Source organism: Bubalus bubalis, chromosome 15 (genome assembly GCF_019923935.1).
Source record: "Bubalus bubalis isolate 160015118507 breed Murrah chromosome 15, NDDB_SH_1, whole genome shotgun sequence".
In the NCBI taxonomy this organism is placed as follows: domain Eukaryota; kingdom Metazoa; phylum Chordata; class Mammalia; order Artiodactyla; family Bovidae; genus Bubalus; species Bubalus bubalis.
Genome location: NC_059171.1, coordinates 34,265,511 through 34,337,599, shown reverse-complemented (window position 1 = coordinate 34,337,599; position 72,089 = coordinate 34,265,511). Strand labels below are relative to the sequence as shown.

Below are 72,089 nucleotides of genomic sequence, written 5' to 3'. Positions count from 1 at the left end.
TGTAAATCAACTATACTTCAATAAAAATAATTAAGGAAAAAAAAAAAAGAATTAGAGGCTGCCAGAGAGCACTTTGTTGGCTATTCTGTTCATCTGTCCATCCATCCACATTCATTCATTTATCCATCCATCCAGTAGGGACACACACACACACAGTTCTTTTTCTCTATTTTCTTTACTGGAAGTTATTTCCTTGTGTTAGATAAGATTTTGAAAGGCTGAGAAAAGAATTTTGGGTAAGAGAAATAGCTGGAGAGGCTTTTGAAGGGACACAGAGTTGATTCTGTTCAATGAAGGAGGGCTTTCTGACAATAGCTATGATGAGACTTGTCCTGATTCCTACCTCTCTCTGGCTTTGAAACCCTGGGCAAATTGCTTATATTGCTGATCCTCAGCAATCTCAGTCTCATAAATCTGAATCCGGGTAGTAAAGCTATCTGAATGCTGTGGAGAGGGTGAACTGAGTTAGTGTGTGTGGGTGAAGTCCCTGGAAGAGGGCTGAATACAAATGTAGTGTCTACTTTGGTATATATGTATGTCCAAATCCATGTCTGTCTATGTATCCATCTATAAATGAGATTTGAGTAAAAATTTGTTTAGCCTCTTCAATTATTTATCATCAATAAAGTCCTAAGTGTTAGCATGAGTTTGGTGGCAGTGCTTGCTTTTAAGATGGTCATTGAATTTACCCAGAATATGCTTATATTAATTTAACATAATTCTTGAAAGGAAAGCAAATAAAATTGATTTTTTTCATAGTTCTCAAAGGCCCCTAGAAATACATTCTTCAGCTTATGAACAGTCAGTGTTTTGCATATGAGAACACTGAACTAAATTATTTTAAATTCCTCTTTCAGTAATAAGATGCTCCCTTTTTTCCTCAAGGGGCTGAGGTGGTAGTGAAGGAAAAAACAAAAAGAACAAAGTTATTAGGAAAGTAGGAAATGAGTGTTCTGAGTCACATGTATCCACTGTCATGTTTGTTATCTTGTTTAGCACTTATGACAATCTCTGAGAGAGGTATTATTATTTTTGTATCTTAAATATGGCATAATTTGGGGTTTACATTGATAACATAGCTTGCCTTCAGTGAAAGCGAAGAAACTTATATTTTAGAGAGGGAGACTGACAAGGGAGGGACATACATAAATCTATGGCTGATTCATGTTGATACATGGCAGAAACCAATACAGTATTGCAAAGCAATTATCCTTCAATTAAAAATAAATAAATTTAAATAAAGAACTTGTATTTTAACCTAGGCATACGATTGATGTGTTTTGTAACTTCACTGTTGCATTTGAAAAAGAAAATTGCATCGTGATCATTCACTCATGAGTTCGAGCAGCAAGCCTTTATTGAGAAGGCACCGTGTGCAAGGCAGGGAGAGAGTGCCGAGGGGCGTGCTGACTCGGTCTTCTGCCTTCCAGAATGCAAAGGGAGTGGAGGTCTTTAGAACTGTGTGATGTGGTGTCCTTACACAGATGCATTTTGCCTTTATGAAATAGAAAGAAGGGATTGATTGACTTTAATAAAAGTTTTTATTTTACATTGGAGCATAGTTGATTTACAATGTTGTGTTAGTTTCAGGTGTACGGCAAAGTGGTTCAGTTACACTTACACATATATCCATTGTCTTTCAAATTATTTTCCCATTTAGGTTATTACAGAACATTGAGTAGGGTTCTTTGTGCTATATAGTAGGTCCTTGTTGCTTATCTGTCTTATGTGTGTTTGTGTATATTTATTTATTTATTTTGGCTGCACCGACATAAAGATCCATGCAGCTTGCAAAATCTTAGTTCCCCAACTAGAGATCAAACCATGCTCCCTGCAGTAGAAGCTCAGAGTCTTAACCACTGGATGGCCAGGGAAGTTCCTTGGTTATCTATTTTAACCAGGCTCCTCTGTCTGTGGAATTCTCCAGGCAAGAATACTGGAGTGGGTTGCCATTCCCTTCTCCAGGGTATCTTCCTAACCCAGGGATTGAACCCGGGTCTCCTGCATTGCAGGAAGATCTTTACTGTCAGAGCCACCAGGGAAGCCCCATTTTAAATACTGTAGTGTGTATAAGAAGGGACTGATGTATATCATAAAGGATGAGAGATGAAGAATCTGTGAGCACAGAAAATGACGTATTTTACTCAGTCCTGAGAATCATCTATAAAAGTACTATCTCCCCAACACCGTTCTATAATGTTGAAGATATCTGTCCTCTTGGCACCACTTTGTCCCCACATAACGGCACTTCATTGTTTTGGGGAACAGCTTCCATCTCCCCCAACCCTAACATATCTGCATGTGATGAGAGCTGGCATGTTCTTACTGGACTCCACGTACTTGACCATAGAAATTGTCCTACGAAAGACAGCTGGCCCAAACACAGTGTCTCGGCCTCACTTCCTGCCAGAGGGAGTAGCAAAAGGCTGGGCATGTGATCCAAGCCCAGAGTCGTCCTCTGGGATTTTGCAGCTTGAAACTAAGAGAATAAGGACCCTTTTCTCTCTCGTGACAAAACAGGGAGAAGTGAGCCAGGAGCTGCTTGCTGGTGGCCTTGCTTTCTCCCTCCTGAGAAAACCAGACTGAAGGAACAAAACTATAGCAGAGAGAAGCAGAAACAGAAAGTGAAGAAAATGCATTTTAGAGATTTGCCTGGTGGTCCAGCGGTCAAAACTCTGAGGTTTCAATGCAGAGGGCGCTGGTTCTACCCCTGGTCAGAGAAGAATTCATAAGATCTTACATATGTGGCCAGAAAAAAAAATCCCCCCAAAAAACCCAAACCCCAAAACAAAACAGAAAAAAAAAGGAAAATCCATTTCAGATTGAGGCCTGGAAGCCCCCAGAACTGCTTCTGTCCCCTCCTTTCCCAAGCTTCTGGTCTGAGGGCCCCTTGGCATTCTAGGGGCTCCTTAGCATCCTTCCTGCAAAATCCCTTCTTCGGCAAAAGCTGGTTTGAGTCTGAGTTTTGCTACTTGCATCTGAAAGAATCTGGCTTGGAGTTGCCATGGTTGGAAACAGGGAGCAGCAGAGCTAGGGTTTCTGGGGAGCCACGTTCACCCACCCCCAGGTCTGAGTCAGGGAGGGCAACACCAAGGGAAGAGAAGACGGCTTGAGTCCAGTTGTCCTCTCCTCAGGCGCCTGGTAGGAACTGTGATGGGAGGCGGGAACTCTGTCCGTGATCTTCGAGGAATCTCAGGCAATAGATGAGGAAACAGTGATGACACAGGAAGAAAAAATGAAGGAGCAGAGTGTTCATATCTGTTCCCTGAATCTGTTTTATTTGACATCAACCTTTCTCGTATCAGTTTTCACCAGTTTACACGTTTAGTGCTTCCATGTGCCAGACACTGCTCCAGCAAAGCCAGTGTCAGAGATTAAGCAACTTGCCCAAGTCAGGGTCAATTTTAATCCCAAGCAGCTCGGCTCTAAAGTTCACACTAATAACCCCATTTAGTGAGCCTGGCCTTCTAGGCCACTTCTGTTCTCTCCACCACCTCTGCTTATTGCCAATGTGTTTAGTATGTGACTGATACCACCACATACTTTATCTTTTTATTTGTTCCATATCCTCAGCCTGACACCATGAAGCCAGTGGCCATGTCTTCTGTGTTTTAGTCATCCAAGCCCCCGGATGAATGCTCAGTGTAAAGGTGGTACATGATCATAATATCATATTTTATGCTTCAAAAATCAGATAGCTATTTCCAACTTTATATCCAACATATGGCAGTGTTAGCTATCTTTATCATGTTGTACATTACATTCCTAGTACTTATTTATCTTATAACTCAAAGTTTGTACCTTTTGACCACTTTCATCCAGTCCTCCCTGCCCACCACCCCGCTACCCCTGTAATCACAAATCTGATCTGTTTTTCTATAAGCTTGTTTATCTTTGAAGTATAATTGACCTACAACACTATTAGTTCCTGTTACACTATATAGTGATTCAGTATTTCTATACATTTCAAAATAATCACAAGTATAGTTATTTCACCACGCAAACATATTAATGCCAATTATATCTCAATAAAACTGGAAGAATAAAAGGAAAAAGAGACAGCTCTAGACATGAATACAAACATCCTACAGAACTTTTGCTTGGATGCATGCTAAATCGCTTTAGTCACTCTTTTGGACCCTATGGACTCTAGTCTGCCAGGCTCCTCTGTCCATGGGATTCCAGGCAAGAATACTGGAGTGGTTTGCCATGCCATGCTTCAGGGGGTCTTCCTGACCCAGCGATCAAACCCATGTCTCTTCCTGACCCAGGGTTTGAACTGATGTCTCTTACGTCTCCTGCATTGGCGGGCAGGTTCTTTACCACTAGCGCCACCTGGGAAGCTCTCAGAGCTTTTGAAAGTAAAAATGAAAGTGAAGTCAGTCAGTCGTGTCCGACTCTTTTCAACCCCATGGACTGTAGCCTACCTCGCTCCTCCGTCCATGGGATTTTCCAAGCAACAGTACTGGAGTGGGTTGCCATTTCCTTCTCAGAGCTTTTAGAGGAGGATTAATGAAGAAATTATTTTCTCCTTTTTCTTTCAGATTTCTTTTTGATATTCCAAAGATACACTCCAAAGAATTTTCCATAATAACAGCTTTCTCCTTCCCCTATCACCCTGCTCTCCTGTTGAATATTTCCCTACTAAGAATGTCCCGTTTGAAAAGTAGCATTGTTCCACATACTACTTTCTCAGGATCCAATTAGTTAGGGCCTGCTGACTGTGAGACTTGCTATGGATAATTTTAATGTATGACTTTGTGTTTATTTTCACTATGGGATCAGAAAATAAGCAGTTAGAAGATGTTTGCTCTTGAAAAACATGTTAAAGAATTAACTGCTGGTTTGAGATGTTATCTGCCACATTGGAGCCCCAAACACATTTTATACCTGAGTTAAGTCTCTGAAAACAGGGTTTTGGTAATTGAAGCGCTGACCTGATGTTATCTCTGATGATATGCAGACAGGCCCAGCTCTCTGAGCAGAGTGAATTGACAGACCTCAGCACAAAAAGCTGGGAGATAGTGGAAAGTTAGAAGAAACATTCTTTTAGGCACATCTGTGTCCACGCCCTCACTTGTATGAAGTAGCTGCATGGAGTCGTTTCCTTTTTTTTTTTCCCTTTTGAGCCTGTTCTTCTTTTAACATCTTAATCTGAAAATTATACCATTCAAAATAAAATTCAGAAATCTATTCACAAAAACAGCAACACAGAGCCGTGATTGATGAGGAATCCAAAGGCCTATGTTTTGGTTGCAAAGTTTAATTCTAGGACTTTACTTTTATTTTATTTTTTACAACTTGTGTTTTTACTTCTTTTCCTTTCTCGCAGCTCTCCCCCCCTCAAAACTAAATTATATCTTAGGCTTTTGAAATAGCTTCAAAGTGAGAGCCTGTGTTATTTTAAAAAAAATAACTCCATCTTCTTTCTCTGAAGGTGGGGTGTTCGAGTTTATTTCAGGTTTTGAGGTGGGACACACCTCTAGGCCACAGGAGGGAAGATGTCCAACGGTCTTGGCAGTTGTATCCCTCCTTTTTGTCGTTTAGTAGATGTCCGTCCACTAGGACCCCAAGCTCTACTTCCCCTTCCCCATCATAAGAACATGTGTTACCAGTGATAAGAGAACAGACTCCGTATGATTTCAATACCTTTAGACCATGAAATTTTTGCACTTTGTTTTATGCCCCTGGATATGTCCCAGTGTCTCCTGGTTTATAGTCTATGGGAACTTGACTAGAATTTGTACCTTGCTTTTATGTGAAAATTGTATAAATCTTAACTGTGTTGAATTACTTCATAGAGGTTTTCAGGTCTACTGTATCCTTCTACTTTTCTGTCTATTCATTCTATTTATTTTTGAGAGTTTGATACTGAAAGTCCAACTAAAAATCTTAATTTATCTACTTAAAAAATTAATTGTAATGTATAGTGGAACTGGGCTCTCCTGGTAGCTTAGACAGTAAAGAATCTGCCTGCAATGCAGGATATGTGGGTTTGATCCCTGGGTCAGGAAGATCCCCTGGAGAAAGGAATGGCAACCCACTCCAGTATTCTTGCCTGGAGATCCCATGGACAGAGGAATCTGGTGAGCTACAGTCCATGGGGTTGCAGAGTTAAACACACCAGGGCAACTAATATCATAGTGGACCTATATGTAATTTTGTTCTATATTTTTCAAGTCTCCTGTTCATGTGTTTTAATACTTTCATAGTTGAAAAAAATAAAGTTTACAACTTGTTCAGTGAAAAAAAAAGAGCACGGGTTACTTTTATTCAACAGGATGTATTGATCAGCCGCAAGTGTGTGATATCCGCTGCCTCTGCGTATTTTCATTAGCTTAAGTATTTTCACTCTGAATGGACATCTCTGTGACAGGCACTTGCCACTCCCTGGGGACTCCCTGACAGGTTGGAAGAGTCCTGCCTCACTCCTGCCCCTAAGTGCACCTCTCCTTGCTTCCCTGATGCCCACTGGAATTTTGCATCTTGTGAGCCAGTCCAACAGAAGCGCCAGCCGGCACCTCAGGCCTGGCAGCTGGCCAGAGGGGCTGAAGCCGGGCATGGCAGACACTTGGTTCCTTGGCAGCCACTTCCCACAGAGGGAAGGACAGCAACCACCAGCCTCCAAATGGGACTGTCCAAACAAACAAACAAACAAACAAAAAAACAAATGCCAAATACAAACACAAGTGAAAGAACCACACACACTCAGAAAGACACAAAGCGAAGACTCAAGAACGCCGCTGTCTGGGGCTTTCACCAGCCATGCGCCTCGTGTCCCAGAGAGCTGATGGGGAGGACGGGTGGTTTTGGGATTCCTGTGGTCTGAATCCACACCCTCATCACCAAGATGTGCCTGGAAAAAAGTGGTCACGGTACAGACCTCTGATTTATTTCCTGATAAAATAACCTTTACTCTCCGAGGCTAAATGTCCCTTCCCATATTTCAGAGAACCAGTCTTTATTCCTGTCCATCAAAGCCTTCTGCAAATTAGGTCATTCCGTCTGTGTCTTAAGACTCAGCTCCCACCCTGCCTGCCAACACTACAGTGCTTCCTTCTACGTGCTTCCCAGGCTCCGCCAAATGTCGACGTGGAGGACGGTCACAGGCATTAGAGAACTTCTTTAGGTGAAGGGAATTAGTTGCCATTTGGAGCCAACAGCAACAGTAAAAAAAACCCCTTGTTCGCCATTGGAGATGGGTAGGTTTTGATATGGCATCTCCTTCCTACCCAGTTCTCCATCCATTTTCATTTCTTTTAGGGAATATTTCACATCTAATTGGAAGCCTGTCCTGAATTATCTTGAAGCCTCAAAAGGTGGCTGGGGCTGGCTGGACCTCACAGTGCATTCCTGATCTCTCTTGTCATGTCAACACTCTTTAAATTAGTGCTACTTACTTTCTCGTTGCAGGCATATTCCACATCTCACAAAAGGGGTGGAGATGGAAATTCCACTTGGGCAATGAAAAGCGTAGATGGTTTTGGTCCTTTATTGTGTCAATTTAACCAAGTGTAAAAACTTAAAGTATTGCCATTGGGCCAGACATATCTAACGACACCAGAGTATTTAAGCATAAGTACTTGAAAATGCAAGTTTCTGTCCCTCTTCCCTAAATACTTAGGCTATTGTCTATCAGTTACAGGAGAAAATTGCTATTTTTATTATTTTTAAAATTGAAGTATAGTTGCTTCATAATGTTAGTTTCTGCTGTATAGCAAAGTGAATGCCATACATATATATATATTTGTATATATATCTCACCTCTTTCTTGAATTTCCTTCTCATTCAGGTCCCCACAGAGCATTGAGTAGAGCTCCCCGTGCTAAAACAGTAAGTTCTCATTAGTTGCCTACTTGATACATAGTAGTGTATTTATGTCCATCCCAGTCTTCCAATCCATCGCCCCCATCTGCCTTGGGATCCATATGTTTGTTCTCTATGTCTGTGTTTCTATTTCTGCTTTTGCTTTGGCTCATCTGTACCATTATTCTAGATCCCACATATGTGTGTTAATATATGATATTTGTTTTTCTCTTTCTGACTTCCTTCATTCTACATGATAGTCTTTATGTCCATCCATGTCAGAAATGCCATTTTTAATCTCCTGTGGCCTCCTAGGGAGACTGAATCTTGGAGGGCTCTTTCCTAAGTGTTTGTGTAGTGTGGTATACATGTTTGGAAAGGTTAGGGTAAAGCCATATTTCTCTATCAGGGAGGATAGATACTAGGACTGGGGTGATGATAGGGATCCTGGGATCAGAAAAGATATGTATCTATATATCTATGTACTGTATTCAAAAGCAGAGACATTACTTTGCCAACAAAGGTCCATCTAGTCAAGGCTATGGTTTCTCCAGCGGTCATGTATGGATGTGAGAATTGGACTGTGAAAAAAGCTGAGCGCCGAAGAATTGATGCTTTTGAACTGTGGTGTTGGAGAAGACTCTTGAGAGTCCCTTGGACTGCAAGGAGATCCAACCAGTCCATTCTAAAGGAGATTGGTCCTGGGTGTTTTTTGGAAGGACTGATGCTAAAACTGAAACTCCAGTTCTTTGGCCACCTCATGCGAAGAGTTGACTCATTGGAAAAGACTCTGAGGCTGGGAGGGATTGGGGGCAGGAGGAGAAGGGGACGACAGAGGATGAGATGGCTGGGTGGCATCACTGACTCGATGGACATGAGTCTCAGTGAACTCCGAGAGTTTGTGATGGACAGGGAGGCCTGGCGTGCTGTGATTCATGGGGTCGCAAAGAGTAGGACATGACTGAGCAACTGAACTGAACTGAACTGATGTATCTATATCTCTTATCTACCTACCTACTTACCTATCTACCTATCTAGTATGGTATCTCAGAGAGGCTTAGGAGAGGAGGTTTGTTGAATGCATGAAGTTGTAGGCTTTGGGGCATGTAATGTAAACTCTTTAACCTGTCACCTTGAGAGAGTCATTTCCTAGGCAGGTTGATAGGGAGTCTAGGGGTCCCCAAGGAGAGAGGAGTCTGGAATTCTCAAGCAGGAAGAAAGGACAAACTTTTTTTCCTTCTCTACATTCTTTAGGATTATATAACAATAATGTATCCTGCCTAAGGACAGTCTTTGGATTCAACATTCTGTTATCTTAAAATGTAAATTATGGGAGTAGACCTGGTCTTTACAAGGATGTATCTTGCCTGAGGACAGTGTTACCTTAAAATGTAAATTATGGGAGTAGGTCTGATGAGGTCTTTACAACCTCCAGACATTCTTTGGATTATATAACCTCATTGTTAACACTAGCAAGCGGGTACTCTTTCTGCCCCCTTCTGATGCCTATGTCAGAAGCTTTCTCTATCTCCTTTATACTTTAATAAAACTTTATTACACAAAAGCTCTGAGTGATCAAGCCTCGTCTCTGGCCCCGGATTGAATTCTTCTCCTCCGGGGGCCAAGAATCCCAGTGTATTCACGTGATTCAACAACAACCTTTCAACCTCCCACCTCTCTCCCTGCTTCCCATGAATTCTGTAGTAAAATTCACACGATTCACTAATATCCCTAGTAGGGGTGGGTTACTTGGCAGGATGTGAAGTCCTGTGTGTTTGGACTGCAGGATGAAGGCTGATGTTCTCCAGCCCACTCCCTTCTCCGTTCCCTCTGTCTCCGCTCTCCGGCTCCCTGTTCAGCTTCCTCTCTCATCCCCTCTCTCTTTCTCTTTGCTGATTAGAGGTTCTGGAGCATTAAGTTGTGTTCTTCTTTGTGCTGCATACTTCCTAAAGAGAATATAAATGAAGATCTCATGGCATGTAAGCTCATATATCGTGGACACCTTCACTTGTATTTCTAACAGGAGGGTAATAAATGACAAGAAAGGAGAGGCTAGAAAGGAGAAGAAGGAGAGACTACAAAGAAGAAATGTGGTGAAGTTAGGCTTTTCTCCCTCTTTTAAGCAGTTTTTGGAAGGAAATTGGTGGGAAGATGCCCGAGTAGACAGTGGTCGGGCTATTTGTACTATCGTGGAGTTACTCCTGGCAGAGTCACTATGCTGGAGAAGGTACAGAGCTCAATCAAGCAAGTGTGAGGAAGAGCACTGGGACCTCTGTCCTGCGGTGGCCCTGGGATGTGTCCCTGGCTCCACGTTGCATCACTGTATGTACACGAGAGATGCCCCTCGAGAGCTGGCTTTAGTGGGATCTCCTTGTGGCTTCAGATAGTACCACAGCTGATCCTGGAGGAACTTCCAAAACAGAATCTGGAGGAGCTTCTAGAGAAGAACCTAGAAGAACTTCCAGAATAGAGCCTGGACAAACTTCCAGAACAGACTCTGGGAGAGCTTCCAGAACAAAACTTGGGAGCCCTGAGGAGCAAAGAGACAAAAGATGACCTTTGTGGCTTGTCATTTTGCCTCAGGCATCATTAGTTGACATTAGTCCTAGGCCTACTGACCACACAGTGATAACCTCTGTGTGCCTTTTTTGGAGGGGGGCCAGGAGAGAATGAGAGTCAGGCCAGCACTGAGAAATCTGGACTCAAAATCCCAGCTTTTTTTCTTACTAACCAGGTGATCTTGGGTCATTTAAGTTCTTGGAGCCTTTGCTATATATTTCTTTCTCGTGCTATATATTTCTTTCAGTGAACAGTTTCCATGACCTATTTCATGAAAAAGTGTCTCTGGTTCATAAATGAGCATATAAGTTCTGCCACAGTTTTAATAGGTTTTCACTATGTTAGGTTTTCCCTCTGCTGATACGAAAGGAACTACATGATAACAAATTACTATTACAATTTCGTTACCAAAAATATCAGTAAATAATTCTCAGAGCTTTATTAAAGCTGGAAATCTGTATTATTTTTCGCTATGAAGAAAGACTTATTGGCCTGTGTTAGAGAATTGCTACTGCTGAGATTTTTTTTTTTAATAAAGCACATATTAAAAGAGCATGCTAATTACTACACGCTACAACTCTGAATCCAGTGTACTTTGAACAAGAGAAATTGCTCAGATGTGCTGTAGAAGCAGTCATTTCTTCTCAATGTAAACAACTCCTGGCTTCAGAGCAGCATTTGGGCTGAATCGCTAAAAGCATCTTTGTTTATTTTTCTCTGCAGAGACATAGTTAATGAGAGCACTGAGGACTGGGGCTTTGACCAGGTCTGATGTTAACCCCACGAGGCTAATTTTGTATCTGATAGCTCATTTCATTGGGTCCAGAATCTTGGGCCTATATTGGAGTCAAAGATACCACTTTGAGAGCCAGACTTGCTGTTTCCAGAAAACTGATTAAAGGAGAGCTTTAGCATGTTCTGAAAGGTTGGGGGTGGATTTGAAGGTTGTGGCCACTTCAGGGCAGACTTTTGGGTCTTGTTTGGTCTTAGAAATGGGTGACTTTTTTGTTTTTGTTTTTGTTTGAACAAGCTGGTTTGGAGGAAAATACAAACTCAGTGGCATTCATTAACATTTTAGTAAGAATTCACTTAGATACATGGCTTGAGAAAGAAGGCCCCTAAGGAATGGGACAAAGGAGAGATGATGTGGAAGGATGGTCCCACACCTGGAGAAAAGCTTCAGGGGACAGCTGGGTGCACTCATTGGCCTGAGCACCATCGTCACGGGACCCCCTTAAATCTTGGAGTCAGGGAATCTGTGTGCAAGGCACAAATTGCTGCTTTTTCTTATGCAACTTTAGTAAGACACTTCACTTCTCTGGAACTTAGTTTTCTCATCTGTAAGGTGGAGATACTGTCTCCTCTGTAGTATAACTCTTAGGGTGGTTGAGGACCTCGTAAAATGATGTATATGAAACTGCCTCAAATAATCTAAAGGACTAATCAGACATGTTACATTTATTTGAATTGTAATAGTGACTGTTGGAAGTGATGAAAAATGGAGTGCCGTTGGAGACAAATCACTTACTTTACAATTTTGCTCTGGACTACAGCTTATGAATGCAGAAACTGTCTGATGAATCCTTATCTATATGGAGAGTTTTATATCATTATGCAGATAAGAGGAGGAAAGTTAAAATGCATGTGCACAGTAGTAAAATGAGTCCATTCGTGGAATATTATTTTTATTAAAAATAAATTTAATGTATGAGTGGTTTGCTTTATTGCTAGGATATTAAACAACTAGTTTGGATGATTTTTTTCTACCTCCCACCCCTTCCATGAAATTGATACAGTTTATTTATTTTGGCATGGGGCATACTCAGAAAAAAAGCACATGTGCCTAAGGCTGGCAGATTAGATTGGTCTGGGGTCATTTTCATTTTTCCACTTTATCCTTCTTTGACTTGGTTGAGATATGGTTGATCTCTGGAGAGTGGGGCCACTACGGAAATAGGACAGACCTGCACCACTGGCTTGGTTCATTTATATCAACCAGATGAACTTTAATTGAGTGAATGAAAAGTACTGAAGACATCTATCTCTTTTGATTATTTGAATATGCACCTTCCTTTTGTTAGAAAGAAAGATCTACTTTGATTTCTCAGGTGCAGGCAGAGTCATAGCATGTTTGACTAGTACACATAATATACTCCAGCCCCTCACTTTATGTTTAGGGAAGCTGAGATAGAGAAAGATTTAATAACTTGTTCAAGGTCATATTGCTGGTCGGTGGCAGAGCTGTAACTGGAAGCTGAGTTCTTCCAGTCCTCAGTCAGGGGAACTTCTCTGACCCTCTTCTGCATCTAAGGGTGCAGAAGTGAGAAATATTTTTACTAAACAATTGCCACCTTACAGACTTTCATACAAAATATGTTTACTGGTTTTGATAATAACAGCTTGTACTTTTCAAAAGACAAGAATCCAGTAGACTTGCTTCTTTGAGGCTAGTCCCAGTCTGTGCCGTTGGAGGAGAAGGAACACACGGTATTCTTGGGTACAGTAGCTGGTCCTCGGTGGACGCTCAACCAGTGCTTAGAGTTGAGTGTTTGGTCTGTGACAACACAGGCCAGTGGTGATGCCTGCAATGAACCCTTACATCAGAATCTCTGGGATGATGGTTAAAAGCACAGATCCTTGGGGTTTATCCCAGTTCTACTGAGTAAAGCTTTCAGGGGCTATCACCTAGAAGTATGTACTATTAACACAATTTCTAGGTGATCTTTTTGTATCCTGAAAATTATTGCTCTGAGATGTTCTTAATTATAAGTTCCTAAAGCTTCAGACCAATGCATTCCAGATGGACATGTAGTAAGAAAACTGTCCAATTTTTGTTTTTTTTGTATCTGAAAAATTAAGGTGGAAAGAAAGCTTTCCTTACATTTAATACATGGGCTGGCACTGCATGCTTAGGTCATAGACTCTCATTTCATGAGTCACAGATGGCAGTCATGGTGGGAACCTGTCAGTGCAGACAGGTGACTTTTATTTGCTTCCCATGTATGGCCACAGAATTCACATTAATGGGGAGTAGCATCAAAGACTTTAATTTTATAAAATTACATGTACATACACATGCATCTGGAAGAAACACAAGCTGGAATCAAGATTGCTAAGAGAAATATCAATAACCTCAGATATGCAGATGACACCACCCTTATGGCAGAAAGTGAAGAGGAACTAAAAAGCCTCTTGATGAAGGTGAAAGAGGAGAGTGAAAAAGTTGGCTTAAAGCTCAACATTCAGAAAACGAAGATCATGGCATCCGGTCCCATCACTTCATGGGAAATAGATGGGGAAACAGTGGAAACAGTGTCAGACTTTCTACTTTCTTTTTTTGGGCTCCAAAATCACTGCAGATGGTGACTGCAGCCATGAAATTAAAAGACGCTTACTCCTTGGAAGGAAAGTTATGACCAACCTAGGTAGCATATTCAAAAGCACAGACATTACTTTGCCAACAAAGGTCCTTCTAGTCAAGGCTATGGTTTTTCCAGTGGTCATGTATGGATGTGAGAGTTGGACTGTGAAGAAGGCTGAGCACCAAAGAATTGATGCTTTTGAACTGTGGTGTTGGAGAAGACTCTTGAGAGTCCCTTGGACTGCAAGGAGATCCAGCCAGTCCATTCTGAAGGAGATCAGCCCTGGAATTTCTTTGAAAGGACTGATGCTGAAGCTGAAACTCCAGTACTTTGGCCACCTGATGCAAAGAGTTGACTTATTGGAAAAGACTGATGTTGGGAGGGATTGGGGACAGGAGGAGAAGGGGATGACAGAGGATGAGATGGCTGGATGGCATCACTGACTCAATGGATGTGAGTCTGAATGAACTCTGGGAGTTGGTGATGGACAGGGAGGCCTGGTGTGCTGTGATTCATGGGATCACAAAGAGTCAGACACAACTGAGCGACTGAACTGAACACATGCATTTATGGAAAATAAAATGACTTCTATACATATAATATGAATTTTGTGTGTCAACTTGACTAGAACATGATGCCCAGTTGTTTGGTCAAAACACCTGTGTAGATGTTGCTATGAACATCATTTTTAAAGTAGTGATTAATATGTGAATCAACGACTTCAAGTAAACAAGATCACCCTTCGTAATGTGGGTGGGTCTTATCCAATTAGTAGAAGGCTTTAAGAACAGAGACTGAGGTTTTCTAAAGAAGGAATTCTACCTCAAGACTCTAGCCTAGGAACCTACATGAGTTTCAGGCCTAATGGACTGTAGAATTCAGACTCAGACTGAACATCAGCCCTTATCTAAATTCCCAGCCTGCTGCCTGCCATATCTATGAATCTTGGATTTGCCAGCCTCCATAAATTCAGTTCAGTTCAGTCACTCAGTCATGTCCGACTCTTTGTGACCCCATGGACTGCAACACACCAGGCTTCCCTGTCCTTCACCGACTCCTGGAGCTTGCTCAAACTCATGTCCATTGAGTCAGCGATGCCATCCAACCATCTCATCCTCTGTTATCCCCTTCTCCTCCTGCCTTCAATCCTTCCTAGCATCAGTTCAGTTCAGTTCAGTCGCTCAAGTTGTATCCGACTATTGCAACCCCATGAATCGCAGCATGCCAGGCCTCCCTGTCCATCACCAACTCCTGGAATTCACCCAAACTCATGTCCATCAAGTCGGTGATGCCATCCATCTATCTCATCCTCTGTCATCCCCTTCTCCTCCTGCTCTCAATCCCTCCCAGCATCAGAGTCTTTTCCAATGAGTCAACTCTTTGCATCAGGTGGCCAAAGTATTGGAGTTTCAGCTTTAGCATCAGTCCTTCCAAAGAACACCCAGGACTGATCTCCTTTAGAATGGACTGGTTGGATCTCCTTGCAGTCCAAGGGACTCTCAAGAGTCTTCTCCAACACCACAGTTCAAAAGCATCAATTCTTCAGCGCTCAGCTTTCTTCACAGTCCAATGCTCACATCCATACATGATGACTGGAGAAACCATAGCCTTGACTAGAAGGACCTTTGTTGGCAAAGTAATGTCTGTGCTTTTGAATATGCTACCTAGGTTGGTCATAACTTTCCTTCCAAGGAGTAAGTGTCTTTTAATTTCATGGCTGCAGTCATCATCTGCAGTGATTTTGGAGCCCCAAAGAAAGAAAGTCTGACACTATTTTCACTGTTTCCCCATCTATTTCCCATGAAGTGATGGGACCGGATGCCATGATCTTCGTTTTCTGAATCTTGAGCTTTAAGCTAACTTTTTCACTTTCCTCTTTCACCTTCATCAAGAGGCTTTTTAGTTCCTCTTCACTTTCTGCCATAAGGGTGGTGTCATCTGCATATCTGAGATTATTGATATTTCTCCCAGCAATTTTGATTCCAGCTTGTGCTTCTTCAAGCCCAGCGTTTCTCATGATGTACTCTGCATATAAAAGTTAAATAAGCAGGGTCCACAAATTGTGTGAGCCATTTTCTTAAAATAAATCTCTTTCTCTCAATGTATTTTGTTCTCTGGAAAATCTTGAGTAATACAACACAGTAGAAATTAAACATTTTTTATTTAGATGATAAATGCCCATATTTTGTACTGCAGAGTTTCAACAATTATCATTACAAATTTTTTGTTATCAATTATAAAGATAAATTGCTAATATTTGTTTTGTTTGTTTTTACAAAGTCATATGAGTTTCAAATTTATATCAAGTGACCCTCACTAAAATGCTACCAAAGAGATATTTTTGGAAATATATTTGATATGATCCTTTAAATAAGTGTTATTTATTTATTTTGAAAATAAATAAGAAATAACCTATTTTCAAAATAAATTTTTACCATGGAGTGTTTTAAAGATGCAAGTTTAGAAGCTAGATTGTTTTTGGTATGTTTTTGTCTCCAAAATGATTACATGTTTTGTCTACAAAAATTCTTATACGTGCCTATTAAACAACATTTAAAACAGAATTTTCTAACCTGCTTGAAACTCTAGAGTTTCAGTGGGTTTTAAACCCATTTGTGAAATATAAAAATGAAGTATCTCCCAATTAGTTTGCAAGCAAAAATGAGTGGCATCAGGGAAGATGGAAACTTACTAGCTGAATTTCAACCAAAACCTTTGTATAATTAATACCATAAATAATAGTCATGGCTAAACAAATTTAGTCAGTGATGCCCTTCTTCCACTGGGATGTATGTATCTGTGGGAGGCATCATTTTCAGCAATAAATTAGGAACCCAAATACCCAGAACTGACAAATACATCATTGAATTTCAGTATCACCAAAATTTTAAAAAGTAGTGTCAGATTCTCAGTCCCTTTGCTTGCATTAAAATATTATTAATAATAATTGAATTATTTTGTTCCATTATTAAAATAAAACATATTAAAACACTATTTAATTTTTTTTCATTATACTTTATAAAATCATACAACTTACGGGAGCTTCCCAAGTGGCACTAGTGGTAAAGAATCTGTCTGCCAGTGCCAGAAACATAAGAGAGGCGGTTTGATCCCTAGGTCGGGAAGATCCCCTGGAGGCGGGAATGGCAACCCACTCCAATATTCTTGCTTGGAGAAGCCCATGGATAAAGGAGCCTGGCGGTCCATAGGGTAGCAAAGAGTTAGACACGACTGAAGCCACTGAGCAAGAACATGCAACTTATTTGTATAAGATGTAGTTCACAAGGATGTAGTTTATAAATAAATATATACATGTTGAAGTTGTGTGTTCAAAATCTATGTTTGGAGTGAGGGATTAAAGAAGTTTGGAGTACAATGCTTGTACTATTGACGAGCACATGTCTGAAGCACGCCCCCCAGTGGCGGGGGGAATGGTCACAGCCTCGTAGCCTCAGCTTTAGGGCAATACTTCCACTACTTCCGGACAGGAAGTAAGGGAACAGCCTGTGCCCAGTGGAAAACCCCAAAGGGGTAAAGCGACGCCAAGGGCAATTATGCCAAGTGGAATCTGTCCAGGAGGCTAATACCCCTCTTCTTGTAGAAATACCCTGGGACTCAGAGAGGAGGAGGGAGGGAGAATAACTTGGAAACCTATCAGGAAATACAGGAAATTTAATTTTAAAATTAGAGAAAGTTTTCATTTAATGGGATTAAGGAGAGCATTGGGTAAGTACTGTTTAAAAATGTAAAAACGTGCACAGCGTGGCTGCCTGCCAACAACCTATAGTAAGTATTCTCCCTTCCCCCTTATCTAAAATGGCTCTTTGTCTTTTTTTCCCCCCTCAAATATTAAACTGTTTGGCTAGTTTATCCATTTTAGAACATGCTTTCAAATGAAAAAGATATAAAATGATAATGTGATTTTTTCTTCTTCTTCTTTAGACTATAGCTTTAGTTCCAAGTACTGAGGTCTGGTTAGGGTTTGAAATAAAACGTTCCCTTCCTCAGTTAACCAGGGTGTTTACTAAGGAAAAAGAAATTCTGAGGACCAAAAACCAGATAGGGATGTAGCTAGTTTTTTGTTTTTAGTCTCTAATGCTAGAGTATTTACTGCCTATGAAGCGCCTTTATAAAGCAGATGTGTGCAGTTGCATCCTTCAGAGGATCGTGGAGAGGGATAGAGTTTTCAAAGAGTATATTGTATTTCGTTGCACGGTGCTCTTCTTCCTCTTGGGAAATGTTTGATTATCATGCAGGGAGTGGAGACAGGAGAGACAGAGATTATACAGGGCGCTTCAGGTAGCATTTCTCCTCCAGGACCTCTGTGCGTTTAAGTAAAAGCAATTGAAGAGATAGAAATAGCTTCTCTCATGCTTGCCTTTATATTTGGCGGATGGTGTTACACAAGTCAGAGTTTGAACCTTTTTAAGGCTTATTTTTTTTCCTCCAAGTCTGTTTCTCAGGCTCTCTCAGCCATGAGGACTGGGTGAGGGGCAGCCGAGCTCTGCGTCCCAGAGGACCATAGAAGGGGCCGCTCTGCCTAGAGCCTGGCTTGCCAATTAGGAAGACACGGAGAAACATTGGTCATGTCCTGGAGGATTGGGTAAAAATCAAGTGTAGAATTTAGTCTCTTTCTCTCAGCTTATAGGTAATGATCAACAGACTCCTTATCTCTACCTTCAAAATATCTCCAGAAGCCAACCATTTTTCAACCTTCCACCATTACACTGCTGTCTGGATTTATTTTATTTTATTTTTCCATTTATTTTTGGCTGTGCTAGGTCTTTGTTGCTGTGCTGTGTTTTCTCTAGTTGCAACGAGCAGGGGGGCTTCTCGGTGCAGAGCACAGGCTCCGGGGTGTGCGGCTTCAGTAATTAATTGCAGGGTGTGGGCGTGGTAGTTGCGGCGCATGGGCTTAGTTGCTCCGTGACGTGTGGAATCCTTCTGGACCAGGGATCAAACCCGTGTCCCCGGCATTCGCAGGTGGGCTTCTAGACGCCGGACCACAGGAAGTCTCTCCTGTCTGGATCAGTGCTACCCGACCCTCAGCGCTTTGTGGGCGCCACTGCTCTGTTCCGTGCCATCTATGCTGGTTGCTTGGAAGCCCTTTAGAGGGCAAGTTCTTGCTCATTTGTGTGTACTCAGTATCTTCTCTCTGCCCCTTTTGTGATGATTCCCTGATCCTTAATGTCCTGCCGGGCTGGATTTATTTTTATGTCATCAGAAGGCATTATTGCTCTGAGAACTCACGTTGTTTCACTTTGAGGTTCCCAGCAAATGTCATTTCACATGTTGCTTCTTTGCCAGTGCCTGTGTTCTCTGCTTTGTGGAAGTGAAGTGAAGTGAAAGTCGCTCAGTCGTGTCCGACTCTGTGCAACACTATGGACTGTAGCCTGCCAGGCTTCTCTGCCCGTGGGATTCTCTAGGCAAGAATACCGGAGTGGGTTGCCATGCCCTTCTCTAGGGGATCTTCCTGACCCAGGGATCAAGCCCAGGTCTCCAGCATCGCAGGCAGATTCTTTACAGTTTGAGCTACCTGGGAAGCCCCTACTTTGGGGACTGCTGTTAAATACTGGAGACTCTCATTCTCTTTTCAAAAGCTCTTAGTTGTCCTAATTTACAAAAAAGAAAACATTTTGTCTTTCTGTGTCATCTTCTGGGTGACTCCCTCAAGACCGTCTTCTAATGAATGAATTCTCTCTTCGATTAGGAGCAGTCCAAGATTTGTCTTGTCATGGCATTTTTATTTCAATGACCACAATTTTTATTTTTTTAGGCTTCATTGGTCCTTTTTCATAGCTTCTTACTCTTTTTTGATTTCTGGCTGCTTATTGGGTCCTTATAGTTTTTAATGGACATGTTGACTTCCATTTTCTTCTCTAATGTACTTCAACTTAAAGTCTTTGATACTTCTATAAAATCATTTTCATACTGGAGTACATTTGTATTCAAGTTATTTATCTGTTGGCTATCATTTTTGGCATTGTATTTCCCCATGCACTTTGAAAAATCTTTTTCTGTGCTCTTTCTCAGTAGAGGGGATTTTAGTTTTGTTAATTTCTCTCTTATGGGTTTGCAGTTTCCTTCATTCATTTCTTTGAGTCCCCCAGCCATAGCCAGGCCTGATGAAGGTGGTTGTATGGATTCCTGCCTCATGATGTTTTGTGAGTAAAACCATGTCCCCTAAGGAGATATGTTGGAATCCTAACCCTGGTTCCTGTGAGTGTGAGCTTACTTGGAAATAAGGTCTTTGCAGATGTAATCAAGATGAGGTCATCTAGTAGCTGATGTTTTGTTAGAGAGAGACAGATTTAGACACAGACACACTCACAAGAGAAAATAATTTTGTGAAGATGGAGGCGGAGAGTGGAGTTATACCACCATAAACCAAGGGACTGCAGGGGCCACTGGAAGCTGGAGGAGGCGAGGAAAGAGTCTTTCCCAGGGCTTTCAGAGGCAGCAGACTCGGCTGACACCTTGGACGTCTAGCCTCCAACACCTTGAGAGAAGACATATCTGTTGGTTTAAGCGACCGCCCCCCCCACCCAGGTGATACTTTGTTACGATAGCCCTAGGACACTGGGTTATTCTTGGGGTAATGTTGGCAGTGTTGTGGCTCTATCACAGGGGCAGAGGGCAGGTGAGTTGGCAGCTGCTTCTTCCAGCCTTCTTGGACTCACCTTTATGGATATGCACTTGCTCCAGAGTTTGGCCTGAACTGTTGTTACTTTTGTGCCCCCTCTAGAGTGAAAAGATTGAGAGAAGCCACTCTAGTCCATCCCTGACATCGAGCAGTGAGCCTGACTTGTGATCCCATCCCCCTCTGTCCCTAAGGAGACAAACCTCTACCTACTACCTACTGCTACCTACTACCTACCTACTGCTGCCTTGTTTGAACCCGGATCCCACCAGACCTACGATTTCAGTCCCTCCTAGGACTGCATTTTGCATTTCTGCCCCATCTGTAGTCCACAGATATACAGATGTCTTTATCTTGTGTTTGAAGCATATCTGCCTTCTTGATTTTCCTTTCTTATATTTTATTAATCATTTTATACATTTAGAGCACAGGGCATGATGAATGGACTTACCATGGCATCTTGACCAGAAATCTGTCTTTAATGCATAGATTTTATTCCTTAGTAAATATACATCATTGGTTTTTGTCCACTTGACAAAGATAACATTAGTGTAGTTCCATGTCATTATGAACTCTTTATGAACATGATGTTTCTTCTTTTTGTCTTTTGGCCATGCCATGCATCATGTGGGTTCTTAGTTCCCCAGTCAGGGATTGAATCCACACCCCCTGCGTTGGAAGAATAAAGTCTTGACCACTGGACTATGAGAGAAGTCTGGAACATAGTATTTAATGCCTGTGTAATATTCCATCAGATGGGAGTGGCGCAGTTCTTTAGGAAGATACTCTGTGGTAATAAAAACCTGTGCCGTAAAATAACAGCTTAAAGAATCATTATAAGCATCTTAAAGCTGGAGGTGTTGGAATGCCACGTGGCCTCTTTGGTGTTTGAGGCAGAGAGCAGGCAGTAAAGTTGAGTGACTAACTTAAGAGAAGTGTTTCTACTTGTGTTCTAAATTCCCTGAGCAAGGAACATTTGTTTAAGGGAGGGTTCACCATCCACTGAGCGGTGTGAGTGGCTTCCGTGGAATTTCATTTGGTTTCTGAATATAGCCTCAGGTTATGTGCTGCGAAGATAGTTTTGACATTTTAAGTGATGGTAACTTGAAATCAAAAACATTTTCCACTGTAGGTGGGAACCAGGCAACAAACAAACTGCCGTCTCCCACAATAGCCAGGATTCAGGGTTTGATGCTCAGAACTCTCTCCTGAGATTCTAACAGAGCGCCCTTGTGGGACTCCTTTGCCTCATCCTTCGTGAAAAGGGCACTAAAAGCGCTTGTTTGTGTCAGGGAGAGCAATGGGAGTTTCCACCCTCCTCACAATAGCAACTGCTCTGGAAATGAGCGGAATTCCCCAGCATGCTGAACCCTTTTCATAAAAAGAAAAAAAAAAAGATTAATTTATGAAATGTTGCAGCAATAAGAGGTTTTATTGAATTGTACTGTTACCTGTTAGCTGAGAAGAACAATTTCAGTATCTAAAAATCACAGTATTGCAAGGTTTGATGGGGACTTAGTTGTACTTAGACCAGTTCTTATTTGATTCTTCAATCTCTTCTACAACATTCTCCAGAAGTGGTCATAAAATATTTACTTGAGTATCTTTAGCTATAGGGAAACATTACTTACAGCGGCAGCATATTCCACTGTTGGACAACCATAATTACTAGAAAATTCTCTGCTGCTACTGCTGCTGCTAAGTCGCTTCAGTGGTGTCCGACTCTGTGAGACCCCATAGAGGGCAGCCCACCAGGCTCCCCCGTCCCTGGGATTCTCCAGGCAAGAACACTGGAGTGGGTTGCCATTTCCTTCTCCAATGCAGAAAAGTGAAAAGTGAAAGTGAAGTCGCTCAGTCGTGCCTGACTCTTAGCGACCCCATGGACTGCAGCCTACCAGGCTCCTCCATCCATGGTATTTTCCAGGCAAGAGTACTGGAGTGGGGTGCCATTAAATTCTCTATGTTGAGTAAAGGGCTGTTTCCCTCATTGTTTCTGTCCGTAGCCACGTGCATGCCTGCTCAGTCACTTCAGTCATCTCTGACTCTTTGCAACCGTATGGACTGTAGTCCTCCAGGCTCCTCTGTCCATGGGGTTCTCCAGGCAAGAATACTGGAGTGGGTTGCCATGCCCTCCTCCAGGGGAATCTTCATGATCCAGAGATTGAACCCAGTCTCCTACATTGCAGGTGGATTCTTTACTGTGAGCCACTGGAGAAGTCTAGACTTTCTTCCATTCAATAGCCTTTAACTTATCTAAAGACAATGGGTGTGGGCTCCTTGGACCCTCTTTCTTCCAGGTATTATAGTACATCTTTGTTTCTTCAAACATTTCTCCTGTTTCTATAACTTCAACTGAAGAGATGATCCAGGTTGGGTCTGGAACTTAAGCCAGAGATGGTGTCTTAAAACACAGTGGAAAGCCAGACTTGCCAGAGTCATACAAGGGCCCGTGAATGACAAAAGAGAGTTTAAAACCAGAGACCATTAATTAGAAAGGAGTTCGTGCCAGGGAGTTGCTAGAGAAGCAGGGAGAATTCTCTCTAAAGGAGAGTTTAGCAGAAGAGTGGAGTCTACTATTTAGGGGGATGGCAAGTAGCCGAGGTGAGTTCCAGATAAAAGGATTGGTTAAAGCACAGGCTGAGAGCATCCAAGAGACCCTATAGAATCAGGGCAGGGGGGATGAGAGCTTTCTGGAGGCCAGACAAGATCCCACAACCCAAGAGAACAACTCTACCTTGTGTTACTTGTCTGGCCCACTTCTAAATGGGAAACACATGTGGCCTTCGATAATATAAGATGGCTTTGTGGCTCTTCACCATCCTCTGCTTTCTCCAGGGGACAGCCTTGAGTCTAAGTCACTTTGATTCACATCTAGCAAACAGCCTGTAAAAGAACATTTTGCCTTCTGCCAACAGCTGCGGCGAATACTGGAGCCTGAATCTGTGGTTTATTGAAGAACAGCTAGCGGTCGTTTTTATCGGCAGATTCATATCTCCCAGCTCCTTCCACCCTTACCTACATCATAAACACAGGTCCTAGAGACATGTGGTCTGAAAGAATCTAAAGCTATTACCTTTCAGTTTGAAATAGAATTTTCTCCTGGTTAAAACCTCATGTTTTTGCAATTCAGCCCAGTTTCCTTCAAATTGAGGCCTGTGGATTTAGGCTACAATTGGAACTTCTCTCAATATCCATTTTTCGGGTTGAATTTGCTCAGATCATGAGCTAAAGAATGTAAATTTGCAAATTTGCCATGATGAATCTGTCCCTCTGCTGGGCAGTCAGGTAGTTCTGGACTAACACTCTGACTTCCAGCCAGTGGACTGGTTTTGGGTGAGTTCTCTAATCTCTTTAAGTCTCAGTTTGCTTATCTGTAAAATAGGAATAATCATGGCCTATGGGATTTAAGTGAACTGATCGATGTAATATGTTATACAATACCTGGCTTAGAATACATGCTTTATATATGTAGATCTTAAATTCTAGCCCAATCACAAGTTTACACATAAAAATGAATATTTATTAGGTAATAAGCAAATGAATATCCTTTCTGACCAGCACCCATGATGAAAGCTGCACGTCTATTGACCAAAAATGTCTCTATAATATTGTGAAAATGACTTATCCAGATTACAAGACCAGTCAATGTAAATGAATTGGTCTCTCTAAATTAAAATTACCTTTTAATAGTAACATCACTAACTGAGAGAATTCTAAGTGACAGGAACTATTCTAAATGCATATAAAGATTATCCTCAGTTCTTACCACATACGTATGAGGTTGGTATTATTATCCTTTCTGAAGAAGAAGTAAGCTCAGTAAAGTTAAGTAACTTTCCCAAAGGATAAAAAACTAGAAAGTAAAGTAGCTGAGTTTGCATTTGAATCCAGATCTAACTTCAAAATCTCTTTTAAATCTCATGGAGTGGATCTGCGGGAAAGATTTGAGGTTTGTGTTTAGGCTGCTTATTTCTAAAAGAATGTGCCTTCTGGAGAAGAGGTTCCCTGGGCCATGGGACAAGCAATGCTGGATTCCAGGGTTAAGAAACAGTGGGGGCCAGGAGAAGATGGACCGGGCGAGGGTGGGGATGGTGGTGGGGGGTGGGGTGGGTGGATACAGGTCAGAGTCAGTGCAGAATGGCCTTGAAGCAGGTGAGAAAGAGAGCTTGTGAGTGTTCAGAATACCTCTGCGCTCCATTGTGAAAGGAGACCCAGCATCAGTCAGGTATCTACAGGAGCTGTTGTAGGACCTGAGCCACCAGCACACAAACGCCATAAAAGGTGGAGTCTTTGTGTTCATACTATGAACTTCATGGTCTAGAAAGAGCACGCAGTAAACATTTGGGTGTACAAACAGACGATTGATTAAAAACATTTATCCTAATGCTTCGGTTCTGAAATGGAATAAGTACCTGTTGCAAGACAAAGGGCTCCAGTGCTCTTTGCCCTCTGTTGTAGGCACCCTTCTTAATACTATTGAGGAAGATAAAGAAGTAATGAGTGGTACCCACGCTGGCTTCAAGCAGAAACATCATATGGGTATGATGTTTACCTTTACCATGTCTTTGTTACGTTGCGGTTTTTAAGACCGGCCTTTATGAGGTTGTTTATTTCCTGTCGAATCCTTGGCCTCCACAGTAGGAAAATCAAAACCAAAAATAATCACTTAATGCAGTGTATGAATTTAAGTCTTTAAATGGGAGTGGAGTGTTCTTTACTGAAGTTGGAAGTGATTCAATCGAACTGGTGAATCTTTACCAGCTGAGCCACAAGGGAAGCTCAAGAAGACACAAAACAAGCTAAACATGTTGTGATGCATTTCTTCACTGGAGATTTCTGCACTTGTCCAAAGTGTAGTTTAGAAACCCAGATATGTCTAATTACATTAAGAAGAGTCAAATTCCATGTTAATTTCCAGAGTCTCTCTTTCTTTAGACTACTCAGCATTGGCCACCATCTCTTAAACAGCATTTCTTTTTCGTGTGTCCTTGACCTGTCAGTGTTTCTCATTTATGCCTCAGCTTGGTAGGTTTGGAGTGGAGTGGGTAGGGAAAGCAGAGAAAAAGGGAGAAAAAAGGTGGTTTTTGATTGGAAGAGCTAGTTGGGCAGTTAGGTCCCCTTTGACCCTTTCACTTTCAACCTGGGATCTTGTCTTTGATACCAAATGGCTCATTCTAAGCAACACCTGAATGTTATTCTTTAGTTGCTCAGTCGTGTCCCACTCTTTGCGACCCCATGGATTGTAGCCCACCAGGCCCCTTTGTCCATGGGATTCTCCAGGCAAGAATACTGGAGTGGGTTGTCAATTCCTACTGCAGGGGATTTTCCCACCTCAGGGATCAAACCCACATCTCCTGCATTGCAGGCAGATTCTTGACCACTGAGCCACCAGGGAAGCCCAGCACCTTAATACTTTAACATAAATGTGTATTATAAATAGAAGAATTTTTTTTTAAATCTCTTTTGTTGTGTTTCTTAATAACAAAAGCCTTTTCCTTAATTTTTTTCATGCTCAACACACAATCGATGGAGCAGACAATGTAAAAATTTTTTTTTTTTTTTAAACATTGTCCCAGGACATCATAAGGCAGGGCAGCTTGTCACTGGTGTATATTTAACTAGCATATTAATGAAGGGAAAATCCTTAGTATTATTGTGGTTAACGCTGTTCTTTAAAGCTTCACAGCACAAAGCAACGTGTTTCACATTACTGTTTACCCCCTTGAAGGAAATGGTGGTTTTAAGGGGACATCGTGAGACCAATCTCATTATGTGCCACCAGGGCCGCTTACATATCTCCTGGAAATCTGAAATGCTTTAAAGGCATCCACATATTTCCATGGTGAGAATTTCCATGTGCAATGCTGCCAAACCCTGCTCTATTTACAGAATGAGATTAATGATTTACCAGAGATCTCTGTTAATTACTAAAACAAATAACTTACCACCTTTTTTGGATAGGCATGATAGTATGCCATCATGGATATTAAAAGCCTTTTGTCACCTACAGTTTTAGATGTTTCTATTTTTTTAAGAGCGGGACCTGAGTGCTCTTGTCTTTTATGACATCTGAGTCCCTCTGCCCAGAGAAGCTGGAGTTGGTGGATGGATGATCTGTTGGGTGCTGAAGCAGAGCAGCAGAGGCTCTCAGGGCCCACCCTGCCCACACCCTCTTTGGCATTCACCTGTATTCCAAGAGGCTGGGGCATCTGTACTGGGGCATCTGTGCACTCTCTGCTTGGGGACTCTTTTTCTTCTGGCTGCAGAAGTTCTCTTGTGGTCTGGGGGGTAAGTTGAAAGTTCTAGGGAGCTGATTTCCCCAGAGGCACCCTCCAATGAAGAAGGAGGAATTGGTGCATACAAGCCACAGCCTCCTTGTTCCTCAGTTAAGATAACTCTCAGGGAGAATGCTCACTGTCTGCCAGGGTCCTGCATAGAATCAAGCTCCAGATGCTGCCTCCCCATACAAAGCACTCTTTATGCTTCTTCCCTTTCCCCGCCCTAGTTCCCAGCTCATGACTGATGTTTTCCCAACCACTCTCCTGGCACTTGAATCCCAGAATCTGTTTCTGAAGAAATCTAGAAATCCTCAGGAACATTTTCTGAAGTAATTTGGGGATTCAAGTAGAATGCATCGGAGTTACATTGAACCAGCCAGCCCAGACTGTCATGAAGAAATTCTATGACTCTGCTTTAAAAAAATAGACTATATTTTTGAGAGCATGTTTAGATTCCCTAGTGGCTGAGATGGTAAAGAATCCGCCTGCCTTGTAGGAGACTCGGGTTCAATCCCTGGGTTGGGAAGATCCCCTGGAGAAGGGAATGACAACCCACTCCAGTATTCTTGCCTGGAGAGTTCCATGGAATGGCAGGCTCCAGTCCATGGGGTCGAAAAGAGTCTGACACAACTGAGTGACTAACACTTTCACTTTTCATATTTTAGGTTCACAGGAAGATTGCACTGAAAGTAGAGTCTCCCCACTCTCAATAGCCTGCATCAGAGCAGCCCATTTGTAACAATCAAGGAACCTACGTTAGTTTGTCCTTATGACCCAAAGTTCAGAGTTTACCTTCAGGTTCTCTCTTGGTGTTTTGTCCATTCTGTGGATTTGGACAAACGTATGACAACCTGTGGTGCTAGCGGTAAAGCACCCGGCTGCCAAAGCAGGAGACGCAGGAGACCACGTCTGATCCCTGGGTCAGAAAGATCCCCTGGAGGAGGGCATGGCAACACACTCCAGTGTTCTTGCCTGGAGAATCCCCACGGACAGAGGAGCCTGTCCACGGGGTCAGAAAGAGCCGGACACGGCTGAGCGACTGAACGTGCACATGTGTGCCGACCTGCATCCACCATCCTCTTTGCTTCTTAAGGACTGAAACCATGTTCTTTTTCAAACCCTAAATTAATATTTAAATTTCACTGCTTTAGCTTTCCATCCTGAGCTGATGCCGAGTTGGGAGTGTCTGGTGGTAATTTGCCGCATTTCACCTGCGTGGCAGTGGAGGGAAGCCATCCCTCAGCAGGTCGTTGGGGGCAGCTGTGCATACCTAAATGTGGAGGGGTTGTCATCTGCCTTGGGATCTTCAGTTGAAAAGGGCTATGTAAATATTATCTATTATTATTGCTAATAATGACCCGCAGCTGTAACGGTGATAGAGCGTGTGCATGGTGAGTCCCAGATGTGAGCCTCCCGGGCCCTTGTGCTCAACGGTGATGTGAACTGCAGTGAACTTGTCTTGTCAGACTGCATTCCCATACGGGGAACGAAATCCCTGTTGCTCAGAAATGGTGGCCCGTTGTGCTTTATTGCAACTCAGTCCTCATTTGCACTTCCGAGAAGTTTCCTCCCCTCTTTTTTTTTTTTTATGTAGAATGGAATAATCAGCTATAGTTCTTGGTGGGAGGTCCCCTGTGTTCTGCCCTAGATTTTCAATCTGGCTGTCAGGCCAAACCAGATTGCAGATGGGGAGAGGCTTGTTTTTTTTGTTTGTTTGTTTGATTGATTGATTGGTTTTGTTTTTTGGTTTTGGAAGGGGGGGCGTTGGCACTTTTCTTTCTCTTTTTCTCCCCCTTCCCTTTCCTTTTCATCTTTTCTCAATCACAGGGCTTGCAGCTGCAGCTTTAAAACCTGAACATCCTCCCCACTGGGCTACAAGCAGTGAATTGTCTCCCTGGGTTGGAGGAGAAAGTGACAGCCTGGGACCAGCTTAGTATCTCAACAAGTTTAATTTCCCAGTCTGTTTCTGTTCATGGTTTTGGGGAGCACTGTGGAGTTCAGATCTCTCTCTCTCCCATTTCCTCTTAAAAGTCCCTCTAGGGACTTTCCTGGTGGTCCAGTGTGTAAGACTTCACCTCCCAATGCAGGGGGTGTGAGTTCAATCCCTGGTCAGAAAGCTAAGATCCTACATATCTTGTGACCAAAAATCCAAAGCATAAGACAGAAGCAATGTTGTAACAAATTCAACAGAGATTTAAAAAATAGTCCACATCAAAAAAATCTTTTTAAAAGAGTCCCTATATATTTTATTGAAAACAATTTTGATCAGGTAAGGTTGTGTTTGTTGGTTAGTTTATGTTATCAAACATCCATCTGCCTTACCGACTGTAGGGGCCACCTCTCTGTGTCCAGCACCCTGCCTGGCCCTTGGGGAGGGCTCAGCAAATTCTTGTGTTGAAAGACCTAATGAATGAAAAGCAAAGAGGAATCCTAGCTGTCTCATGGCCCAGTGTTCTTCCCCTGCAGACGAGAAAAACTAAAGTTCATTGAGGACAGTGACTTCTGAGAAGTTGCAGAACTAAGATGCAAACCCGGAGGACAATGCTTTAAACCTGTAACATGCCAGAGCGTATCCTTCTCCTGGTGAATGGGGCATGGCATCAGGGTGCTGATGATGAGAGAGTGTGGAGACCCAGACATGATCCCCATCTAGAGAGGCATCTCCTACACATGTAAAGCCTTGCAACTATTTTTCCAAGTCTACTAGGCTGCAATGGCCGGAGTCATGGGATTTTAACAGGCTCATTTCCTGAGCAGGAGGAAGGCACCTCCATTGGTTTTCCAGTCCAACTTCCCATCACCATTGCTTCCTAGCCAGCTGCATGTCCCATTAGCCATCTTTCAAACATGCACCTTCAATGGCTGCTGATTTCCAGGCAGTTAGATTTTGATTGACGGCCTTGCTTCCTGATGTGGGGCTAATGTGTTCTAGACAAATACTGGTTTCTATGAAATATGGCTGGAGCAGTGGTCACCTGATCTGAGGGTAGGAACTACAAGTGTGGAAGGATATTAAAAATAGTCTAAGGGCTGGCTGTGTGCAAGGCAGAAGGGGCTTCAGTAAGGCTACTTTATTGAAGGGAGGTGGGGTCTTGTGATTCAGATTAAGGACCAGGTGCCAAGGCTTAGAATGCCAATTAGAGAAAGAAAAATGCATTAGCCATGACTTCAGCCTGGCAGGCTCTAGACAGACATGTAATAACGACATTGCTGTACCCTTAAGCCAGTTACATGCTGAGGAAGTCAGTTCGGTTTTGGGAAACCATCCTTCTTTCAAGGTGGATTTATTTCCTTCTCTGCAGTGTTCCCCATCTATGAAATATTAATACATGCTTTTTTTTTTTTTAATCCGATATCTGGGTCAAATAAATTTTTATAAGGGAGGGTTCAGTGAACTTAAAGAGGTTAAAATGGGGGTTTTCATGGTTTTTCTACAGTAGTGTTCTTGTGTTCTTTGGGCATTTACTCTGTTGAGTATCCTGGTCTTACAAGACCATGGAGCACTTGATGGGAGAGTGTGGTGGAGGATCCTTGTTCTGAGGAACACAGGTTTAGAAGCAACCTTTTGTGTCCTCCCTGCTTTAAGCATGTGCCACTTGAATGTTTCCTTGGGTTCCTGGGATAATTTTTTCCTGCCTTGAGAATTGAATTCTCATGGAAACTTTTCTATTGGGTTTGTCTTCTTGCATTTATCAGAATGAGCCATTCTATAATAGTCATCAGTAAGCACAGTAGCTTTAGACACACGTAAATATTACTTGGAACTTAGGGAAATGAACACCCAGGTAGAGTCAGATAATTTACCCAAGATCACATCTGTTTTATTTTATTTCATGTCATTTCATTTTATTTGCGAATATGGCAGCAGCTCCATTGAAGATCTCTGTTTACACCTTTCATTTTCTTTTCCCCTGAAGCTTTTCAGAGCATCTTTGTGGTAAATATGTCTTCCCACTTTAGAACAGAGTAGGTCTGACTCCGGGGCTTCCAAGGTGGCACAGTGGTAAAGAATCTGCCTGCCAGTGCAGGAGCCACAGGAGACATGGATGTGGGTTTGATCCTTGGGTCAGGAAGCACCCCTGGAGGAGGAAATGGCCACCTGCTCCAGTATTCTTGCCTGGAAAAAATCCCATGGACAAAGGAGCCTAGTAGGCTGCAGTCCATGGAGTCACAAAAAGTCAGATACGACTAAGTGCACACACACACAGGTCTGATCCAGAGGCTTTGGTGCTTTTGTAAACTCAGCAAAAGTGACACTTATTACTGAGGACTTTTTGATTTTGCAAAGGAGCTCTTAAAGTGTTTTTTGTTTTTTGTTTTTTTTTCACCCTAATTCCTCTTGCATCATGAGCAATGCAGAAACTGAAATTACCAGAGAGAAGGAGAGAGAGAGATCACAGAAAAGCTGGGCTTCTTGGAATAATGAACCTACTTTTCCAGAGCCCAGTTGCTGGGACCTGAAGACAGGAAAGCTTTCACCTGCATGATGGAAAATACCAGGACATGGAGTTTTCCGTTCCACTCCTGCGTGGTGGGAGGCCCTCCCAGCATACACTTCTTTCTTGGCAGAAACAGGAAGAGCCTAAAACATGGCTTTTCAACTTTCTTATCAGCAGTTGTTTTGGGAGGCTATGGTGAGTTTGGGTTTAGTTTTTCAAATGTATGATTACCATCTTCCTGGGAAGGTCAGAGAAAGAGAGCTTCCCAGGGGCAGGGGAAGGACAGATCTGACGTAGGTGTCCCTTCCTCCCAAGGAGGGGAAGCCCTGAAGGGCTCAGAAATCCATCAAAGTGGGAATTGCCAAAGTGCATGGTCAGGAAACTTCTGGACAAAGTTTTGTTCAGAGAACTGCATTATAGAATGCCACTGATTTGGTATGTGGGAGACTGGATGGCAGGGGAGTTTGGGAAAGAATGCATACATGTATATGTATGGGTGAGTCTCTTTGCTGTTCGCCTGAAACTATCACAACATTGTTAATCGACTATACCCCAGTACAAAATAGAAAGTTGAACAAAAAATGCCATTGACTGAGTAACAGGGTTCAGCTTACCAGGAGTCTATGACAGGCTTATTTTTGTTTTTTAAATTCTTTATTTATTTGATTGCACTGGGTCTTAGTTGTGGCATGTGGGATCTAATTGCCTGACGAGAGACTGAACCTAGCTAGGCGCCCTGCATTGGGAGCGTGGAGTCTTAGCCACTGGATCCAGAGAAGTCCCCAGACAGAGTTATTTTGAATTGAAATGGCTTGTCAATGGCTTCTCCCATTGTCAAGAAAGTAGAATGTCTCAGATGTGTAGTAAATACTGCAGAGGTAGGTACGCATGCTCTGTGCATGTACCTTGCACGTTAGCTAGCTCAGTTCTGTAATAACCCTAGCACTTAGCCCACTGACTCACATGAAGTAGGGAATTAGTGATATTTATTGGATGAATGAATGAATAAAGTGATTGAAATTCTGATGTTGTGAATTCCTGGTTTAGAGATGGTTAAGTCAGCCCCAAAGCCTGTAAGCCTCTCTTTTCCTCCCATGTCTTCTAGTAAAAATCTGATAATTCATGATGCTTTTGTTCAGTACAGGAATCTGGCAACCTTAGCATCATTGCAATTACAAAGATGAACTGGATGTTCCAAAGCAATTGAGAACAATGGTGAGGCCACAAAGGCCCCGTCTGTGTGACAGAGAAGCAGCTCAAGGGAAGGACCCTGTTGGCTGAACTTGCAGCAACTGTTTGATAAACTAGTTACTAGAGATAGCGCAGCCAGATGCTCGGGGGAGAAACTCTTCTGTGATGTGGTTTTGAGAATGTTTCGGTTTTTCATGGCACTTCCTCCTCTGAATTCCAACAGCACCTTCTTTGTACTTTGCTTATATCACCTCACTTGGGAAAGAGCAAAGGGTTTGGGGTTGGAATTCCTGGAATCAAGGCTGGTTGCTGTTGACTGTCCTCTTCTTATCAGGTAGCGTTTTCCTAAGGATTAAATGAGATAAAAGAGGAAATGCTGGTTACATCACAAAGCATTGTGCAGATATTAGTTGTGATGGTGGCATCTCGTTTTGTATTTAATTTTGGGTAGGTCTGCTAGATTGTTCATTCATTAAAAGCGGGAGGCTATGGATGATCTGTGTGTGTGTGTGTGTGTGTGTGTGTGTGTGAGAGAGAGAGAGAGAGAGCGCGAGAGTACAGCAAGGGGAACTTAAATAAAATAACTGAAGAATCAAATCAGTGCCTTGAGAGAAGTAACAAATGAGTAAGCCTTAAGCTGAGAGCAATCTTTATTTTGTCAGTTCAAACTAATGATCATAAGGAGGGGTCCTTAGGAGATTGGGGAGGTAGGGAGCCATGTAGGGGTGGAGGAGAGAGGAGGAGAGAAATGACATCAGAAGTTTAGGACGGTCTCTGGCATCCCCTACTCCAGGGATAAATAGAAAAGGGAAGGCTGGGAGGAGGCCTCGTGGAGGGTTGAGAATGTAAGCTCCTTCTTTAATGGTGGCCAAGGGTGCATCCGAACGGGTCATGAATGTTACCACTGGCTCAGAATCCCCAGGCTGCAAAGCCAGCGGTGCAGAACGAGAGGAATAACCTGAAGATGTGAAAGAACTGAAATGCCTAATCCCCATGGAAGTCTGATGCAGAGGTATAGGTCCATTGGCTAAGAGCACATCTTACCTAGAGAAGAGGGGGACACCAGGAGAGGTGAGGAAGCACCATTGTTTGGCGGAATTTCATCTATATTTGAAGGCCAAATATGCATTTGGAAGATCTAGTGATTTTGCCGAATCATTTGCGGGGTCATATAGATATGTTTTAAATTAATTAGTTAATATTTATTTGACTGCATCAGGTCTCAGTTGTAGCCTGCAGGGTCTTTAGTTGCGGCATGTGGGATCTAGTTCCCTGACCAGAAATTTGGGCCCCCTGTGTTGGGAGCATGGAGTCTTAGCCACTGAAGCAACGGGGAAGTCCCTGATTTTAGTTTAAATGAGGGTCAGTGTGATCTATTAAAGAGTCGGTGGCTTAAGTGTTCCTCTTGTCTCACAGGGCAGCCTGGGGATGACTTCATCCTTATTGATAGTCACTCCCCAAAGCTCTGGATGAGGCGTTGCTGGCTTTGTTAAAGCATGTCCTGGCCCCATCTGCTGACCAGCCCTTTCCTCTTTCTCTGGAGTCTTGTTTCTGTATCTACTGCATTGTCCTTTGTGTCTGAGGTGGGTCCCTCTGCCTGGGAGTTCTCTCACTGCGGTTTTAGGTGTGGTGCGGAGACAAAGATGAACATTACTCCTGGCTCCCTCCTGCGCTTCATCCAGAGGTAACAGGATAACACCTGTGGGAAAGTCATCAAAGGCTACGCAGAACCCAGAAGGAATAAGTCCATCTCACTGATTGCCCGCTCGAGCTTTCATTCCCCTCTACAATCCCAGAACCCACTCTTCTCACAAGATCATCACACTCAGTTTTTGGTCCCAAAGGCTAAACCTTCTCTTGATATGAATCCATGCAGGTTGCCATCATTTGTTGTGTTGTTTTTATGTCCATTTCTGTGTTAAGCAAATATCTTCTCTTTAATTGTAAGTCCACAGCCAGGATGATAATTTTTGATTTGATCGTATCTATCATAATGAGCTCCTTGAGAGGAGTGACAAAGGCTCATTCATGATCGCATCCATGGGACCTGGGGGTGGAGTAACTGCTCTGGTACCGCATTGTTGCTCAATGAAGACTCAGAGGATAGGAAATTGAATGATGCCAGACTTCTGGGTTGCCAGGAAAGTGAAAAATAGTGGTCATGAATCATGAATATGTTCATTAAAGACCCAGGTGGAAATTCACGGTGTTCACACGAGTGCAGGGCTACTGATGAGCTGAGGTTCTGCTCTGCTCTTGAACTTTCTTATCTTTGACATGCCCCCCATGTCAGCTGGTAGCACATGCAGGCTTGGGATCTCCAAGCAGCCAAAAGCAGGCTCTGAAGAGCTTATGTCTTTGGGAGACCAAGAAGGTTGTCCAGAAGTGAGTGTGAAGCCTTGAAACTGTGTTGGACAACCTTTTCTATAGTTTCCCTGCTGGCTCAAGAGTTCTCTTGTCAGCTGTGTATTTCCTTCTAATAAATCTATTCATTATGTTGTGTACACATAGTTCTTTTAATTTCTGACTGGCTCAAAGGTTGTCTAATTTTTATTGTGAATTGTTATTGCTTTGAGAGAGACTGGAACTCATTTGCGTCTACACCCTCTGTAAGCCAATGCCACCCTGACAGCACACCACTAATTTATGACTGTTTTTTTTTTTTTTAATTTTATTTTATTTTTAAACCTCAAACACTGTATTAGTTTTGCCAAACATCAAAACGAATCCGCCACAGGTGCTGAGGTCAGCTGCACCCTAGGCCATGGGCTATGCTCTTCTTTATATAAGAACTTAAGGAATATATTAGGGGCCCAGGAAGATAAGGGGAATCCTACAAATTCTGACTCCTCTCTCTATGTCCAGAGATGGCATAAATGGGTTGAATGTTTATAATCAACAAAGCAGTCAGTCCTAAAGGAAATCAACCCTGCATATTCATTGGAAGGACTGATACTGAAGCTGAAGCTCCAATACTTTGGCCACCTGATGCGAAGAGCCAACTCATTGGAAAAGACCCTAATGCTGGGAAAGATTGAGGGCAGGAGGAGAAGGGGACGACAGAGGATGAGATGGCTGGATGGCATCACTAACTCAATGGACAGGAGTTTGAGCAAGCTCCTGGAGACGGTGAAGGACAGGGAAGCCTGGTGTGCTACTGTTCGTGTGGTCGCAAAGAGTCAGACACAACTTAGCGACTGAACCACAATGTAAAAGAGTATTAACACGAGGAGATTAAAAGTATAACGTTATAAGAAAATACTTTCTGAGATTATTCTAGGCACAGTTTACTTTATACCAATTAATACTGGAAAAATGACAGCTCACAAATATCTACATTTTGATCAGATTGAAATGTGATTTAGACCGGTTCAGTCTGACATATACTAACTGAGCACCTACTATAAACCCAGAAAGCTTACCAGGCATGTAGTATGCAGAACTGGATGACAGAGGCCATCTTCAAAGACCTCATGAGAAGCTTTGTTCCCAAGGATGAAAAATTCTACATGTAACTCTTAACGTGGTTGTGAAAGAATCTAGTTTTCAGGTCAAATGTATGTCACAGTTGCTACCTTCCTTCATTTTACTGATTATTCCTTGTGCTTAGTGGCTCAGTCGTGTCTGATTCTTTGTGACTTCCTGGACTGAAGCCCGTCAGGCTCCTCTGTCCATGGGGATTCTCCAGGCCAGAATATGGAGTGGGTAGCCTTTCCCTTCTCCAGGGGATCTTCCCAGCCCAGGGATTGAACCCAGGTCTCCCGCATTGCAGGTGGATTCTTTACCAGCTGAGCCACCTTCAAGGATTATTCTTTATTCTTTTTTTTCACTTTAGTGTTCTCATAGTTCCCATACGATCTACAGACTGTTTACCTGGCCTTGGTCAATCTCCACCTATTGTTTTTCTTTTCTTTCTTTATTTTTTTTTAACATTTATTTATTTATATTTGACTGTGTCAGATCATAGTTGTAGCATGCAGGGTCTTAGTTCCCTGACCAGGGACTGAACCTAAGTCCCCTGCATGGGAAGGTGGGTTCTCAATCCCTGGACCACCAGGGAAGTCCCTTCTGCTTACTGTTGATTTACCTGAAGACTGCTTGCCTTTATAGGTGCATAAACATATCATTTTATATTAGGTTTAGAGAAAAGAAGAAGATGTATAGGCTTTAACTATTACAATGTCAGATTCAGCAGTACCTTTTTTTTTTTTTTTTTTAACATGTTTACTGTTGTCAGGAAGGTCTATCCTCTGCTCCACTAGTCTGAGTTTTCTTCCTTTTCAGATTCAGCCCAGATCGCAAGTGTTTTCTTGGGCCTTTCCTAACTGGCCCTGCAGGCCCTTTTCCAGCTCTGAAAACACTGGTTTGTCTGACTGTGTTTTGGCACTTAGCGTGTATTTTATTGTCATTATCTCTCATCTCTGTTCTTCAATTAGCCCTGTGAGAAGCTCAGGATGCAGCTGCATTGTGTGTTCTTTGAGCATCTAGCCTAGAACCTTGCACAGAGTGTGCAGTTAATAAATAGCTCCTATTTGTTCATTGATTTTGCTTTTTCCTACGTGAGGTGTTGGTTACCCAGATTAATTAACGCCCAAGGCAAAACATGTGAGAGCTACATGTGCTGGTCTAAGAAAAATAAAAATCAAAGTAAACCCTTGAAATCGGAGAGCCTAAAACCTCATCTTGATAAGAGAGAGAACAGTTTTATGAGCTCAGCCATCATTTAGGATTTTGGCTCCCCCTGCGTAAATTGGCATGGTACCATACCGCAGAAATGTTGGTTTACTTCTGAGGACCCTGAGCCGAGGGGCACAGTGCCACTCTCCCCTGCCTGCTTTTGTCTTTTTTTTTTTTTTTTTTTATGTTTGGCAATTGAAGCTGATCCAAATAAAATGTTATTTGCAAAAAAAGTTAAAAGCGGAATAATCACTGAAAAGACATTCTTTGAGTAGGGAATATCTCTGTATTTCTTGTTTGGTTTTTACATCCAGATTGGGAAATTACTGGTTTATCAGTGCTTGGCTGTTCATCATGTGGCATCTTATTGGAACAATTAAAATGGTACAGAAAGTCATGGCCGTGGAGCCCAAGCTGGGAGTTCCCTGGGAACCATTTAAGATACTTGGCAGATTATGCCCAACAGGCCTAGGCCATATGTAGGCAAATAACCATGCATTAAATAACTTTTTCAAATCTCCAAGTAATCTCTCTTGGACATCTTTTTTTCTTTTGTTTCCAAAAACACAAAAAGAAAGAGTCAATGCCACTGAGCATAAATCATCTCGAGTTGCTCAAGGCTGACATAATGTGGGTCTAGGTTCAGTGCCCTGGAAAGATGGAGTTCAGTATAGCAGGAATCTCAGACTGGACCCGACTTCCTCCACATCTTCTAGCCAGAGTAAGCTGCTTCCTTCTGGTTCTGATATGTATTGTATACAAGTTTATACCCTCTAAGACCTACACCTGTATATACATTTGACAACCTACAGAAAAACTTTTTATTAGGGTGGTGGGAAGAGAAACTAAATAGGTGAATCCAGTCACCCCCTGTATTATTTTTATATTTTTTACATTAGAGGAAAATGACTTTACAGTATTGTGATTGTTTTTGTCATACAGCAACATGAATCAACATTAGGTATACCTATGTCCCCTCCCTCTTGACGCCCCCCCTTACCTCCCCACCCCATCCCTCTAGGTTGTCACAGAACACTGACTTTGGGTTCCCGGTGTCATACATCAAACTTCCGCTGGCTATTTTACATATGGTAATATATATGTTTCAGAGCTATTCTCTCACATGATTCCACCCTCTCCTTCCCCCAGTGTGTCCAAAGTGTCTGTGTCTCCTTTACTGCCCTGCAGGTAGGATCGTCAGTACTATATTTCTTGATTCCATATATACGTGTTAATATACGATATTTGTCTTTCTCTTTCTGACTTCATCCACTCTGTATAATACAGCCACCTCCTTTGATACAAGTCCTCTGTCTACATCCTTGCTTTGAGAATTCTTTTAGAGTTGGAAAGCAGTAGCGTAGAATCCTAGACCTGTTTCTTTTCCAAGGGAAAAAAGCTCTCATGGAATCAGAGGCTTTGGAATTTATTTGTGGCCACAGAGATAATCCTTTTTATAGGAAGAATGAACTAGCAAATAATTCCCAGCCTTGAGCATGCTTATCTCTTGCCGAATCCCCGCCCCCCCCTCCTTTTCAAGTTAAATAGAGTGTTCTTTATTGAGAAATGTGTTTGCTTTTCCAGTGATTCTATCCTTGTGCCATTTTTTTTTTCTTTTTGACTTTGAGGTTCAAGGTTCTCATCTGGTGGAGACTTGGGTTATTACCAAGCTCATCCAAAGATATGGAGGCAAGATCTCTGTTAAGTTCAACTGCATTTGCTTGCCCACAAGTTCACATTTGCATCTTTGCCAGCCTTTGTTTCTTGGAAAGCGTTTTTCACACATGCTGAGCCTTGGTGGGAAAATATAAACTCCTGGCTTTGAAGGGTGCCATGTATGCAAATGTAAAAATGTGGTAGGATAAAATATACTCTGTGCTGGGCCAAGGTTGGCTTTATGATTTCTCATTTCAGTTGGCATCCATGGCTTTCACTTTTCTGAGAGATGTAAGTACAGCCCTGGGTGGGGTTTGTGTGGATAGCCTTACCAGTGTAGATCTGTAATCTGAATCATCCAGACTTCTGAACTTCCATTTTGATCCTATAGGAGCCTTGAGCCTTAGCTTTTTTTTTTTTTTTTTAACATTTTGCTTGTCAGGGAGCAGCTTGACTGTCTCTGATGGGCCCCTCTTACATTTCCTCGGGGGTATAAAGGTTCTTTCAACACCAAAGGAATGGAACCTAGGAATGAGGCACAAAACAGTGGAAGCAGTTTTGGGGAACCTTATTTTCTTCCCAAGTATAACTGAACTCCTGAAAATATGGAGAAAGGAAAATAACTGTTATTAAATGGTATACTCCAGTCAGGTATTTTCAAGACAAAATGACCACTCAGAAATTTGGAGTTCTAGCCAGTCCTCTCAGGAAGTCCTAACAAGTGACTGAAACTCCTAGGTGGAGCCATGGAAAATCGTGGCCAAATAATGAACTGTCACAAAAGATCATTTAAAGTAACCCAAAATGAACCAATGTTCTGAGATGAGGAGAGAATAATTTCATTCTACCAGAATAATTTTTCTGGTCATTGACTATAATGCTCCAAAGTGTCTATATATTTAAGACTTTCTATGTTATATTTGAATTATTCTCAAAATTGGGCCTTCCACATTGATCTAGGCACTGGAGCCCTGTTCATATTTCTGGGCAGTGTGTGGGCAGCACAGATATGGTTCCATGAAATCTGTACTTCAGAGTTAGTGACATCACTTAGGGAAGGTGCCTACCATTGTGCTGGGCATAACAAGTGCTCATTGCAGTAGTTACTGTGTGTGCATATTCAGTCACTTCAGTCGTGTTGATTCTTTGAGACCCCATGGACTGTAGCCTGCCAGGGCTCCTCTGTCTATGGGATTTTCCAGGCAAGAGAATGGGTGGGTTGCCATTTCCTCCTCCAGGGGATCTTCTGGACCCAGTGATCAAATCTGCATCTCCTGCATTGGCTGGCAGAGTCTTTACCACTGAGCCACCTGGGAATTCCTGCAATAGTTTCTCGTACATTTCAGAAAAAAAATCATTGTCATCCAGGAGCATATAGTCAAGAAAAGCGAACAGAAAAAAGACATGAAGCTATTATTAATGATGCAAGGCTGTGTATGGTTATGTATCTGTTTTTAGAGTCAATCAGACTGAGCATTAGTGGTCCAGAGGAAGGAGATATCAATATGGACTTTGGCAGTGGGAAAGGTCTCATGGAGTATAAATGACCTGAACTAGAACTGAAGTTAGGGAGAATTGGGACAGGTGAAGAGAAGGGGAATGAGAAGCTAAAAGTAAGAAAGTAATATGGCATGATGAGGGGCAGTGAACCCCAAAGTTGGTAGGGTAATGGACTAGATCTGCTCTTTTTTTTTTTTTTTTTACAATTTGGAGTATAGCTGTGCTACAATATTGTGTTTCTGCTGTACAACAAAGTGAATCAGCTCTAGGTATACATCCATCCCGTCCATCTTTTGCTCCCCCTCCTACCCCATCCCACCCTTTGTGCTTTGTGCACCAGATCCCTAAAAGGAACAATATTTTCCTCTCTTGGTTAGTCATAGTCACATTTTTTTTCTCTGAATAGAAAAGTAGGCTTAGCCTAAATACCTTGGATGAGGCTGAGGTACCAACTTGCCTGCCAACTATGCTTTAAACGAGCAGCTTTCCTGGCTACACAGACTAAGGCGAGCTATCAGGAGGAGATTGTGTGTGTAGATTTCCCAGAATATCTGACCATTGTCTGGGTCACAGAACTGATATTCCAAGTACAAGTCAGATCATTTCCATTCATGGACATAATAAGCGAAATGCTTCTCTGTTAGGTAAGTTGTTTGAAAATGGCTGGTTCCTGAGCACACATTCTTTATTTTTTACAGGACAAATGTTGTATGCCCACAGCATAGGGTAAGATGTCATAAAAGATTCTTGTTCAGAGTTTAATTATTGTACACAAGACTCCAGCAGAGTGATTTCAAAGCCTTTTTGAATGACCGAATATTCAGTTTTCTGAGGCCACAGCTGTCTATTCTTATGCTTTACGGAGACCTTCCCTTCCTCTATTTGTTGAAGATATAAAACCACATCTCAAAACCCATGTAAAAATACTATAAAAAGCATCCATGATTAATAGAATGTTTTCTACATTAACTGTCTTAACCAATTCTATTAAAAGAAATTTTAAAGAATATCTCCCCCCCTTTTTTCTCCTTCCAAGTTTTAGGGGATGTTCCAAATATGGATGCCTTCTGTCAGAATTCCCTCAGATTGACAGGGTGGCTTGATGATCGTGATATAAAAAGATAGAAAGATTCTCCTTGTTCCCCCCACCCCCCCCAACACACACAAAGCCATTTGACAACTAAAAATGTGCCTAAGAATTTGGTACACTGATGAAAATGGGGGTCATATACCTTATCCGAGACTGTTTCCTTTTAAAACATGACAAGAAACAGGCAAGGTGCTTTTGAACTTAATATTATTAACTCATTGCTTTGGATGCTCCTTTCTCAGGGACTGTGCCTTGTCTGAGAATCACCTCCTCTTCCTCTCTCTCTCAGTATTTTCTTCTCCACAGTCCCCTATGCTAACTTCTCTGCAGATTTCATTTTACTTATGAGAAATTGAAATGATAATGTAACTGAGATGGTGATGGTCAGTTTTCAAAGAAGTAATCCAGCACGTTGATGAGAAAGAATCACCAGAACTCAAGCACTTGTAAGAAGCCTAAGATAAAAGACTCTTGTTTTCTTGGCAAGCCCAATAGATGTTCTGCAGTGACAAATGATATAACTGTTATCTTGACACCATACTCTCCCATGTTGAAACTGTTTATGAGAAACAAACAGCATATGAAAAACAGATTGCCAGACACTAAGTAAATCACTATAAAGGGTGGTGAGTCAAGTATTGCCAGTTTTACCCACATTGTCATTGTTATGATGTAACACATTCCTGGAGACTGATATTGTATCCAAATTTGGGCACAAAAACCTCCTCTTGATCAGTTGGCTGAGATTCCCTGCAGTATAATACGTTACACACACACACGGAGACACAGACACACACACACACAGACTTGGATGCACACCCAACCTGAGTGAGGCACAAAGGACAATCGGGAAAGGATGGAATATTAAAAAGGTGTGCAGAGATTATACAAACTGTAAATTTCAGCCCTTGCCCAGGCAATAAACCCAGTAATCCTCTAAGCTCTGCTAGCAATGATTAATAAACAGTGGGTGTGCTAAACATATGGAAAAATCATCCCATCTGGGCCATTTAAAACTAGGACATAGACTTTATCTTTGTTTATTTCATCCTTAGCTAAAAGGCTTATTATGAATTGCAATAATCCAAGAAGCCAACCATGGAAGACAGACAAACTCTTTAGATAAAACCAAAAAAGCAAGTTCTGTAACCGAGGACCAGATGTATTTTTGGGTTTAGCCCTTGTACATATTTAGCCGAGCTTTTCAAGTGGTGAAGATTTGCATGTTTGTTTTGCAATACTAATGAATATGTTTTTGATTTACATTTTAGAAAATGGAAACTTTTATCTTCTTGGGGCTTTGTAACTTAATGACTTCCAGAGGGTGGCTCGGTGTCCTCTTTTAACCCTTCACCACGAGAAACGTATCTTTTTCAGAGGCCCAGGGCTCTATCTTGCTGAATGAGACCCTGAAGATAATGTGGTTCTGTCTTTTGTTGCCGGAATGGCAAGGGTTGAAGAGCTTTCAGCTTTCAATCTAGTGAAAACGTATGTAAATGGCAAATTATTTTTAAACTGGCTTTAATGTGAATTCTGGGGGTATACAGAATAACTCCACAGATGATATTTATATGAGATGAATAAGGACAACTCTTTTGGAAAAACATTGCTTTGAGAGGTAAGATCTTGAGTATTGGTTCAATTTCTTTGGAGATAAAGATTGTTTTAGAAAGATGAGGAGAATGTCTTACTGAATTTTTTTACTTCTGGAAGATATCCTTAGGAACAGTTCTTTCTTCCTTTCAGTTTCTTTGAAGATGTTACGTGGAAAAATAAGTAAACACATTTTCCCCCGGAGACTTCCTTTGCTTGTAATTTGAATTGGACAAGGACCTTATCAGAAATGGAAAATTTATCCTTGAGGGATAACAGAGTATTTTAGAATAAGAGATAACTAGAGCTTTGAACTCTCATTATTTGACAAATTGGACCAAAGCGATAGCTTTTCTTCCAAATTCTTCCAGTAGTTTTTAAAAATAGACTATGATAAAATAATAAGTATGCCCTTAAGAGCCTGTGTAGGGGCCATGAAATCTTTTCTATGCTTAACTTTCTGGGACAAACAAGTGAAGGTGTAATATCACACTGAGCATGAAATGGGGGATGTTTTACATTAGTTCTACGTGATTAGCTGCGTTGAGGTTCAATGAAAATGTGCTAGGGAGGGCTGAGTAGTCCTTTGATAAGGAACCAATGGTGTTTTTATTATGTAATATCTGAAAGGCTTATGATCAAGAGTCCCTAAGCCGAGTTCTTCACATGGGAAATCATTTCACCCCTACAGAATATTTTTCCCACCCAGACTCTCTTAATAACTAGTTTTAACTTTCCAGAACAGTTTTATAGTGTTGTATTAAAATTGGATACATATTTGCTGTGAGTTCTTGGTTAGCAGGCATTTTCTAACACAATTTACTTAAACCAAAAAAAGGTTGAAATACGGTGTTAGAATTCCTTATTTTCCCTTAAAAAATTCCTCCAAAACTTTCAGTTCTTGTCTATTTTAGATCTGAGAGAAAAAATACTTAAAAAAAAAAACCAACCTAAATGTATTTTAAAACTAGTCATTTTTCTTATTATTCAGAATCCAAGTCTAGATGGATCTTTTTAAAATGTGGTCTTAACTTAGGAGATCTTATTTTAAAAGTATTTATTAATAATTTAGCTCTTAATTTATCCTTGCTCTTCCTCTATGATAAAAAGGAAAGGAACAGATAACCAATTGATTGTGTAAACACTACGTGCCTGAAAGTTTGTCTTTGCTACTTTATGTTCCTACAAGTAGATCTCATTACAGAGGAGAAAATTGAAGCTTGGAGAAGCTGACTAATGTAAGGTCATAGAATTAGGTTGATGCAGACCCAAGAGTCAGACTCAGGTCTTTCTGCTTTTCAAAATGATTTTCACTGCCCAGCATCATGCTGTCGTAGCCCTTATATCTCAGAGTCACTGACCCCAAATCTCATTTTTTATTGGTATTCCTTAAAATGAATGATTCCAGCAGACCAAGTACCTTGAATAATGTAAATCTGCTTAGGCATGGAAACCCAGCTGCTGGTGGGATTGCTGAGTGAATGGTTGTCGAACAGCTAGTGGGACAGAGTGGGGGAAGAAGACCAGAAGGAGACATGGAATAGAACAGTGGAAGCCTTGGCCAACGGTTTCTAACCTTTGCATAGAGTCATTTGAGATGGAAGTTAACAGACCCTGTCCCTAGAAAATTTGCTGAAAAATCTCAGACCTGCTGAAGCTGCTGAGATTAGCAGATTCTATGCTGAGTTTTTGCCCTTAGTCCCTGATGCTCTAAAGCATGGTCCCTGGACCACCAGCATCAGTGATCTCTATAAGCTTTGACAAGAGAAGGATCTCAGGCCCCACTCAAGACCTATCAAATTAGAATCTGCATTTTACAAGATGCCCAGATGAAGCCAGAGCACATTACAGTTTGAGAAAGATTAGTCTAAATAGGCAGTAGCCAAGAGGGAATGAATGTGTGCGGCTGTTGAAGTGTCAGAGGGTGAAGATAGTGAGGACTGTGGTTAAAGAGGAAGAATGGGATAGAACAGGGTCTCAGATTTATCAGGAAATGGGCAGATGGCTGGAGGCTGGACCTGAGCAGTTAACTGTGAATGTTTCTCATCTTTAGTCCTGGTCAGTGGGCAGGGGCCTGATTCTTCTTATCAACCACCTATACTTACTGAGTTTCAAATGACTAGAGTAGTTTTCACATAATAGCCATAAAGAAGTCTTAGTTTAAAAGGAGGAAATAGATGAGAAATGATGAAATTGTTGATTTGACTATTAGTCAAGTAAGCAACTCAATTTTGAGTTTGATGATATTAAATCATTATTGCTAATGGATGGCTTTCATATCCTGTGGAAAAGTGGTTTGGACTGTTTTCTTTTAGTTAAGAGTCTTAGATGGGTGTCCACACACTCCTTGCAGTTTTTGACATATCCATGTGGGCCCCAGGAGAGAGCTTCAGGAAGTACAAGCAAGGGGTCTTGTACTCCACACCCATCAGAGCATTTTGTGATAAGAGTGGTAGGTCCTTGTAGGGCCTGGCCCTGGTAAGGCAGCATGAAGATTCTTAATTAGAACCCTGCCCCTTTCACTCAAAATGAGAACCTGGGTCATATAGATGGTGGCCATAAAGATAGTTTTGCTATGGATGGGCTTAAATCACTTTTATTTAGTAGACTTTAGACTTTATTTTTTGGGGCTCCAAAATCACTGCAAATGGTGATTGCAGCCATGAAATTAAAAGATGCATACTCCTTGGAAGGAAAGTTATGACCAACCTAGATAGCATATTCAAAAGCAGAGGTATTACTTGGCCAACAAAGGTCCATCTAGTCAAGGCTATGGTTTTTCCAGTGGTCATGTATGGATGTGAGAGTTGGACTATAAAGAAAGCTGAGCGCCAAAGAATTGATGCTTTTGAACTGTGGTGCTGGAGAAGACTCTTGAGAGTCCCTTGGACTGCAAGGAGATCATACCAGTCCATCCTAAAGGAGACCAGTCCTGGGTATTCATTGGAAGGACTGATGCTGAGGCTGAAACTCCAATACTTTGGCCACCTGATGCGAAGAGTTGACTCATTGGAAAAGACCCTGATGCTGGGAGGGATTGGGGGCAGGAGGAGAAGGGGATGACAGAGGATGAGATGGCTGGATGGCATCACCAACTCAATGGACGGGAGTCGGAGTGAACTCCAGGAGTTGGTGATGGACAGGGAGGCCTGGCGTGCTGCGATTCATGGGGTCGCAAAGAGTCAGACATGACTGAGTGACTGAACTGAACTGAAGCATGTGCAGCCTTAGCAAGTAGTCATTAACAGCTTTAGCCCCAAGATGCCTTTGAAATAGGACAGTGCACAAGTCTATGGCGTATAGATCGTTGTTCAGTCACTAAGTTTTGTCCAACTCTTTGCAACCTCATGGACTATAGCATGCCAGGCTCCTCTGTCCTCCATTATCTCCTAGAGTGTTTGCTGAGATTCATGTTCATTGAGTCCGTGATGCTATATAGCTGATAACAGTGTTCTATTGGGAATACTTCTTGGGTGGGATAAGGACATGAGACCCATAAAATAGAGTAACTGAACAAGATAGAGTATCTCTGGTTAAACTATTTCTAGATGCAATGGATTTCTGGGGAAGACACAGCAGGGTTTTCAATGAGAAAATATTGGGTTGGCCAAAAATTTCATTCGGGTTTTTCTGTTACATCTTATGGAAAAATTCAAAGAAACTTATGGCCAACCCAAACAATTTGGCACACATTCTTTGAGAACTGGCTATGCTGTAGGCCTTTTGTAGGTGCATGTGTGCTACGTCGCTTCAGGCATGTCCAGCTCTTTGCGAGTTTATGTCCCATAGCCCACCAGACTCCTCTGTCCATGGGATTCTCCAGGCAAGAATATTGGAGTGGGATGCCATGTCCTCCCTGGGGTCTTCCTGACCCAGGAATAGAAACTGCGTTTCTTATGTCTCTTGCCTTGGCAGGCAGGTTCTTTACCACTAGCACCACCTAGGAAGCCCTTGTGTAGGTGATGGACACACAGTTATGACAAGGACATGTTCCCTACCCATATGAAATTGTAGTCAAGATACAGTTATGACAAGGACATGTTCCCTACCCATATTAAACTGTGGTCAAGAAGAGTAGGTGCTATGGCAGCAGAGGGGTAGAGTGCTGTGAATGCATTCTGCAAGGTGCCTTTAGCTAAATTTGTTGGGACAGTGAAGGATTCCTGGAAGGAAGTAAAGGAAGTGAAGAAAGTGACATCTAAGTTCATGTTTGAAGTGGTAAGGGGGTGGAAGGCCCAGGGAATGGGCTGTGCAAAGACCCAGAGGTGAGAGATAAGATGGTACATCAAACAGCAAGAAACATACCAGCAACGTTAGAGTGTCTTGCCTGGGGATCTGGAATAAAACCTTAGAGCTTGAAGAGGTCTTTTAGGTCAACTAGTCTCAGCCCCTCGAGATGTCTTATCAAACTATCCCTCATCTTCTGTTCAGCACTTCCTGTGATGGAAAGCTGCCCACTGTAGTCCTTCCATAGGAAGAAGTGGAATCCATCTTCTCCTCTCATCACTGGTCCTAGTTTTCCCCTTTCTTGTCATCTGGACAATTGGAAGCTTCTCTAGTGTTTAACAGTCATTGGTCAGGGTACTCAACACCCTTTTGGGGACTGCATTGCCAAAGGAGACAAGGCAAGGTCCAACTGGACACGTCATACATGTAGCAAATACTTGCACTTCATGCATTCAAATCGTGCAATATCCCTAAATGGCAGTTTTATATAAGCTCCCAGTCAATCATGATATTTCACGGGGGAAGTGGGAGGAGGCCAAATATTTGGCTTAAAGAGCTCACATTATTACAAGTATATTAAGGATTCAATTTTGTGCAAGCCTTCCTGTAAATTTCCCCTTCCCATCCACCAAGTCTCATACCATGCCACTGTTGTGCTGGCTTGAATTGTCAGCACACCTGTACTTTTTTAATGATGACGGCTAAACCTCAGTGCCAGCTGGAGGGAAAGGTCACATTTCATGGTGGTGTAATTGGAGAACTGTGTTTCTTAGGGATAGAGGTAGCAGAGCCTTGTTGGAAAGTTTGAGAACATAGACCTAGTCAAAAGCCACTTACCTTTGGTAGTGAATCACTTCTTCAATAACTGATTGGACCTCAGTTTTTTTATTGTGACTGCTCCCTCATATAGCTAGAGGATTAAGTGAACAGTCAGAATTAGATATGTCCAGAAACCAAAGTGGGATCTGGGTTATAAGAGGGGAAAGAGTTGCAGGTAATTGGGTCCAGTGTGTAATATAGGGTCCATAATATGCTTTCACACCTCCTGCATTTATGATTGAAAGGATGATTTTCCTCAGCAACTGGCCCTGAATCATCTTTATTAGTTAAAGCCCTGTTTGCTATTCTAATAATAAAAAAGGAACTTTTATTTATTTCTATAGCCTGCCTGTTCCCTAATGCAGAATGTTGATGGAATACAGACGTGGGTAAGCATTGTCATAGTGCCTTTTGGACTGTAGAAGAATGTCCTTATAAGAAAAGATTGCATATATATAGTCACAATGACTGAATTGTACACATGAACTTAGTTTCAGAGGAAATGAGTGACATTGAAAAGATGAAACATGCATAGCATTTGAGTTTAGAAAATTTTAGTTTCATTTGCAGCAACACAGTGAAAATATCCAAGATCTAAGCTTAAAATAAAACTTGGCTCTAAGAGGCATGTGTAATAAATTAGCAGATTAAAGTTGTTTACACCTTTGGCATTTTTAATCTCATATTTCTGCTTTAAATAGCTTTCCTGGCAATTATATACTAGTTTTTTTTCACTATATAATTCTGAAAGTTGCATATTGGACATACTTTTGATATTTACTTCAACCATTTCTTTCTGCCTCTGACTATAAGATGACTATTAGCTAATGATAATAACACACAAAATATTCTCATTTATGTTTAATTTACTTTCAATATGAATAAATACGAAAATGTACTTTGCATATAAATAATTTTGTAAAACTATTTCCTGTTTCTTTTGAAAATGCCTTCATAAGGTGTTACTTAGATACTTTGAAATAATAAATATTTAAATTAATTCAACACATTTGAAGAAATATTTATGTGAGCCTCTGGTGAGTTAGACATGGTTCTACATCCTGGACTGCAGCAGTTCCCAATCTTTTTGGCATAGGGATCAGTTTCTTGGAAAACAGTTTTACCACAAGGGGTTAGTTTTGGGATGATTCAAACGTATTACATTTATTGTACACTTTATTTCTATTATTATACATCAGCTCTACCTCAGATCATCAGACATTAGGTCTCAGAGGTTGGGGACCCCTGCTGTAGAGGATATCAAACCAAGGAAGACCTTCTTTGGCTCCACATGGGGCCTTACAAGCTTGTAGACAATTTAAGACCCAAATGACTATGATGGAAGGGCCGTGAATCAAATTCACAGCACAGTGAATCCAAAGAAGGAAAATGTAAAATCATTATATGTTACAAATATAAGATTTTTTTTTTTCATTTTGGGATGTCGTCATCAGATACTTTCTTAAAGAAACTTTTCTTAACCTCCCCTAAAATGGATCCAATTCCCTTGCTCTTAAAGATCTCTATGTACTTCCTTAAAAAAATCAGCTTTATTGAGGGATATTTCACATGCCATGACATCCACCCATTTAAACATCCATCCATCTGTGTGGTTCCAGGTGTGTGCATGTGTGAGTGTGTGTGTGTGTGTGTGTGCATGAGAATGTATGCCTGTATGCACGGTGTGTGCACTAGACTAATTTAGGTTTGGACTTCCTCTGAGCCTACCACTCTCCCTGAAACCCTCTCTGGTTATAACTCTTTTTCTCTATCACCTCTTGGACCATTGGACCTGGAGGTGCATCTGGGTATCTCCTTAGTTCACAATTTCCACTTCCACACCATTAATTCTCCCTCTCTCTTCCTTCAATCCCTGCGGTTTTGACTCCCTTGTCATCAGACAATCCTAGCCACCACCTTCTTTGTCTGTAAACCCCTGGATCGCTCCTGTTCATTTGTTGAAGACTTGAACTCCTGTTGGCTGTCATTGTCTCTTAATTTTCCCTTAATTTAATAACCAATGCTTCTTCTAACATCCTAGCCACTCAATTCCTTGACCTTTTCTCCAGTCATCTCATCCTAGCACTTTTCCTCTCAACCACTCCTTCCCATGATTCTACTCTAGGAGCCAGGCTTCCAGTGAGCTGTCCATAATTTCAGTTTCAAACATCCTACCATCTGACCACCACTTCCTGTCTTTTCAGCTTAATTCCTCTGATGCCTGATGCCATCACTCCTTGAACTCTCTGGAATCTGCAGTCTATTGATCTTAACCACGTTTCCCCCCTGCCTCCCTTCTAATCCTAATTCCTCTTCAAACCCATGCATCTTACCACCTTTCCCCTTACCCTCCTTTCTAATCACATTCCTCCTTCCCATCTTAAATCCTGTTCTCAGTCATTGTAATCATACGCTTGTACTTACTCTCAGTTCTCTTGCATTTCTGGCTTCCTTGAGCTAACTTGGAAAGAACCTATCCTTGATTAAATCCAACTCTGCCTATTCTATGCCTATACCCATGCCTTGAATGTGGCTGGAAAACACACACACACACACACACACACGACTGGTCTAATTGTTAAGCTTATGTGAATATGTAATACTTCCCAATGATCATACTACATTTTCTTAATGTATTCACCCTACTCTTCTGCACAGCTATTTTATCGTCCTTTCTTTCCTTTTCAAACCTCTAGCATCTCCATGTCAGCAGAGATGACTTTGCTTCCTACTTTTCTGGAAGCCTAGAAGCAATCAAAAGATAACTTCCCACAGACTACCACCACCGTATTTACCTGCCTCCCAGCACGTGTACCAACCTATTCTTGCATCTCTACTGTTACCATAGAGAGGAAGTGTCTACAGTCCTATCTAAAGACAGCCACTTCAGGTAGTTTTGGATTCCATAGCCTCTCACATTACTCTAGGTCATTGCTCCACTAGTTTTCTTTCTCATATCATTGTTTTCTCCCCTCTCTTGGGTTATTCCCATCAGTATACAAGTATGCTGCTATCTCTCCAATAAAAGCCTCCATCATGCCACAATAACTGTTTTCCTCAAAGTGGCCAATGACCTTATATTGCTAAATCCATTGGTCCTCTTTTAAAGCCCATGCTTACACACAGTGGTCACTTTCCTTTCCTTGAAACAGTTTCTTCACTTGACTTCTCAGATCCTACTCATTTTTGGTCTTTATACCACTGATAGCTCCTCCTGTTACCTTTACTGCTTCTTCACCGTCTCCCCAGCATACAATGGGTTCAGTGCTTATTCCTCTTCTCAGTAACCCACATCCATTCTCACTGCTCCCATCTAGTTTCATCACTCTCACTACTGTCAATCTGCAAATGCATCCTCTCCATGAACTCTAGATGTATATGTTCAGCTGACTCTGGGCATCACTTCTTGGATGTCTAATAGACATCTCAAATGAAACATTGCTAAAAGTGCACTCCCCAAAGTGCTGCACCTTCCGTCTCTCCCATCTTGGGAATTGACAGTTCCATCTTTCCAATTGCCCAGGCCAAAGTGCTTGGAATCATTTTCAGTTATTCTCTTTCTCTCATACCCCATATCCAGTTTGTCAGCAAATATTACTGGCTTTTCCTTCAACACATAATGAGAATCCTAATACATTCTAGGATGATGTCACTGCTGTTTTCAAGAATTCCAGTGTCTCTGCATCTGATACAGAAGAAAAGCTATGGTTCTTAGTGACCCACAAGACCCTACTCAATCTGCCAACTCCTGTTCCACATTTACCTTTATGATTGCTGCTGCCCTCTCTTTCAGCCACACTCTAGGAACTTTAGATTTCCTTCTGACTCAAGACCTTTATTCCTATAGCCCATCATCCTAGACTATTCCTTTCTCTCATTCCCCCCTCACTTGCTTCAGATCTTTGCTCCAACATCATTTACCATACGACCTAGCAATCCCACTACTGGGCATATACCCTGAAAAAACCATAATTCAAAAAGACGCATGTATCCCAGTGTTCATTTGCAGCACTATTTACAATAGCCAAGACATGGAAGCAACCTAGATGTCCAACAGCAGATGAGTGGATCAAGTTGTGGTACATATGTACAATGGAATGTTACTCAGGCATAAAAATGGAATGAATTTGAGTCAGTTGAACTGAGGTGGATGAACCTGGAGCCTGTTATAAAGAGTGAAGTAAGTCAAAAAGAGAAAGACAAATATTGTATATTAACACACACACATATATATATATATATGGAATCTAGAAAAGTGGTATTGATGAACCTGTTTGCAGGAAAGGAATGAAAAAACAGACGTAGACAACAGACTATGGATACAGTGGGGGAAGGAGATGGTGGGACGAATTAAGAAGGTAGCATTGACATGTATACACCACCATGTGTAAAGTAGCTAGCTAGTGGGAAGCTGCTACATAACACAGGAAGCCCAGTCTGGTACTCTGTGATGATCTAGCAGTGGTACGGGGGTGAGTGGGAGGGAGGCCCAAAAAGGAGGGGATATATATACACACACACACACACATACCCACACATACATATATATGTATTTATTCATACATACACACACACACACACACACACACTTATGGCTGGTTCAAGTTGTGTGGCAGAAACAACACAACACTGTAAAGCATTTATCCTCCAATTTAAAATGTAAAATAGATAACCAGTGCAAATTCAATGCATGAAACAGGGCACCCAAAGCTGGTACTCTGGGACAACTCAGAGGAACGGGGTGAGGAAGGAGGTGGGAGGGGGGTTCAGCATGGTGGGATACATGTATACCCATGGCTGCTTCATATCGATGTATGGCAAAAACCACCACAAAAGTAATTAGCCTCCAATTAAAATAAACAAAAAAACTACCTCTCAGATCTCTAGCCCCATTTCCTGATTTATTTCTTTCCATAATCTTTAGTTCATTCTAATATATCATATAATTTGGTTTAAAAAATCTGTTTGGATTACCAGCTTTCCCTTGACTAGAATATATACGCATAAAGGCAGAGATTCTCCTCTGTTCCATTCATTGCTGTAGTCTCTAGAACAGTACTGCCTAGGTAACTACTCAGTAATATTTGTTGGGCAAATGGATGGAGCCCACATTAGCTTGGCTGAGACGAAACCTAGCATGGCCACTTGAAGGTTTGATTATTTTTGTAGGTGCTCCCTCAAGGACATGATTTTCAAAGCCTGTATCCCTGCTGAACTTCTTCCCATCATTTCTCTGAGGACTATTCAAAAGAAACCAGATAAACCAGATATAATCTGACTTCTGGTGCCGAGGGGGAAGAAGATGTAGGATCCTAGAAGACGGTTAGAGTGATTGAGGCAAAGTGGGGAGAGAAGAGCAGGTCCCAAAGGAGGGGCTTTGTTTGCCTGGAGACGGGCTGACATGTGTGAGTGGCTCCTGTTCAAAAGATTAACCCAAGCCCTCCTTTCAACTCAGGACCTCCACATCTCATCTCCACTTCCCCAGGCACTCCAGGTTTGTCATGCTCTCACGAGAGCCTTTTCTCATAGTTGTAAAGTCAAGCTTCTTCATGGGTGGTAGAGGACGGGAAGGAAGTGTAAATCATTTTTACAAAATCGTTCTGAAATTCTTGCATGAAAGGTGCTAAACATGCAAACTGTTAGATTTTATTTTTAAATTGTGCAAGCTATATATTCCCCCCATTAAGTGTTCACTTGCCAGTTATCCTCTTTCTGCTTGAAAAAAAAAATAAAATTTTATCATATCCAATTACTGAGATAAATTTAAAATAGAAAAAGGTATTCTTTCTTGTTCCTATGAGATGCTTCCAATCATTTAAAGGATAATATTAGCCATAATGGTTTCTGTATCATCATTCTTAATGTAAGTATCATTCAGTCATAGACTATGATCTCTGAATCAAATAAGAGTTGTTGGATGTGAGAGCAGTCTGTTTCTCCCCTAACTTGTCATATTAAGTTGCTTGACTTTTCCAAAGCCAAAATACCTCTCTACCATCTTTAAATCATCTTAACATATTTTAATTAAAAAAGAATAATTCTCCAACAGTGGGAAAATTAGTCCCCCTTTCAACACTTAAGGGGCCTCTCTGGTGGCTCAGACAGTAAAGAATCTGCCTGTAATGTGTAAGACCTGGGTTCAATCCCTGGGTCAGGAAGATCCCCTAGAGAAGGAAATGGCTACCCACCCCAGTATTCTTGCCTGGGAAATCTCATGGACAGAGGAGCCTGGTGGGTTGCAACTCCATGGAATTGCAAAGAATCGGACACGACTGAGCGATTTTCACTTCCTATTAAGAAGATCCTGAAAAAAAAAAAAAGATCCTGAACCCCATCTAATTCATCCTGCGGTTTCTTGACAGTTTTTCTTGCTCAGTCATCAGTGGGACCCTACTCAGAATATGAGCACCCCTTAAGACTAGAATGCAACCAGGGCATTTCTAAGCCTGAGCTTTGCAATAGAACAGACCCGACTTTCAGCCCATTCTCTGTCACTTGCTATGTGGAAGATCTTGGGTGAGATAACTTAATCGCTGTGGAATAGAGGTAATAATACATGCCTTACATTGTCGTTTAAAAATGAACGCACTTCAGCTGAAGACTACTGGGAAAACATCTGTAGTTACACAGGTTGGGTTTATTACTTATTGCACCGAGGAGAACGCACACTTGAGGCAAATGTGGGATTGCTCAGTAGGAGGGCATTAGGAAGAATCTGTCATAGAATTGGGGCTTTAAATGGGTGATCTGGGGAAGGGTTCACTCTGGATTATATGTTGTCAGAAAACAGAGGTAATACACAATGTGACTGTGTATCTCAATAATTATCTACAGGGAGCAGAGACCAGTGTAAGTATAAATCTGTGATTGGTAAATACATAGCAGGCACTCCTTTGGGGACAGAGGAGGATGTTGTTATTTTTAGGGTTGCACAATGACCTTGCTTTTGTCTGCACTTGGACGAAGTTGTGAAGTGGATTTGCTTTGTCTCATTTTATCATGGTCTCCCAGCAACCTTGTCTGAGGTTGGAATTCTGTAAGATGGTTTATGTCTAATAGGAGAATAACAAGACCTTGCTCGGAGAGCCAGGCCAGCTTCTGAATGTTGGAAGTTGCATATTTTTCCTCTTTTTTAAACATAAACCCTTGGCGCAGCATCTTGCCCCCAAGGACTCAATACATTGTGGTGATTTTCATGATAAGAATCTAAATTACACACTCAGCCTTCTCAATTCCAGAATAAACAATTCCAGTTCCTTCACCTGAGCCTCAGGGTACCGGAGAGTAATAAAGATAACTGATATTTCTTTAAACCCTATGCCAGCATCATGCTAAACACTGTGAGTAGATGATCATGTGTAATCTTTACCATAATCTGGTGAGAGCAGTATTATTATTTTTCACATTCCACAGATGAAGAATTGAGTTTTAGAGGTGAAGAGACTTCCCCAAAGTCACACATATATAAGAATAAGTGAGGGGATGAAAGATTCTGCCTATAGGAAATCTTTCTTTAGAACTCAGATTCTTTTTTAAAAAAATTAACTAGGCTGTGATGGGGCTTAGTTGTAGCATGTGGGATCTAGTTCCCAGACCAGGGATTGAACCCAGGCCCCCTGCATTGGGAGTGTGGCGTTTTAGCCACTGGATCACCAGGGAAGTCCCTAGAACCCAGACTCTTAAACCTTATGTGATGCTTTCTATTTTCTGACTCATTGTGAATGCTCCAACCCGAAGCTTCTCTAGTACCAGTTACATTTCTTATTCCTCATCTGAGCTGCCATTAACATCGTATTTCTTGCTCTTATTTTCCAAGGATTCCTTTCTAGTATCCATTAGCTGATAGCAAAGCATGCAGCTTTAATTCAAGACAGCCGGATTATGCCTTCAGCATTAATTGAGGGACAAATCTGGTAGTTTTATATTGGAAAATTTCTAATCTTCTCCTTGGACTGGAGGAGAATGGCTATCCTAAACTGCATTCAAAACACATTATGGTCCCCATGCTACTTTTTTATAAACGAGTTTACAATGTTCAAGCATAATGGTTTTTGGAGTTTTAACAAAACGGCAACACAAGGCAATATGTACCAGGCTGGAATTGGCATTTGCTCGGCCTTATTATAATGTTGCTGTATCAACATAGAGTTGATGAGAATTCTGGCATTCACACTTACATGCGTTCTATCTGCCTCTTAGAGTGCTTTGTGGAAATAGAGATCTCTGCTATAGTACAGAGTTGCAAAAAGAGAATTAAAATATTTTGAGCATCCACTCTGTGCCAGGAATTGTCCTAGGTGCATTTACATGAGCTTATTTATTCTTCGTAACAACTGGGAGAACTGTCTGTGGCTCAAGTCACCACCGTCTCACCCTGGGTTAGTGCATATTAGCTTTCTAATTAATTCTTTGCTCTCGCTTTTGCCCTCTTATGATTGAATCCAAAGCTAAAATGATATTTTAAAATTGCAGTTCGAAAATCATCACTTCCCTGCTTAAACACTCCCCCTGGCTTTCCATTGCCCTTGGAATAAAATCCACATTGCTCCCCTTGACGTCCAAGCCTGCTCTCTGACTCCTTGCTCCTCTGACTCCATCTCAGTCACCGTGCCCCTTGCTCACTGTGTTGCAGTCACACTGGTATTCTCTTCTTCGACACCGCAAGTGTGCTCCTACCTCAGGGCCTTTGCACCTGCTGTTTTCCATGCCTGAAGTTCTCTGCCCCAATTTTCTCTGTTTCCTTGTTGTCACTGAGTTTTTAGCACAAATGTAATTTTTTTTTTCAGTAAAAACTTCTGTGATTATAGAATTTGTAGTCGTTCTGCATTTCCCGCCATTCTCCAGTGCACTGCCGTGTTTTTCTTCATAGCACTTCTCCCCATCTGAAATCATATTCTTCATTCATTTATTCACCTGATTGTTGTCTGTGTCTCTGCCTTTGGAAGTGACTTCCAGGCTTGCAAGCATCTTGTCTGTCTTGTTCACCACTGGATCCCTGGAACCTAGTTCAGTGTTGAATGAATGAATATACCTTTTTACAGATAAACGAACTGAACAACCACACTAAGAATCACAACAATGGCAACCACAACCACCATTTCTTGAGGGCCTTCAAAGTGCTAGATGTTAAGCAAAGAACTTGAAAAGTATACTTTCACTTCTTTATTGAATCTTCAAAGCCGCCCACTCAGGTATGTACAGTTTGCTCCACTACTCAAAGAAAGATGCTGAAGCTTGAAGGCTGTAACACGGTCAAGCTCACTCAGCAGGTGATGGGTACCTAGAGTGACACTTGCTTGTCTGATTTTACTGTTCTTTATCCTGTAGCGCACGAGAGAGCAGGGCTGTATCAGGAACACATGCAATGTAGGAAAATTTCCCTCTGCAGTGAAAAGACAGACGAAATCCCATTTTCTTGTGATAGGGATGTTGTGGCACAGAGCAAGGATAAATTGCAGAAAGCATTTTATGCAAAGGGACCAAACGCTATCCAAGCCAAGTTGGCTGGGCCTGAGTGGAGGAGCAGGACCCTGTGTATGAAGCCAGGCTGGAACCGATTCTAGACTGATGACAGATGAGTTGGTGTAATACCATGGCCATCCCAGGCCCTACTGAGCCCCGTGTGTGTGCAACTGAGAGCAATGGTAACCCACCCACTGCCTTATCGAGTGCCAGCTGCCATCTCTGGATTAGCAAAGCAACACGCTCAGACTCGCCTAGGAGGATTATTTCAAAGGTTCTTGAGCAACAATTTCCAGAGAGTCGAGGTTCCTTTCTTCAGGAAAGTGGGACTATTTGAAGGTTTCCCCCTCCAAAAAAATTTATAGTTGACCTGTTGGGGCCTGATGTGGTCTCACTTGCCCAGCTCATTTATTCTGCCAGGCCTTCAGGGCCCCTAAACCCTATTTCTCAACTCCAGGGTCTAATTGCTTCTATCCTTTGGACTCTCACCTGGGCCTGAATCTGTCTGCAAAATTCTAAACTCATCTTTGGTTAGTTTCAGGGTGACTCTGGTGGATGCTCTGAAGATACAGATCTTCTTGTTGGAGGTTGTGGGATGTTTGACTTCTAGGCTATACAAAAATAGAGAAAAGACATCATGAAAAGGCTGAGGAAATCTGAATAAAGTCTGTAGATTACATAAAAACATCTTATCAGTGTTAACTTATTGGTTTTGACAAATGTATCCAGGTTATGCAAGATGTTAACCTCAGGGGAAACTGGATGAGGGGTAGATATGTGGGAACTCTGTACTATTTTGTAATCTCTTATAATTAAAAAATTTTTTGAAATAAAAAGTTTATTAAAAAAAACAAGACACATTGTAAAGCATGGCATGCTGAGAAATGAGAAAGGTGGAAAAAAGGAAGAACAGGTAGGAACGGCTTTTGTGAAAAATGACCAGGTTTTCTGTGTCCTGTGTCCCGTCCTTCAGATTGTCAGCGTGGGACCCCAGGTTTTAAATCAAAGGGGATATGTGGAACTGTACAACTCAGGAATTGTGTGGCAGTCTAAAGGAGGGAAGTTAGAGTCTTAGTTCATTTGGGATGCTGTAGCAGAATAACGGGTTTCTCAGATGGTGTTAATGGTAAAGAACCCGCCTGCCAATGCAGGAGATATACAAGATACGCATTCAGTTCCTGGGTTGGGAATATCCCTAGAGGAGGGCATCTCCACTCCAGTATTCTTGGCTGGAGACTCCGCCTGGACAGAGAGCCTGGTAGGCTGTGGTCCATAGGGTTGCAAAGAGTTGAACATGACTGAAGTGACTTAGCATGCATGCATACAGCAGAATACCTGAGTGCCTGGCTAGCTTATAAACAGCAGAGGCCTTTTTTTTCTCTCATAGCTCTGGAGGCTCAGAAGTCCAAGATTGAGGCACTAACCAACTAACTCAGCGTCAGGTGGAGACCTAACTGGTTCTTAGGTGGCCATCTTCTTGCTGTGTCTTCATATGGTGAGAGAGGTTGAAGGAACTCCTGGAGTCTCTTTTATAAGAGCATGAGTCGCATTTATGAGGACTCTACCTTCATGATCTAATCACCCAAAGGTTCTGTCTCCTAATACCATTATATTAAGAATTAACCTTCACTAGATTATTTCGATGGGAGAAGGCAATGGCACCCCACTCCAGTACTGTTGCCTGGAAAATCCCATGGATGGAGGAGCCTGGTAGGCTGCAGTCCATGGGGTCGCTAAGAGTCAGACATGACTGAGCAACTTCACTTTCATTTTTCACTTTCATGCATTGGAGAAGGAAATGGCAACCCACTCCAGTGTTCTTGCCTGGAGAATCCCATGGACGGAGAAGCCTGGTAGGTTGCAGTCCATGGGGTCACACAGAGTTGGACACGACTGAAGCCACTTAGCAGTAGCAGCAGCAGATTGTTTTGATATTTTTCCAGAATTTTATAAAAATGCAATGATATAATATGTGCTTTTCGTCCTCAGCATGATTATTTTGAGATTCATCCATGTTGCTGTGCGTGTCAGTCACTCAATCGCTTCAGCTGTGCCCGACTCGTTGCGACCCCATGGACTATAGCCCACCAGGCTCCTCTGTCCATGGGATTCTCCAGGCAAGAATATTGGAATGGGTTGCCATGCCCTCCTCAAGGGGATCTTGCTGACCCAGGGATTCAACCTGAGTCTCTTACTTCTGCATTGGCAGGCAGGTTCTTTACCACTAGCACCACCTAGAAAGTCCTGTTGTTGTGTGTACCAGTCGCTTATCTTTTTTGTTGCTGTGCAATATGATATTGTCTGGTTTTGCCACTAACTGTCGCAGAGTCGGTCACGACTGAAGCGACTTAGCAGCAGCAGCAGCAGTGCATTTAACTACTGATGCATATTTGTGTTGTTTCTCGTTTTGGGCTATTACAAAGAAAGCTGATATGAGTTCCCATGAAAGGAGGGATGGGAAATGAGAGGAATTTGCCATTACCAAGGAACATGAAGATTTTGAGAGTGATGGATATGTTCATTATCTTCATTATGATGTTGATTTCATGTATGTATACATTTGTCAAAACTTGCCATATTGTACACTTTAAATATGTATGTCACAGACGTAGAAAACAAACTTATGGTACCAAGGGGGAAAGAGGGGGAGGAATAAATTGGGAGATTGGGATTGACACATACATACCACTATATATAAGATAGATAACTAATATGGACCTACTGTATAGCACAGGGAGTCTACTCAATACTCTGTAGTGACCTATATGGGAAAAGAATCTAAAAAAGAGTGGATATATATATATATGTGTGTAACTGATTCTCCTTGCTGTACAGCAGAAACTAACACCACATTGCAAATCAACTATACTGCAATAAAAAATTAATTAGAAAAAAAGAATTAACCTTCAACATATGAATTTGGGGGCTTCTCTGGTGACTCAGCGGTAAAGAATCCGCCTACTATGAGGGAGATGCAGGAGACATGGGTTTGATCCCTTGGTCAGAAAGATCCCCTGGAGGAGGGCGTGGCCACCCACTCCAGTATTCTTGCCTGGAGAATCCCCATGGACAGAGGAGCTTGGCAGGCTACACTCCGTAGGGTCACAGATTCAGACACGACTGAAGCAACTTAGCATGACACAGCGTGTAAGTTTGGGGAACTGGGAGGGGACACTGACATCCAGTTACTGGATGAAATAGTCACTGACTGAAAACATGAAGGGACCAAAAGCATGGGTAAGACAGCAGGCATCTTGACTCTTATTCTGGGCTTGTTCTGGAAGGCAATGGTTTGGGCAGCAACTAGCTTGAGAGACTATGTGTTGACTTGTCATATCACTAAAACTGTCGACATAACTTCATCATACTAAATCTACTCCAACTATTATGTTTATTTTAGTCACTTTGACATGATTTGTAACTTGGAAAAGTAAAATCGCTCCAGAATAGCTATCAGTTTTGGGTGGGGTGGCATGGACAATTTATGCATCATCTCAATTATTATAATATTCCTGCAAGGTCAGTGTTTTTATTTCCGTCTAAGGACAAGGACACTGAGACTTGGCCAAAGTGACACTATCGATTAAGGGCAGACTTGGGATCAAATACAGGTTTGTTCAATTACAAAGATTGTATTCTAGCCCTTGTACTTCAGAGCTTTCCTCTTTGAGCCGTTCTCCATTAGCCAAATATTTTTTTCCTGCAGTACCTTTACATAATTTGAATTATACCCTATAGGCTGATGTTCTCTTTCAATGGGCTGTCTTACCTGTATCAATTGTTCTCAACACTGGCTCTGCTAACATTTTGTACCAGATAATTCCCTGTTCAAGGAGGATGTCCTTTGTATTGTAGGATGTTTACTGGCATCCTTGGATTCATCCTACTAGATGTAAGTAGCATCTTCACACCCCTAATTGTGAACATAATAATTGCTTTTAGGCATTGCCAAATGTTCTTTTAAGGGCAAAATGTCCCTGTGTTGAAATCACTGATCTACAAAATTAAGTGATGCACTTCTTAAAGGTCAAAGCTCAGTCATGTCTGACTCTTTGCAACCCCATAGACTGTAGCCCACTAGGTTCCTCTGTCCATGAGATTTCCTAGGCAAGAATACTAGAGTGGGTTGCCATTTTCTCCTCCAAGGGATCTTCCCAACCCAGATATTGAATTTGGGTCTTCTGCATTGCAGGCAGATTCTTTACTGCCTGAGCTACCAGGGAAGCCCTTTATTTTATTGGGGCTCATGGGAAGGGCACACAACCAGATGAGTCCATCTCCAAGGCTTCCTGGCTGCTCTTTGGGAACTTAATCACGAAAGTGCTCTGCACTAGTCAATTGGTTCTTTCGAGAGTAAGCCACCTTAGAAATGAAACCAAAATGGCTAGGAAAGAGCTAAATACTTGAGGTGACTTTCTCACTTATTGTTTCATTTTTTCCCAAATGTTGAAACAGGGTTTAACAGCAAGCTTCGCATGAGCTGACTGAGCTGACTCCAATTGTATTGATAGCAAAGCCATAGCTGACATTCCCTGGCTGGGGCATCGGATCTATGAAGACTGTGAGCTGAGTTCTTTATGAATCAGACAGAAGGGCTTCCATACGCTTGAATGTGGTGTGGGTGCATGCATGTGTGTTTGGGGTTGGAAAATGGGCTCTCTAACTTCCTTTTCTTCACTTTTGAAATTTTATTTATTTTTAATTAAAAGATAATTGCTTTACATTATTGTGTTGGTGTCTGCCAAACATCAACGTGAATCAGCCATAGGTGTACATATGTTCCACCACACTATCTCAGCATTCCAACAAGCACTCTATGTGTTAATTTCTCTTGCTAGCACCCAGCAAGACTCTAAGGCTCTTTGGAAAAGCCTTAACCATTAATCAAATCCAATTTCCTCATGTGTCAACAGTCTAACCAGGCCCAGAATAATGAAGATTTTTGCCTGATGTTTATGGCATATCCAAAATGGACAGCTACTATTTACTGAGAATTAACTACATGTTGAGCAGTTTACCTACATTGTTCTAATTTTTTCAACAGCTTCGTGAACTAGCTGTTATCATCATCACCATTTTACACATATGCACACTCATTAAATAAAATGGCCCAGGTCCTAGAGCTAGTAAGTTCAAGAGCCTGGATTTAAACCAGGTCATATAGCTCCAAAGCTTCAGTTCTGTTGCCCCTGACCTGTATGCTTGGCATCCTGATTCCCTATTTCAACTTAAGTCCTGCCCTCATGTTGATCCAGATCCCCTTCTTTTCCTTCAAGCATATGGAAGCCCTTCTCTCATGTTCCCCTGAGTTATACAGCAAATTCCCATTGGGTATCTATTTTACATTTGGTAATGTATGTTTCCATGTGACTCTCTCCATACATCCCACCCTCGCCTTCCTCCCCCCGCACAGTGTCCATAAGTCTGTTCTCTATGTCTGTGTCTCATCTCTAACTTCTTGATTTATCCAGAGAACCCATACATTGAGATTTTTCCATGTATTTGAGAGGAGGGTCATGCTGCTAATAAACACATATTAAATTCACAGGATTACATGATTTTTAATATTTTCCTCAGTTTTAAAATTCTAATGAACATATATGTGTATATATATACATTCAGTTAGTGTGTGTGCATGTTTATATAGTACGTATATACATAGAGTGGGTATATGTATAGTGTGTATATATACAGTATGTATGTGAATGTAAATGTATGGACCCATATATGCAGTTAACATTTAGTGCTTTCTGTGTGATACAGAAAGAACTTTCCGTGGAATATTTTATTTAATCTGCACAAAATCCAATGAAACAGTTTCTGTTGTTATCCCCACTTTACAGCTAGACTGAGGCTTAGCAAGATTAAGTCACTTGCCAATGTTACATAGCTAATAGAGAACTTCAGGCCAGATTTGACTGACGTCAGAGTTTGGACTTCTGTCTCCTCTTTTAACTAATTATTTGTTCATCTACTGTTACATTGCTTCTCTCTCATCTTAATATTCTGAGTGGATTCAGTGGTTGAAAACAATAAATAAAATCTTCTAGATGCTAATCCTTACCCTTAGCCATCCTGTCTATTTTAAATTCATAGTTGCTTGTGCTGGTTCAAGGTGGATGGATTTGATTTCCACATTAACTGTGTTATGTGTGTTTATTCTACTTTTCCATCATAATCTGATCACTTAGCAAATAGTCATGGAATAGCTATTATGGGGCAAGCACTGGGTTAGATCCTGAAAGCATGCTTGTATGGAATTCATACTAGAATAATGTGCTGGTTATAGGGTATTGATTTTTAAACAATTCAAAAAAAATTTAAAGCAATATGACAAAAATAATAAATTCTGATATGGGATCTAGTATATAAAAATCAATGAAAGTGAAGCTACAGGGGTGATTGAAATAGAGGCAGGAGTCTAGAAGCCTGCTCTCAGGGCCTAGCCCCAAAGGCATCTCTGTAGAACCCCCAGGTTGACCAGTTTGAAAACCACAGACCTAGTGTAAGGCATGCCATACTTGGGCTTTGCCCTGGAGGCCAGGACTATACAGGTGATGGTGATATGCAGTCCCACCCTTGAAGAATTTGTTATTATTATTTTTTTTTAGTGAAAAATAATCATCTTAACAATTATCGTTGTGTCCTAAAGAAGACTCTTGCGAGTCCCTTGGACTGCAAGGAGATCCAACCAGTCCATCCTAAAGGAGATCAGTCCTGGGTGTTCATTGGAAGGACTGATGCTAAAGCTGAAACTCCAGTACTTTGGCCACCTCATGCAAAGAGTTGACTCATTGGAAAAGACTCTGATGGTTGGAGGGACTGGGGGCAGGAGGAGAAGGGGACGACAGAGGATGAGATGGCTGGATGGCATCACTGACTCAATGGACGTGAGTCTGAGTGAACTCCGGGAGTTGGTGATGGACAGGGAGGCCTGGCGTGCTGCAATTCATGGGGTCGCGAAGAGTCGGACATGACTGAGCGACTGAACTGAACTGAACTAAACTGAATGAGTGATACTCTTCAAAATCCTGAACTGAGGTCAATTATGCCTCAAGACACTTATGGAATTGCTTTTAAAACTCTTTTCTAAGAAACTCTGCCTTTTTATTTTATATTCACACCTTAAATTAAAAACATTCCTTAATGCTGGATATTCGCCATACCAGATCGCATCAGTGTTATTTTAAAGACATAGGATTGATTAGGTATCTTTGCTTCTTTATTTTTAATGACTACTTCATCAAGAGCAATATCTCTTATTAACATTTATACATGTACATGACATGTATAAATTGCATCCCAGACCCTTTCTGAGTGTAGACTTGTAGAGGTTACTCTCATGTAATCCTCATAGCCGTCCTATGTGGTGAATATGAATAACGTCTCAATCTTAACAGCTTTTTCAAAAGCACAGAAAGGTTGTGAAACATGTTGAAAGTTACAAAACTGCTAATGGGGGCCATCAGAATGTGACTGTAGAAAGAGTGACCCTATGGCCTCACTGCTGTTCACTCCACCTTCTGTGCAATAGCCAAGGACTGTCTGAACCGCAACCACAGCTTTTGGCCTGTAGATGCATCGTCAGGTCACCAGCCAAGGCGAAATCGACTTGCAAATAATAGTTGATTAATATTATCAAGTTGATAATATTCTTATTACCTTACAATGTGTCCTTACAGACAAGGAATTAAGTTCTTACACTGTGTTTCCTAGAAATGAAATGATGGGATTCCCTAAAACAACCCTAAAGAGCTTTGGATGCAAGTGAAATGCCAAAAATATTGAAGAAGCCACCTTCTCAGTGGTTACCCTGTCTATTCTTCCCCAAATTTCCCTTCCTCCCAACTCATGACATTTCATATCTCTCCTATGTATTTAATATTTTATGTTTTCTCCTCAGGACTTAATGCTCCCTAATATGCTATATATTTTGCTTTTTTGCATCTTGCTTGTTGACAGTGACCAAATGGACATAAATTCCTTAAGAGCAAGGGGTTTTGTCTCTTTTGAGCCCCATTATATCTTTGACACCTAAAATAGTGCCTAGTGCATAGTAGAGTCTCAATAAATATTTGTTGAAAGAATGAGTTAGTGGGGTGCATGCCTCCGCACAGGACTCAGCCTCGGCGTATTTCATTTTATCCTCATCTCCCGCTGCAGACACAGGATTGAAGGATGGCAGTGACACGGGGTGTGACTTAGAACAGAGTTCCAGGTATGCTGTGTGACCTCCATAGACCATCAGTCCCCCAGCCCCAGTTTCCACAAATGCGATGTGAAGATGATTAATAGCTGATTGTTATGAGAATGGAGTTATTTAAAACTCTGCCAAAAGTATGTGCTTAATTAGTAGATGCTGGATCTGAAGACAGACTCTTGTAAGAGTATTAAAAGCTTCTCTCTTTTAGAAAACATTGATTTTAACGAGGGATAAAAGCTAAAGGCAGTGTGATATTTTTATTCTCCTAAGGGGGCCCTAAAACATTTTAGCAATTTCCCTTCTGGCAAATGCCAGAATAAAAACCGGCTGTTTGGCATACCCCCTGCCCCCTTTACTCAGGCCCACATGAGCCTGGTGAGCTCTGGGGAATCCAAAACAATTTCATAGAAGCTTGGGGATTTCAGGTGCCTTGTGGGGGCTTCCACAACCTGTGGAGGCCAGAAGAACATGGAGCTGGATGCCAGAGGACCCAGGTGATGCTCTTGATGGAGGTAGCCATGAGTGGGTTGTGAGCAACCTTTCCTTAGCTATTGCCGAGCAAGGCTGCATGTCACAACAGATTTTTATAATTCCTGTACATGCAGTGATAGTATTAAAAATGGAAACCCCAATGAAATCCATCAGGATGCAGACAGTGTTCAAGGTACAGAAATATAATGGGTCATAAGACCCCATGTTTTCAAATGAATCTACTTCATTCCTTTGTACAATGCCGGTGATTAGTTATGAATTATGGAGCATAATTAAGGAGAGCCATTCTTGGTGGAAGACTCTATGAACCGAAAAATGACAGTGGCGGGGAGAGGGATCAGGGCGGAGGTGAAGCTGAGAAAGTGGTTTTGTTTATGCGCATGAGGGAATCACCGGGAGCCTTCCTCGTTGAGATAAGAAGAATGAAGGGCGTGTAGTAACCCCCACAGGGCCTGACGAACAGAGTAAACTTGATTTCCTTTGGTTCTAGAGGAATAGATGGCTTTATACTGCTGTCCTGAAGGACTGTTTGTTAGCATCTTTGAGGAAGGGCTTTCAAACAATAAAGGTGACAATGGGAGGACAGACATAATTAAGAACAATAGAAAGAGAGTGATAACAGAGCCATTTAAAAATACATTTAGCAGCCTGTCTTTAAGATGCCTTTATATAACATGTGATGCAAAGTAGAGCAAGGGATTGAAATTACAAATACACCAGGAGAGTGTTTCCAAGATTGCTCTGTCTCATTGCATTTCTCTTGCAAATGTTATGAGGAAAATATCTGAATAAGGAAGGCACGATTTCAATTCCCCACAAAAAGACTGTAGGTTGATGACCTCACTTGTTTGTGGGTGTGGACCTGGAGAAGGTACAGAAGAGGGTAAAAGGAAAAGCATTTCAATAGGAATCAGAAAGTCTAGGTCCTGCCTATTCTCAACAGCAGGTGACCTTGGCCAATTTCTTGATTGTTCTGAGTTTCAGTTTTGTCTTCTATAAAATGCCTAACCCACATTCCACAAAGAAATTTCAATAATGTACTGTCTATGAAAGACACCGAAACGTTCTAAAGTGAGATACAGATACAGAAGAGAACAGTATTCTTTAAATATCTTTTGGATCCCAATCATCTCTAGCTTCTGCCTACAACTCCCAGGGACCATTTACCCAAGTAGAACCATTGACAGGGGGAAGGAAAGGACAGGACAGGGACCTGAGCTTTGAAGGTACTGAGCCGATAGCATCCAAGAAGAGAAGGAACAGGCTGAAGAGCGGCGTGCCATCACTGACGGCTCCGTGGTGGATTCGTCCTTTTTCCAGCGTTCGTTTGTATCATTGTTTGGTAGTTAGAATAGGAAAAAGGAGTCCAGAATGGCGGTGGCTAAAAGACAAAGAAGGGAAAAGCCCGCTAAAATAGAACAAAGGAAGGTCCGAGGCCTGGCGTGAGGACCTCAGGTAGAACAAACAGCACTCCTGGCTAGCCCAGTTTACAGAGGGCAGGCCCAGGCGGAGGAAAAGAAAAACATAAAAAGAGGAGCCAAAGGGCCAGGGGTCTCTCTCTCTCATGCTTTCTCTCTCTCTTCTCTTTGGGTCTTTTGGGTCATCATGCCCTCATGCCTCGAGGATGTATTTTCCTTTATTTTCTAAATAAAACCGAGCTGTAACACAGAGCTGTAACACTGATCTGTCTGAGAGCTGTGACATGGTCTGTCCGAGGGCTTTAACACCAGTCCGTAGCTTCAAATTTTTGTTGTGATGAGACAGAACAGAGGAAATAGTACACTCCCCTGACAGAACACTTTTGTTTTTTGTTGGTGATGAGCCATTATCTTTTTACACTGTAAGAGTAAATGCCTAGCACGTATGGAGACATCTTTGGAATGGTAATATAAAGAAGGGAATGGGCGGGAAGCTATATTGACTGAGTATGGGACTAGTACTATAGACTGGCCATTTGAATGGCAAATATGAGCTTGGTTAGCCCTCATTCACCATCCACCAGAGAGGGCCAGCCAGTGATGTAGAGGAAAGTGCACCCTCTGGGAGAGAATGCTGGCTCCTGCCATGCTCCTGTGTACAAGGCTGAGGCTGTGGCTTAGGGACAAGGGGACCAGCCAAAGTCCTGAGTGGTTTCATCTTCCCCAGGCTCAAACCTCCAGCTGGAGATTGCTGAACTCTGCCTGTGTGTCCTGTGTACACCAACTGGAGCTCATAAGCATCTCTAAAAAACCAAAATCTTTGCTATCTTGTGAATGAAAGCATTCACAATGATATACTTTCTGAATGGATAAAATGAAGATATTATATAGAATACATAACTATGAGATATAACTAAATGAAAGGAAGGGGATAAGAAATTCTGGATAGTGATTTCCTCACATGGAAGACAGGAGGGACAAATGGGGAGGGAATACTTAGATGTGAGTTACTGTAAATTTTTTAGTTCTGTGGTTGAATGTTGGGGTTAAGGAAATTCAGGTGTCATTAGTAAAAACCACCAATAAAGGTAGATGAAATAGGTTTGTATGTGACAAGGATGATGGCAGGTTATGAACTGAAGGTTAGGGTTGATGCAATTCTGTGCACCTGATTACTCCAAATATAAACAAAGAAACAAACAGAAGGAAAATCAATGCAATGAATGATCAAATAGATGAATGCACTCTATTTACAGCTCTTGTAGCATGATAGTTTTTTATTCTAGCGACTGATCTGATGACAGTGTTCTTTCCTGGTGTCATTCATTCGGGGCAGGCAAAATCTAATATATGAAGATACTGACATGAGGAAGGGTGTTGTGGTTAAAGAATAGGGCAGTTCTAACCATACTTAAAATGTTTTAGTCTGTACTGGAATCCTGACCGATCTTTGGCTCACTTTCAGTGTCACAGAACCACAGTTGCTGATGGCAATGAGTGACATCAGTGGACCAGACCACCTGAAGACATAGATGTCAGCTGCAGTTCCAGTTTTTTTTTTTCAATACTGAGTTCTTAATGCAATACACATTTAATTAGCTCTACAATTAGACAGACACTGTTATATTTCTTTTTAGGCTGAAATGACCCAGATTTTACAAGTAGGTTTGTTCCCTTAGTCCTGTTGGAGTAACATATATACAAACAATTTTTATCTAGTAAGGCTCACAAAGAGTCAGACACAACTGAGTGACTGAACTGAAGATGTGAAATACATCATAAACCAGGTGAAGGATGGTGATGAAAGTCTAGAGAGGAAAGATGAGTAGCAAGGATAAGGGAAGTTCTCAAGGAGAATGTTAGGTGACTCGGGGAATGAATACATTTTGGGAATTTAATCCAGCTGGACCCATTTTTATGATATAGTAATGACTGGGCATCAGTTCCTTCAAATAAGGATTGTGTTAGAAAATCAGGTGAATTTTAGGGAACAAGAAAGACCTGGTCCCCAATTCTCTGAGCAAGGGGGAGAATTCTGATAGTTAAGACATAATTTCCTTTTACTGTAAATTTGCACTGATTTGTTTCTACTTGTTCCCCCCCCCCCCAACCCCAGGGTTCATTTACTCCTTCCTCTCCCTGCCCCACTTCTTCTTCCTCTTCTTACTGCATTCTTAAGGGCCAAATAGATTATTTGTGAAACAGTGATTGGCCCAGGATTCATTTGAGATTCTCAAGAAAGTGAATCTACTTTGCATGAATTTTAAAAGGTATTTTCAGGCAAAACTGTGAAGAACTTGGCTGAATTATCTAATTTTAATATTTTGGCACATTTCACAAGCAAATAAAGGTCTCATTTTCATATACACAGAGTCTCTCTATATAAAATTCTACTTGTCTGTATATAGACACACATATGTGTATATCTATAAATGTATGTGTAATAACTGAAACTTTATTCTGGCAAGTAGTAGTATGCATAATATACTATAAAAGCAGTATTGCAATGCCAGCTAGTGTTTATTCTTGAATAAATCTGTGCAAAAGCAGCCAGTTATCTCTTTGGGTTAAAAAACATTGACATGTGTGTAAGATGACCAAAACAATCATGCTTTAGAGAGGAAAGAGCCCAAGGAACAAATATGTACAGGACAGAAAATTCACTATAGTTCCATAGTTTACAGTTTTGGAATATCTAGCAGGTTATAGTTTATTAACTTTGGGAAAAGTTGGAGAGGAATTTGGCAGTTATCTGATGGAGCAGGTTTTGTGATTTCTCTATAAAAGTAAAGAAACTTCCATTTGATATATTGCTCATTTCTTTGTTGATTTTACTGAAGCTATTATTTATCTAATCTCCACAGAATAGTGCCTATTTAAAGAGTAAAAAACTTGAAGAATTTTATTCATATTTAACTTTTCTCTCTTTCTTTCTTGCCTTACCTTATTTAAAAGTCATCACAAGTCAGCCACCATTTTCCACAAAATATCTTTTTTTTAAATTTAATTTTATTTTTTAACTTTACAATATTGTATTGGTTTTGCCATATATCAAAATGAATCCTCCACAGGTATACATGTGTTCCCCATCCTGAACCCTCCTCCCTCCTCCCTCCCCATACCATCCCTCTGGGTCATCCCAGTGCACCAGCCCCAAGCATCCAGTATTGTGCATCAAACCTGGACTGGCAACTCGTTTCATATATGATATTATACATGTTTCAATGCCATTCTCCCAAGTCATCCCACCCTCTCCTTCTCCCTCTCCCACAGAGTCCAAAAGACTGTTCTATACATCAGTGTCTCTTTTTCTGTCTCATATACAGGGTTATTGTTACCATCTTTCTAAATTCCATATATATGTGTTAGTATACTGTATTGGTGTTTTTCTTTCTGGCTTACTTCACTCTGTATAATAGGCTCCAGTTTCATCCACCTCATTAGAACTGATTCAAATGTAAAAAATATGGAATACTTCACGAATTTGCGTGTCATCCTTGCGCAGGGGCCATGCTAATCTTCTCTGTATCCTTCCAATTTTTAGTATATGTGCTGCTGAAGCGAGCACCAAAGTATCTTCTTTATTTCAGAGTTTTCCCCATGAAACAAGCATGATTAGATCATCAATCATACCAAAGGTATGAGCATAATTCTACCTTTGGTGACAAGTGATAATTTTAATTCTGTTTTCTTTATAATATGGTTGCTAAATAATATGAATATGTTGTAATCAACATGGTACTTTGGTAAATCTGAAGTCAAATTTTTCTCCCCATGGGCATAAATCACTATTTTTTTAGGGTTAAAGGGCTATTCAGTCAGGGATACTTTGTTGATATTTGTGAGGTTGGGGGACACTGAGGACTATTCTAGAAACTTAGGTTTGTGGTGAGGTCTGAAAAGTAAGATTGAGGGATAAGCCATCCTCTGATCCTCACTTTGGTTGGGATCAACCCTTGTCCAGACATAAAGTCATCTGGTAAGGGCTGTGGTCAGAGCAGCAGTGGAGCCGGGTAGAGAGATGGGCACTGTCTGTCCATTGTGTGAAAATGACTGGCTCCCCTATACCACCCTTCTCTGGTCCCTCAACTTAGGTGGGGGATTTCTCCTCCTATGGATGAGTTCCTTCTCTGTACTGATGCTCTGCAGTCTGCACTTTGTTCTGAGAACTGATTAGATAAAGAAAAATACTTAGGCTGAACATTTTCCCACACATGACTAGTACATTTAAAAAATCCTCTGAGTGATAGGGACCTTGCCAAAGGAAATCACTTTCCCACAGAGTGAAGTCAGTAGATCCTGATACAGCTTCATTATGATAAACAAGTTGGAGTGCCTCAGTCACAGGGCACAGAAAGGACGTGGCAGTTCCATGGTCACTCTTGTATTATATCAATATAACAGGCAAGCAACTACTGTAAGGAAGACGGAAACTGATCTGAGTGTGGACAAGGCTCATCACATCTTGGAGCTTGCTGATTATGGCTTCATTTAGGTTTCAAAGGCAGAGATGAGTTCCAGCCACAGCTGCCTGCCTTTGCTCCTGAGTTCTGTGGAGTGAAAACAGTTCAGCCACCACTCTTCACCAGTGGACAAATGGCTCAGAACTAGGAAGGAAGTTTGGCAGTGGTGAAACATGCAGGGAGAAATTAATAAAAGAGTGAATCAGTGAACCAC

At 41.6% G+C, this 72,089-nt stretch overlaps 1 long non-coding RNA gene and 1 other non-coding gene across 2 annotated transcripts; one reads left to right on the top strand and one right to left on the bottom strand.

Annotated features, from left to right (window-relative positions):
• Nucleotides 1-39,873: 39,873 nt before the first annotated feature.
• On the top strand, nucleotides 39,874-62,020 carry LOC112579147. The gene is made up of 3 exons (XR_006544910.2): nucleotides 39,874-42,816; nucleotides 56,879-57,028; nucleotides 61,755-62,020. It is a non-coding gene; the product is annotated as an uncharacterized LOC112579147 (long non-coding RNA).
• An 8,852-nt stretch (nucleotides 62,021-70,872) lies between these two features.
• LOC112579250 lies at nucleotides 70,873-70,980 on the bottom strand. Its single transcript, XR_003103749.1, has one exon. It is a non-coding gene; the product is annotated as a U6 spliceosomal RNA (small nuclear RNA).
• Between the last annotated feature and the right edge of the window lie 1,109 nt (nucleotides 70,981-72,089).